Source organism: Staurois parvus, unplaced genomic scaffold (assembly GCF_062004578.1).
Source record: "Staurois parvus isolate SC_StPar_1 unplaced genomic scaffold, SC_StPar_1.0 ptg000643l, whole genome shotgun sequence".
NCBI classification, from domain to species: Eukaryota; Metazoa; Chordata; class Amphibia; order Anura; family Ranidae; genus Staurois; species Staurois parvus.
This window is the reverse complement of record NW_028318439.1, coordinates 94,748-165,235: the sequence shown is the minus strand read 5'-3', so window position 1 is coordinate 165,235 and position 70,488 is coordinate 94,748. Positions and strand designations below refer to the sequence as shown.

The following is a 70,488-nucleotide window of genomic DNA, read 5'->3' as shown; positions in this document are numbered from 1 at the left end:
ATTGCTTCCAGGGTGGTCCTGGCCTCCGTCAGTCTTTACTTCAGAGTGCTCTTCACGTGCCCCATGAAGGAGGCTGCACTCGGGGAGGTTTCTCTTTCGGATGTCCCCTCTTCTGTCCTGAAGACCATCCTGAACTACATCTACATGGGGGAGGCTCATCTCACCTTGGACAATGTGGAGGAGCTGTTTATTCTGTCCAGCCGCCTGCAGATCACGCCCATGCAAGATCTGTGCAGCAGGTAAAGACTTTCTGGTGGTTCACTTTAAAGGCAGTTTTTGTGTTTTTGCCCTTTTTTAGATTTAACGTGTGAAAGTGATACTTTGTAACTGTATGGGCTCATTCACACATGCTTTGGCTTTAACACACATTAAAGCGCTTACAGCTTCAACATACTTTTTTGATGTGCCTTTGATGCTTCAGGAACTGGGGTGGACTGACAACTCATGGGGCCCCCGGGCAATAGGGGATCATGGGGCCCCTGTGTCCTTGCCCACACCCAAAAAAGCCTATGAAAGGTACCAGGGGCATCTCATGGGGCCCCCTACTGACCTCAGGCCCTCGGGCAGTGCCCGAGTGCTCGAATGGTCAGTCCGCCCCTGTTCGGGGATGCTTTTTCAAAGCTTCAATAAAGCTTGGCAGATGCCATGTGTTTGTTTAAAGGGATCCAGCAGAAGGCCTGGCTCAGTACCCATATGGAAGAAAAATATGTATTTGAAATATATATTAAAAATATTCTTCCCAAATATATTTGAAATGCTACAATTTTGATATATCTATATCTCCATCTATCATGCTGAAGTGTTTTTTTTAATTACAAAATATTTTTAAAAATACAAATCTACATTTTTGGAATGAATTTACAAATAAGTTAATTTAATTTTTTATATGTTAAAAAAAAATCAATACAGTTAAAAAAAAAAAATTTTTTTTCTAACATATTTGTAAATGCATTCCAAAAATGTACATTTGTATTTTTAAAGACATACAGTATATAAAATGTATTTTTAAAAATATATTTTGTAATTAAAGTGTGGGGTGTTTGAATACGGCCAAAATTGTAGCATTTCAAATATATGGCAATATATTTGGGAAGAATATTTTTGATATATATTTTTCTTCTATGTGGGTAGTATCCCCATTTAGCAGATCCCCAGCTCCTTAGTACCCCTGTTCAGCAGATTCTCTGCTCAGTAGTACCCCCAGCTCTGCCGATCCCCCGCTCAGTAGTACCCCCAGCTCTGCCGATCCCCCGCTCAGTAGTACCCCCAGCTCTGCCGATCCCCCGCTCAGTAGTACCCCCAGCTCTGCTGATCGATCTCTTGATCTTTCGATACCTCTCTCGATATCTTTCGATACCTCTCTCGATATCTTTCGATACCTCTCTCGATATCTTTCGATACCTCTCTCGATATCTTTCGATACCTCTCTCGATATCTTTCGATACCTCTCTCGATATCTTTCGATACCTCTCTCGATATCTTTCGATACCTCTCTCGATAGCTCTTTCGATACCTCTCTCGATAGCTCTTTCGATACCTCTCTCGATAGCTCTTTCGATACCTCTCTCGATAGCTCTTTCGATACCTCTCTCGATAGCTCTTTCGATACCTCTCTCGATAGCTCTTTCGATACCTCTCTCGATAGCTCTTTCGATACCTCTCTCGATAGCTCTCGATACCTCTCTCGATATCTTTCGATACCTCTCTCGATAGCTCTTTCGATACCTCTCTCGATAGCTCTTTCGATACCTCTCTCGATAGCTCTTTCGATACCTCTCTCGATAGCTCTCTCGATAGCTCTCTCGATAGCTCTCTCGATACCTCTCTCGATAGCTCTCTCGATACCTCTCTCGATAGCTCTCTCGATACCTCTCTCGATAGCTCTCTCGATACCTCTCTCGATAGCTCTTTCGATACCTCTCTCGATAGCTCTTTCGATACCTCTCTCGATAGCTCTTTCGATACCTCTCTCGATAGCTCTTTCGATACCTCTCTCGATAGCTCTTTCGATACCTCTCTCGATAGCTCTTTCGATACCTCTCTCGATAGCTCTTTCGATACCTCTCTCGATAGCTCTTTCGATACCTCTCTCGATAGCTCTTTCGATACCTCTCTCGATAGCTCTTTCGATACCTCTCTCGATAGCTCTTTCGATACCTCTCTCGATAGCTCTTTCGATACCTCTCTCGATAGCTCTTTCGATACCTCTCTCGATAGCTCTTTCGATACCTCTCTCGATAGCTCTTTCGATACCTCTCTCGATAGCTCTTTCGATACCTCTCTCGATAGCTCTTTCGATACCTCTCTCGATAGCTCTTTCGATACCTCTCTCGATAGCTCTTTCGATAGCTCTCTCGATAGCTCTCTCGATAGCTCTTTCGATAGCTCTCTCGAGACCTCTCTCGATAGCTCTCTCAAAACCTCTCTCTCTCTCTCTCTCTTTCTCTCTCGAGACCTCTCTCGAGACCTCTCTCTCTCTCTCTTTCTCTCTCGAGACCTCTCTCGAGACCTCTCTCTCTCGCGACCCCCCCTCTCTCTCTCTCTCTCTCTCTCGAGACCTCTCTCTCTCTCTCTCTCTCTCGAGACCCCCTCTCTCTCTCTCGAGACCCCCCCCTCTCTCTCTCTCTCTCTCTCTCTCTCTCTCTCTCTCTCTCTCGACCCCTCTCTCTCTCTCTCTCTCTCTCTCTCGACCTCTCTCTCTCTCTCTCTCTCTCTCTCTCTCTCTCTCTCTCTCGAGACCTCTCTCTCTCTCGAGACCCTCTCTCTCTCTCTCTCTCTCTCTCTCGAGACCCCCCCCTCTCTCTCTCTCTCTCGAGACCCCCCCCCCTCTCTCTCTCTCTCTCTCGACCTCTCTCTCTCTCTCTCTCTCTCTCTCTCTCGACCTCTCTCTCTCTCGACCTCTCTCTCTCTCTCGACCTCTCTCTCTCTCTCTCTCTCTCTCTCGAGACCTCTCTCTCTCTCGAGACCTCTCTCTCTCTCTCGAGACCTCTCTCTCTCTTCGAGACCTCTCTCTCTCTCTCTCTCGAGACCTCTCTCTCTCTCTCTCTCGACCTCTCTCTCTCTCGAGACCTCTCTCTCTCTCTCTCGAGACCTCTCTCTCTCTCTCTCGAGACCTCTCTCTCTCTCTCGAGACCCCCCCTCTCTCTCTCTCGAGACCTCTCTCTCTCGACCTCTCTCTCTCGAGACCTCTCTCTCTCTCTCTCTCTCGAGACCTCTCTCTCTCTCTCTCGAGACCTCTCTCTCTCTCTCTCGAGACCTCTCTCTCTCTCTCTCTCTCGAGACCTCCCTCTCTCTCTCTCTCTCTCGAGACCTCTCTCTCTCTCTCTCTCTCGAGACCTCTCTCTCTCTCTCTCGAGACCTCTCTCTCTCTCTCTCTCTCTCTCGAGACCTCTCTCTCTCTCTCTCTCTCGAGACCTCTCTCTCTCTCTCTCTCTCTCGAGACCTCTCTCTCTCTCTAGACCTCTCTCTCTCTCTCTCTCTCGAGACCTCTCTCTCTCTCGAGACCTCTCTCTCTCTCTCTCTCTCTCTCTCGAGACCCCCCCCTCTCTCTCTCTCTCTCGAGACCCCCCTCTCTCTCTCTCGAGACCCCCCCTCTCTCTCTCTCTCTCTCTCTCGACCTCTCTCTCTCTCTCTCTCTCGAGACCTCTCTCTCTCTCTCTCTCTCTCTCTCTCTCTCTCTCGAGACCTCTCTCTCTCTCTCTCTCTCTCTCTCTCTCGAGACCTCTCTCTCTCTCTCTCTCGAGACCTCTCTCTCTCTCTCTCGAGACCTCTCTCTCTCTCTCGAGACCTCTCTCTCTCTCTCGAGACCCCCCCCCTCTCTCTCTCTCTCTCTCTCTCTCTCTCTCTCGAGACCTCTCTCTCTCTCTCGAGACCTCTCTCTCTCTCTCGAGACCCCCCCTCTCTCTCTCTCTCTCTCGAGACCTCTCTCTCTCTCTCTCTCTCTCTCGAGACCTCTCTCTCTCTCTCTCGAGACCTCTCTCTCTCTCTCTCTCGAGACCTCTCTCTCTCTCGAGACCTCTCTCTCTCTCTCTCGAGACCCCCCCCCTCTCTCTCTCTCGAGACCCCCCTCTCTCTCTCTCGAGACCCCCCCCTCTCTCTCGAGAGAGAGAGAGAGAGAGAGAGGACCCCCCCTCTCTCTCTCTCTCTCGAGACCCCCCTCTCTCTCTCTCTCTCTCGAGACACCCCCCCTCTCTCTCTCTCTCTCTCTCTCTCGAGACCCCCCCCTCTCTCTCTCTCTCTCGAGACCCCCCCTCTCTCTCTCTCTCTCGAGACCCCCCTCTCTCTCTCTCTCGAGACCCCCCCTCTCTCTCTCTCTCGAGACCCCCCCTCTCTCTCTCTCTCTCGAGACCCCCCTCTCTCTCTCTCTCTCTCTCGAGACCCCCCCCTCTCTCTCTCTCTCTCTCTCTCTCTCTCTTTCGAGACCCCCCCTCTCTCTCTCTCTCTTTCGAGACCCCCCCCCTCTCTCTCTCTCTTTCGAGACCCCCCCCTCTCTCTCTCTCTCTTCGAGACCCCCCTCTCTCTCTCTCTCTTTCGAGACCCCCCCCCCTCTCTCTCTCTCTTTCGAGACCCCCCTCTTTCTCTTTCGAGACCCCCCTTTCTCTCTCTCTCTTTCGAGACCCCCTCTCTCTCTCGAGACCTCTCTCTCTCTCTCTCTCTCTCTTTCGAGACCCCCCCTCTCTCTCTCTCTTGAGACCTCTCTCTCTCTCTCTCTCTTTCGAGACCCCCCCTCTCTCTCTCTCTCTTTCGAGGCCCCCCCTCTCTCTCTCTCTTTCGAGGCCCCCTCTCTCTCTCTCTCTCTTTCGAGGCCCCCCCTCTCTCTCTCTCTCTTTCGAGGCCCCCCTCTCTCTCTCTCTCTCTTTCGAGACCCCCTCTCTCTCTCTCTCTCTTTCGAGACCCCCTCTCTCTCTCTTTCGAGACCCCCCTCTCTCTCTCTCGAGACCCCCTCTCTCTCTCCTGCTCTGGTCTGCCAGCTCTGCTGATCCTTCTCTGCATAGCAACCAAAGAAAATTGCTCAATTTCCCTCATCTACAGTCAATGTTGATGGGGGAATCACTCCTCTGATGCTATTGTGTTCTGCTAGTGGGGAGCCTTCCTTCCTGGCTGGCATAATACACTCCTAGCTAGCGGCTATAACTGCTGGTTGCGATGGAAAGAACCCAACAGGCTGTTTGTACTCAAGTCGATTGAATGGATCAACTTCTTCAGTACAACCAGCCTGCCCATCAGTGAATTGATTCTCAGCCAGTCTCTGCTATACTGTGTGAGATTTGATCCATCTATAGCCAGCTTAACATGACCTTATCTTACAGGTAACACCATCACTACCCTCCCTGTAACCTTCATGCTACGGTTGATAGTAACTTCATGTTTCCTTCTCCTTTCTTTTACCTAGGTACCTTGCAAAGAGGATTGACAATGAAAACTGCCTTTGGATTTATAGATTGGCTCATAGTCACAATCACAGCTTCCTCTTGGAAGCAACATTGAAGCATATTGGTCAGAATCTGAGCTCCTTATCTAAAACAGAAGACTTTTTCCGCTTGGAGATGGAAGAACTGGTCAACATCCTGTCTTCCAATGACTTGATGGTCTCCACAGAACTTGGCGTCTATAACATCGCCCGCTTCTGGTGGGAATTTCGCACCCAGAAGGACAATCCTCTTCCCCCAGAACTGTTGAAGGTCATCAGACTGCCACTTCTGAATCCAGATGAGCTGGGAAAGGTCAGCTGGGAAATACCCAGCGAAGACTCCCCTCTCCAGCCTTCAACAGGAATCTGCTTGCGCCAAGGGATGTTTGAGGAGAGATTAGTTTGCATGGATATGAAGTGCGACAAAGCAAACCTGGAAGAAGAGGATTACTCTTTGAAAACCTTCAATCCAGCAACAGAGTCTTGGGAAAGGCTTCCCTTTTGTGGCTTTTTTGAAAAACCTGGAATTGTATCTGTAGGATGTTATTTATATGTTTCAGGTGGGTTTATAGAAAAACATCGTGCTTCCAATGCCCTGCACATGTACGATTCTGTATTAAATGAATGGAAAGAGCTCCCTTCTATGATGCATCCAAGAGCTTGCCATGGCTTCCTGGCCTACAGAAACACGCTTTATGCTTTTGGTGGACGCAACCATAGCGAGCTCACAGACTCTGTAGAATGCTTTGACGTGTTGGACAATAGTTGGCGCAATGTGTCAAGCATTCCCGTGGCAATCCATGGCTTTGCTAGCGCAGTGCTGAAGGGAAGACTGTTTGCTATAGGTGGCATAACTCGGATATGGAGTGACCTTGTACACTATCAGGGATTCCATATTTATGACATATTGACGGACACTTGGAGCAAGTTTCCGCTACCTGTCTCCTTTTCAGCTGTTGGAGCTGTGGCAATGGATGACAAGTTATACGTCATTACAAGTTCTGACACCAAACATGGTTGTAGTGTAGGTACAGATCCAACATACAGTGATTTCAAAGCATATGTTCTCTACACGAATCGGCCAAGTGGCACTTCGAATAGCTTCTGCATGGATCATCTGGGCCGAATTTGTCATTGTACAATGCCGCCTGTCTTGGAAAGTGTTTCTGGTTCTACAGTTGTATGCTGGAATCACAAGATTTATATTGTGGGAGGGGACAGTTTCGAACGTTTGAGTTTCTACAAGATGTTCTACTGGAGCCCAGGTGAACCTAGGTGGACTTTGTTAAAGAAAGAGGTCCCTTTTCTGTTTAGTTACTTTGGAGGTGTCACTCTGCAGGTCCCCCTGAAACACCTCTTGCCCCGCATTCCCGGCAGGAGATCAGACTACAATTTTAGAAGTGATGACCAGGAGGAGGATGAGTCGGAGCAATGATGGGGGCTCTGCTGAAAATGTGTATGTTGAGTAACTTGTGGCCACCTCAACCACAAGCCACCCAGATGAAGAAACCGGACGCTGAAGTTATGTTTGAAGTGAAAGAATACACGTCTATTCTGATCCTTTTTATCTGGAACAAGAACACAGCAAGTTAAGAAATCTGCAGGCTTGTTTCAGGTCCATGGCTCTGAAAGGGTTTACTTTCCAGGAACCGGGTCCAAGTTCAATGTTTGAGGGCGAAACACGGGAACATAGACTATTTAGCTCTAAGTGTGATTTGTACCTGCACTTGCTATATGTAATAAACACATTGAATATACTTTTCTGAATTTCTTTTAACCTCTAGCTTTCAAAGTGAACTATTTTTTTTTTGGTTTCCCATTAATTTGCTGGTTACCTATCATGTACCTGGTAGAGACTGGCGTGTTGGAGGTCTCTCTTGCACCACCTGCCCAACACTCCTGATGGAGAAAGAGAATGTAAGGGCAAGGAGTGGCACAAGTGCAGCAGGCAGGGCTGTGGATAAGGGGGTACCATTGGTCCTCCAAGCTAGCAGGGGGGCCCAGGCAGCTGGGTAACTCAAATGTGGGCAGGAAGAGTGACTTTCACGGCAGGGGGGCAATTACTGGAACCGATCCTCCTGTATGGCTCTCTGCAGCAGCTGAAAGCTGGCTGCTTCTTCTCTTCCTCCCATTGGCTTCTGCAAATAGCCATACAGGGGATCTGTTCCAGTTACTCAAACCCCCCCCCCCCCCGCCATGCCAGTCACCCTCCCTGTGCACCATGCATCTGCCCAGGCCCCTGTGTCCAGCCGCTATCCCCACAGTGCTGCCGGCTCTCTGGACACAATACAGCCCATCAGGATGGAGCGTGGCACTGGTGTATTTAGGTTTGCGTTGTCCTAAAAAAAAATAATCAACCGCCTTTCACCTACATCACCCCCTGCTGCCAAAAGCCACTCCCACCCCACCTGAGAGCCTTTTACTAGAGGCCACATAGCCCAAGCCCCCCTCCATGCTGGCCAAATGAGCATTCCACGAACACCTCTTACCAGACATCTCCAAGAATGAGTCGGGCTCTGCATCCACCATCAAGCAACCCGCAGCCTCTCGTGGATTCCACATATATAAAGGAGAGAGGGGGCCCCGATCATCAGTCAGATCACATATATAAAGGAGAGAGGGGCCCCGATCATCAGTCAGATCACATATATAAAGGAGAGAGGGGGCCCCGATCATCAGTCGGATCACATATATAAAGGAGAGAGGGGCCCCGATCATCAGTCAGACCACATATACAAAGGAGAGAGGGGACCTCGATCATCAGACCACATATACAAAGGAGAGAGGGGGCCATGATCATCAGTCAGATCACATATATAAAGGAGAGAGGGGGCCCCGATCATCATCAGATCACATATATAAAGGAGAGAGAGGGCCCCGATCATCAGTCAGATCACATATATAAAGGAGAGAGGGGGCCCCGATCATCAGTCAGGTCACATATATAAGGAGAGAGGGGGCCCCGATCATCAGTCAGACCACATATATAAAGGAGAGAGAGGACCTCGATCATCAGTCAGATCACATATATAAAGGAGAGAGGGGACCCCGATCATCAGTCAGGTCACATATACAAAGGAGAGAGGGGGCCCCGATCATCAGTCAGATCACATATATAAAGGAGAGCAAGGACCTCGATCATCAGTCAGATCACATATACAAAGGAGAGAAAGGACCTCGATCATCAGACCACATATACAAAGGAGAGAGGGGACCTCGATCATCAGACCACATATACAAAGGAGAGAGGGGGCCATGATCATCAGTCAGATCACATATATAAAGGAGAGAGGGGGCCCCGATCATCAGTCAGATCACATATACAAAGGAGAGAGGAGGCCCCGATCATCATTCAGATCACATATATAAAGGAGAGAGGAGGCCCCGATCATCAGTCAGATCACATATATAAAGGAGAGAGGGGGCCCCGATCATCAGTCAGGTCACATATATAAAGGAGAGAGGGGGCCCCGATCATCAGTCAGACCACATATATAAAGGAGAGAGAGGACCTCGATCATCAGTCAGATCACATATATAAAGGAGAGAGGGGACCCCGATCATCAGTCAGGTCACATATACAAAGGAGAGAGGGGGCCCCGATCATCAGTCAGATCACATATATAAAGGAGAGCAAGGACCTCGATCATCAGTCAGATCACATATACAAAGGAGAGAGGGGACCTCGATCATCAGTCAGATCACATATATAAAGGAGAGAAAGGACCTCGATCATCAGACCACATATACAAAGGAGAGAGGGGACCTCGATCATCAGTCAGATCACATATATAAAGGAGAGAGGGGGCCCCGATCATCATCAGATCACATATATAAAGGAGAGAGAGGGGCCCCGATCATCAGTCAGGTCACATATACAAAGGAGAGAGGGGGCCCCGATCATCAGTCAGATCACATATATAAAGGAGAGAGGGGGCCCCGATCATCATCAGGTCACATATACAATGGAGAGAGGGGGCCCCGATCATCAGTCAGATCACATATATAAAGGAGAGAGGGGGCCCTGATCATCATCAGATCACATATATAAAGGAGAGAGAGGGGCCCCGATCATCAGTCAGGTCACATATACAAAGGAGAGAGGGGGCCCCGATCATCAGTCAGATCATATATATAAAGGAGAGAGGGGACCTCGATCATCAGTTAGACCACATATATAAAGGAGAGAGGGGGCCCCGATCATCATCAGGTCACATATATAAAGGAGAGAGGGGGCCCCGATTATCAGTCAGATCACATATACAAAGGAGAGAGGGGACCTCGATCATCAGTCAGATCACATATATAAAGGAGAGAGGGGACCTCGATCATCAGTCAGATCACATATATAAAGGAGAGAGGGGACCCCGATCATCAGTCAGATCACATATATAAAGGAGAGAGGGGGCCCCGATCATCAGTCAGACCACATATATAAAGGAAAGAGGGGGCCCCGATCATCAGTCAGACCACGTATATAAAGGAAAGAGGGGGCCCCGATCATCAGTCAGACCACATATATAAAGGAAGAGGGGACCCCGATCATCAGTCAGATCATATATACCAGTGGTTCTTAACCTTTTTGGAGGTACTGAACCCCACCAGTTTCATATGCACATTCACCGAACCCTTCTTAATTGGAAAAATAAAATATGATTTTTAAAATTCAAAACATAGGTACAGTTGCAAGAAAAAGTATGTGAACCCCTTGGGATTACGTGGAGTTTTGCATGAATTGGGCATAAAATGTGCTCTGAACGTCATCTAAGTCCCAACAATAGAAGAACACAGTCTGCTGAACATAATACTACACAAACATTAGATGTTGCCATGGTTTAATTGCACATAACATGTAAACATTCACAGTGCAGGGAGGAAAAAGTATGTGAGGCCCTAGCTTAATGACTTCTCCCAGAGCTAATTAGAGCCAGGAGTGAGCCAACCTTGACTCCAATCAGTGTGATGATATTGGATGTGTTGCTGACAGCTGTCCTGCCCTTAAAAAACACACACCTGTTTTGGGTTTACTGGTTTCAAGAAGCTCTGTCTGATGTGAACCATGCCTCGCAGAAAAGAGCTCTCAGAAGACCTACGATCAAGAATTGTTGACTTGCATGGAGCTGGAAAGGGTTACAAAAGTATCTCCAAAAGCCTTGATGTTCCTGTGTCCACGGTAAGACAGACTGTCTACAAATGGAGAAAGTTTAGCACTGTTGCTACTCTCCCTAGGCGCGGTCGTCCTGTAAAAATGACTGCAAGAGCACGGCGCAGAATGCTGCATGAGGTAAAGAAGAATCCCAGAGTGTCAGCTAAAGACCTACAGAAATCTCTGGCACATGCTAACATTTTTGTTGACACATCTACAATAAGGAAAACATTAAACAAGAATGGAGTACATGGGAGGACACCACGGAGGAAGCCATTGCTGTCCAAAAAGAAGATTGCAGCACGTTTGAAGTTTGCAAAAGAGCACCTGGATGTTCCACAGCACTACTGGCAGAATATACTGTGGACAGATGAAACCAAGATTGAGTTGTTTGGGAAGAACACACAACACTATGTGTGGAGAAAAAAAGGCCCAGCACACCAACATCAAAACCTCATCCCCACTGTGAAACATGGCGGAGGGAGCATCATGGTTTGGGGCTGCTTTGCTGCCTCAGGGCCTGGACGGATTGTTGTCATTGATGGGAAAATGAATTCCAGAGTTTATCAAGACATTTTGCAGGAAAACGTACGACCATCTGTCCGCCAACTGAAGCTCCGCAGAGGATGGGTGATGCAACAGGACAATGACCCAAAGCATACAAGTAATTCAACAAAACAATGGCTGCAACAGCACAGAATATGCCTTCTGGAGTGGCCCAGTCAGAGTCCTGACCTCAACCCCATTGAAATGCTGTGGCATGACCTTAAGAGAGCGATTCACGCCAGACATCCCAAGAATATTGCTACACTGAAACAGTTTTTGTGAAGAGGAGTGGTCCAAAATGACTCCAGATCGTTGTGCAGGTCTGATCTGCAACTACAGGAAACGTTTGGTTGAGGTTATTGCTGCCATAGGAGGGTCAACCAGTTATTAAGTTCAAAGGTTCACATACTTTTTCCTCCCTGCACTGTGAATGTTTACATGTTATGTGCAATTAAACCATGGCAACATCTAATGTTTGTGTAGTATTATGTTCAGCAGACTGTGTTCTTCTATTGTTGTGACTTAGATGACGTTCAGAGCACATTTTATGCCCAATTCATGCAAAACTCCACGTAATCCCAAGGGGTTCACATACTTTTTCTTGCAACTGTATATATTTATACATAGGTGCACAAAATGAACAAAACCATTAAAAACAAAGAACAAAACCATTAAAACATGATTTTCACACAAAAACAAAATAATGAATATTTACCGCAAATCAGTGTGACTTCTGCTGTTGTCTTTCAGAGGCCAGTTCAGAAATGCGCGGCATTACCTTGGCAAGTGCCACTCTCATGTCATTTTCGCAACAAAGTCTGTTCCTTTTCTTCGTCTTTATGTCCAGCATCCTCGAAAAGGATTGCTCGCAAAGATATGTTGTAACAAACGGTATGAAAATTCATCCCCCATAGTAATTCATCCCCCATATAGTAATTCATCCCCCATATAGTAATTCATCCCCCATAGTAATTCATCCCTCATAGTAATTCATCCCCCCATATAGTAATTCATCCCCCATATAGTAATTCATCCCCCCTATAGTAATTCCTTCCCCATATAGTAATTCATCCCCCATATAGTAATTCATCCCCCATATAGTAATTCATCCCCCATATAGTAATTCATCCCCCATATAAATACATCCCCCATATAGTAATTCATCCCCCATATAAATACATCCCCCATATAGTAATTCATCCCCCATATAGTAATTCATCCCCCATATAGTAATACATCCCCCATATAGTAATTCATCCCCCATATAGTAATTCATCCCCCATAGTAATGCATCCCCCATATAGTAATTCATCCCCCATATAGTAATTCATCCCCCATATAGTAATTCATCCCCCATATAATAATTCATCCCCCATATAGTAATTCATCCCCCATATAGTAATTCATCCCCCATATAGTAATTCATCCCCCCTATAGTAATTCATTCCCCATATTAATTCATCCCCCATATTAAGTCCCTAAGTCCCCCCTGTGTCAATTCACTTACCTTTGCTCCGCGCGTTCCTCTCGCTGTATTCCCGCGCCGTTCCGGTCTTCAGGGCGGACTGTGAGAGGAGCCTAGCTCCTCTCACGTTCGTCACGCTGCCCCGCCTACACACATCCTGACAGCCAATCACTGGCTATCAGGATGTGAGTGGCAGCGAGACTGGCCAATCATTGCATTTGAGTCCCTGCCGCCCGAGAGGAGGGAGGGGAGCGGGCACCCGGCACACAAGAGCCGCGGCTTGCCGACCACTGGGCTAAGCGATGTTGCGTGACCACCTGCAGCCAATGATGGACAAGCGGGGCATGTCATCACAAATCATATGAGTCGGGTGTGGGTCACCTCCGCCGAACCCCCGAGACTGACTCGTTCGATTCGATCGAACCCAGGTTAAGAACCACTGATATATACAAAGGAGAGAGGGGACCTCGATCATCAGTCAGATCACATATATAAAGGAGAGAGGAGGCCCCGATCATCAGTCAGGTCACATATATAAAGGAGAGAGGGGCCCCGATCATCAGTCAGATCACATATATAAAGGAGAGAGGAGGCCCCGATCATCAGTCAGATCACATATATAAAGGAGAGAGGGGGACCTCGATCATCAGTCAGATCACATATATAAAGGAGAGAGGGGCCCCGATCATCAGTCAGGTCACATACACAAAGGAGAGAGGGGGCCCCGATCATCAGTCAGATCACATATATAAAGGAGAGAGGGGCCCCGATCATCAGTCAGGTCACATATACAAAGGAGAGAGGGGGCCCCGATCATCAGTCAGATCACATATACAAAGGAGAGGGGGCCCCGATCATCAGTCAGACCACATATACAAAGGAGAGAGGGGACCCCGATCATCATTCAGATCACATATATAAAGGAGAGAGGGGCCCCGATCATCAGTCAGGTCACATACACAAAGGAGAGAGGGGGCCCCGATCATCAGTCAGATCACATATATAAAGGAGAGAGAGGGGCCCCGATCATCAGACCACATATACAAAGGAGAGGGGGGACCTCGATCATCAGACCACATATACAAAGGAGAAGGGGGACCTCGATCATCAGACCACATATACAAAGGAGAGAGGGGGCCCCGATCATCAGTCAGATCACATATATAAAGGAGAGAGGGGGCCCCGATCATCAGTCAGATCACATATACAAAGGAGAGAGGGGACCCCGATCATCAGTCAGATCACATATATAGAGGAGAGGGGGGGCCCCGATCATCAGTCAGATCACATATACAAAGGAGAGAGGGGACCCCGATCATCAGTCAGATCACATATATAGAGGAGAGGGGGGGCCCCGATCATCAGTCAGATCACATATACAAAGGAGAGAGGGGACCCCGATCATCAGTCAGACCACATATATAAAGGAGAGAGGGGACCCCGATCATCAGTCAGATCACATATATAGAGGAGAGGGGGGGCCCCGATCATCAGTCAGATCACATATATAAAGGAGAGAGTTTGGTCAGTATTTTATATGCGTAAACCACACCTCCATCTTGAAAAGATTTTTTTATAGCAAGAAGAAATGTTTCATTCACACATATGTGCGCACAACACGGATTGTACTTGTGTTATTTTCACAGGAACTTTCTGTCAGGAAGATCGGCGTTCCTACATCAGTACCGCGTACAAGGACCCTAGGGCTTCACTGGATCTCCTTGTGTAATGGTTCAACCACCCGCAGTACTCACAGATACAACGCATTACAATAAATGAGCTGCTAATGTGACTATGGGCAACAAGTAGTTAAATCTCTCAGCAGCAAAACCATTTAATCTCCCCCTCCCCCCCAGTGAAGTCCCAGACTGAAAGTCCACCTTGTTATTTCTGGGTGTAGCAAGATGGCGGATCTGTGAGTTCCTGGTCAGGTAGGCTCTGGGTCTCTGTGCAATGAACTGTAATGTGGTGGATAAAGCACCTTCAGATTGGGTTGTTAAACTGGCTACACACCATAAAATCTGCTTTAGATTTACCAAAACTATGTAATAAGAGACCTAATCAGTCCCTTTTAGTTTGTATCCAATTAGGGAGGTCCATGCAATGCACAATCAGACTGTATAGTGCGGCCATACTCAACCAGGGTTCCACCAAAGGGTAGTGGGGATCCCTTAGCTGTTGCTATTTGAACTCCCTTTTGATGATGCTTGCATTGTTCCAGGTCTGACTCCATTTGATAGAACCTGATCCTTTTAGCTGTCTGTTGGCCGCCAATGGAAGGGGCATTCTGGCCCCCAATGGAACCCCTGGGAACTCGGCACAGGGGTGATAGGAAACCCTCATAATTGGATGTACAGACCTGGGAACACAGTACAGGGACAGTGGGAACCCCTCATAATGGGCCCAGCAGGTGTGCAGACCTGGGAAAACAGCACAGGGATGTTGGGAACCCCTCATAATGGGCACAGCGGGCGTACAGACCCTAGAACTCAGCACGGGGATGGTGGGAACCCCTCACAATGGGCACAGTGGGCGTACAGACCAGGGAACTCAGCACGGGGATGGTGGGAACCCCTCACAATGGGCACAGCGGGCGTACAGACCAGGGAACTCAGCACGGGGATGGTGGGAACCCCTCACAATGGGCACAGCGGGCGTACAGACCCGGGAACTCAGCACGGGGATGGCGGGAACCCCTCACAATGGGCACAGCGGGCGTACAGACCCGGGAACTCAGCACGGGGATGGCGGGAACCCCTCACAATGGGCACAGCGGGCATACAGACCTGGGAACTTGGCACAGGGATGGTGGGAACCCCTCATGGGCACAGCAGGTGTATATACCTGGGAACTTGGCACAGGGATGGTGGGAACCCCTCATAATGGGCATTCTGGCCTCCAGTGGAAGGGGCATTTTGGCCACCGGTCCCCAATGGAAGGGGCATTCTGCCCACTGGCTCCCAATGGAAGGGGTGTGTGACGGGAGTCTATTTGGGTGGGGGGCCCATGGAACACAGCCCCCTTTAGAGAGGTGGGGAGACCCCTGTCTCAGCTCCCCATATCCCTATTATGTGTAAGTCACCCTGTGCCTGTTATTGGTGCAGGGTGGAGTGTCCTGCTATTGTGTAGACATGTATAGGTGGAGGGGTTGTTCATTGTTCACTGCCATGTGGCTGCATCCCATTGTTCTATTGTGTGTCTTGCTTGGGAGCAAACTATTATGGGATGTTTGTGTATTGGTTGGTGGGGGGTGTTTCTGGCAGCCCTTACCCGATGGGGTGGTCTGCTGATGTGTCTCTGGTTGCTAGATTTGGTTTGCCCCGCCCTGTGTCCATATGCAGGGAGGTGGGTTGTTCCCTTGAATGTGTATATATCTTGTATCTATGTTAAAAGAAAGCAATATATCTCCTGGTTTCCTTCAAGTAAGGCGCTGTCTTGTTCAGCGGTGGTGTCCGTGGATCTGTGTTCGGACAGGGAAGCGGGAGTCTAACGGAAATACCCCAGTGCAGTCCGGGTCCGGTTCCGTTACAGGGTGTTTTTCCAACGACCCCAGATGGGCTCCTTGAGACCTGAATCTTATTTTAGTGCATGGTCACCTTTGCACACGGGTCTAAGTCTCAACATACAAGTTTCTATCTAGCTGCACGATATCTGTGCAATCTCCTTTATGGCGGCTCCACCTTATTAATATAATCATTTATTAGTTGCGACTGAACTGATCAAATTGAAATGGAAAACCAAAGACCATCTCTTCAGTCATTTTAGAGGGTTTGATTGTGGTTGGATTTTGTTGGCTGCTCAGTACAGATGAATGAAACGCTCGTTTTTAATTGTTTAGATTTACAATGAGTGAGAGAGCGCATGACGATCAGTGTGTGTGTGTGTGTGTGTTGCATCGTTCGGTATTTTTCATTGATGATCATTGCTGGTTTGAGAACCTTCTTAACTACTTGCCAAACGCAGATAGCCAAATGGCAGCTACACTGCGGCCGGCCAGTTCTGGGAGGGCGTCATATGACGTTCTCCCAGAACGTGCTCTCCTGCGCGTCCCCGGCGATCTCCGTGATCGCTCTGTCCTACGGACACAGCTGATCACGTGATGTGGTAAAAGGCCAATCACAGCGGCCTTTTACCACGTGATCAGCCGTGTGACACGCTGATCACCGGGAAATGCAATTGCCGGTTCTCGGCTGCACTTTCCTCACGCTGTCAGAGCGTGAGGAAAGTACTGCCGAGAACCGGCATTTGTTAGAGCGGGGATCGGCACCGATCATCAGGGCCACTGATGATCAGTGCCCTGATGATCGGTGCCCAGCAGTGCCACCCACCAGTTCTGCCCTCCTCTGCTCACCAGTGCCACCCAGAAGTGCTGCCCACCAGTGCCACCCACCAGTGCCCATCAGTGCAGCCCAGCAGTGCTGCCAGTCAGTGCCACCAGTCAGTGCCCAGCAGTTGCGCCAGTCAATGCCTAGCAGTGCTGTCTATCAGTGCCACCTCGTTAGTGCTGAGCTGATCGCATGTAAATAGGGAAATACCGGTAACCGGCATTCCTTAGAGGGGACATGTACACTGATCATCAGGGCACTGATGATCAGTTTGCCTTAATGATCAGTGTAGCCCCAGCAGTGCCACCTGGCAGTGTCCATCAATGCCACTTGCCAGTGCCCATCAGTGCCATGTCAATGCCACATATCAGTGCCTACCAGTGCACATCAATGCCACATATCAGTGCCCATCTGAGCTGCCTTTCAGTGCCACCTATCAGTGCTGCCAATCGGTGCCGCCTATCAATGCTAGTCAGTGCTGCCTATCAGTGCCGCCTTTTAGTGCCCAGCAGTGCTGCCTCATCAACGCACATCCGTGAAGGAGAAAAATTACCTGTTTGAAAAATTTTATAATAGAAACAAAGAAACTTTTTTTTTTTTCTTTCAAATTTTTTTCAAATTTTTTTTGTTTAGAGTGTAAAAAGTAAAATGCCCCACGGCGATTAAATACCACCAAAAGAATGCTCTATTTGTGAGAAAAAAAATGCTAATAATTTCATATGGGTACAATCTTGCATGACAGCGCAACTGTCAATCAAACTGCGAGAGCGCTGAAAGCTGAAAATTGGCCTGGTAAAGAAGGGGGTATAAGTGCCCGGTAGGCGAGGGGTTAAACTATCCAATCCACTTGTATCCAGTAAAGCAGACCATTGCATTGCATGATTGTAACGTGTGTGGGAGCTTTTACAGGCAGTAACTTGTAAACGGGTTTCTGCACTACATAAAAGTTGTTGAAAGCCGCGACCAAAAGTGATGGTGACTGAAACCTTAGCAATTGGTGGAATCTTTCGATAAGATTTCTAAAGTTTGCAGGAAATCCACTTTTTAATATTTCAATTCTTTCTGTGATTGTTTTTTTTATTTATTTATTTTTTTTTTATTGCAGAGTTTGGTTGCTAAACGAACTTATAGTTGCCCCGCGTTCCGGTTGTAAAGGCGTCAGTATGGAGCCTGGCCCATCCACCACCACCATGGAGCAGAGAGAAGACCCCACCGATTATAAGGAAGTTCTGAAAGATTGTATTATTACAGGTGGGGTTCAGCACGAGGTCTGGGGGGGTCTTTCTAGAGTCCTACATGTGGGTGGTACACAGTGCTGCTAGAGGGGTCCTAGATATTTCTAGTTTCTTAGGGCCTCCTTAAACGAAGGTTCTTTATCAGTCGTGTCCATTGGATCTGCATCCTGGAAAATGATTCCCTTGCTACAATGTTGCACAATATTTGCCAGGTTTGTAACCTATTTTGCTATTTGGAAGATTTTTTTAAAAGGTTGTAGAATCCCAAAAAAAACCTCCAGTAAGAAATTGCAAATCTGATTTCAAACCCTTGCACTGTCATCTCCCACCCTTGTGTTAAATTGTTCTGGGTGGCGTTCGCTATGATAAATTCGCTTGCCGTTTTCTCTTCCAATGACCCAGCCAAGGCTAGAAATATGTCGGTGTTGGTTACAGCCAATTAAGTGGGGATAATATAACCTATGGTCAAAGGTTCAAAGAACTCCTGGCCATCACATCTATATGAGTTGTCGGGCATTTCTTCCAAAAATGACTTTGGAAGAGAGGCCGGACAACCTCATATAGGTGTGATGACCAGGAGTTCTTTGAACCTTTTGACCATAATAATATTGAGTTACCTCCTTTTTGAGGTTTGACTAGACTCCACTTTTCTGGGAAGACTTTCTGCAGCATTTTGGAGGGAGTCTGTGGGAGTTTGTGGCCATTTGTGAGGTAAGGTACTGATGTTGGGTGAGAAGGCTTGGTTCCCAGTTGCTGTTCTGATTCATCCCAAAGGTGTTCAGTAGGCTTGTTAGGGCTTGGTAAAGGACACTCGAGTTCCTCCACGCCAAACTGATCCAGCCATGTCTTTGTGGAGCTGGCTTTGTACACAGGGACAAAGTTATGGTGGAACAGAAAAGGGTCCTCGCCCAACTGTTGTAGACAATTTTGCTCCTCCAACCTTGTAGCAGCAGTGGTTCCCTACCTCAGTCCTCTGGTATCCTCAACAGACTGTTGGTCTTCACCAAACTGTTACCACAAGGTTGGAAGAGCACAATTCTGTATAGTGTCTTTGTGTGATGTTTTATTAACGGCACACTTCACTGGAGACACCTGAACTCCATCATGCTTTGGTCATGTAGTGTATATGGAATAATTGTCTGTGTTCTCAGGGTTGAAGGAGATATACCTCGAATAAGAAATTGCAAATCTGATTTCAAACCCTTGCACTGTCATCTGCCACCCTTGTGTTAAATCATTCTGGGTGGCGTTTGCTATGAAAAATTCACTTCCTGTTTTCTCTTCCAATGACCCAGCCAAGGCTAGAAATATGTCGGTGTCAGTTACAGCCAATTAAGTGTGGATAATATAACCTATGGTCAAAGGTTCAAAGAACTCCTGGTCATCACACCTATATGAGGTTGTCGGGCATTTCTTCCAAAAATGGCTTTGGAAGAGATGCTGGACAACCTCATATAGGTGTGATGACCAGGAGTTTTTTGAACCTTTTGACCATAATATTGAGTTACCTCCTTTTTGAGGTTTGACTAGACTCCACGTTTCTGGGAAGACTTTCTGCAGCATTTTGGAGGGTGTCTGTGGGAGTTTGTGGCCATTTGTGAAGTAAGGTACTGATGTTGGGTGAGAAGGCTTGGTTCCCAGTTGCTGTTCTGAATCATCCCAAAGATGTTCAGTAGGCTTGAGGTTAGGGCTTGGTGAAGAACACTTGAGTTCCTCCATGCCAAACTGATCAAGCCATGTCTTTATGGAGCTGGCTTTGTACACAGAGACACAGTCATGGTGGAACAGAAAAGGGTCCTCACCCCAACTATTGTAGACAGTTTTGCTCCTCCAACCTTGTGGCAACAGTGGTTCCCTACCTCAGTCCTCTGGTACCCTCAACAGCCTGTTTTTGAGAATTTCTCTTTGATAAAATAGCTGTGATAAATAAGCCATTGACCTTGATTAAAGTCATGACCTGTTGGGAGTACTTGAGGACTCTCAAATGGTAGCTTAAGTTTCTCCACACCAAGCTGGCCAAACCATGTATTTTTATGGAGCTGACTTTGTACACAAGGGCACAGTCATGGTAGAACTGAAAAGGGTCTTCACCAAACTGTTACCACAAGGTTGGAAGAGCACATTTGTGTATAGTCTTTGTGCGATGTATTTACGGCACCCTTCACTGGAGACACCTGAACTCCACATGCTTTGGTCATGTAGTGTATATGGAATAATTCTGTCTGTCTTGTGTTCTCAGGGTTGAAGGAGATGTACTTTTCTGAAATGCTTTGTGATGTTGCCATACGGACTGCAGAGAAAAGCTTCCTGTGTCATAGGTAGGTTGGAAACCTAAAAATCTATCTTGAAATATGAGTTTTTATATTTTATTTAGTTTTGGATAGAACAGGAGAGGTTTAGAGCCCCTGTCAGATCTTTATTGCCATCTATATCTCCATTGGAGAGATTATTCTGCAATGCAATGGGAGATCTTTCCAACAGGGACAGAAATGAACGTTTGGTAGAGTAAGAGAAGTAAGAAGAACTTCAGTATTTTTAGTGCCATCTGTTCCTTCCTGTGCCGGTGACAACTGCTCCTCCTAATTCTAATGCGAGTCTCAGAGGGACAAGAAGTAATGGAAATGCCAGAAGAAGGAACCTCCTCAGCAGTTGAGAGGATGGAAGACTCAGGAGGTGGTGTATCACATGACCTCAGATTTGGGTACACATTTTAGGCTTTTAGAAAGGGGGTTGTTAGAAATGTGGACAAGTAGCAGTGCAATCCTTCTCCTTTGACAATACATCATTATCTGCCCTCTGCATGATGCAGCAAGTGTCCATTTTATTGCTTCCAGGGTGGTCCTGGCCTCAGTCAGTCCTTACTTCAGAGCTCTCTTCACTTGTCCCATGAAGGAGTCTGCACTCGGGGAGGTTTGTCTTTCGGATGTCCCCTCTTCTGTCCTGCAGACCATCCTGAACTACATCTACACGGGGGAGGCTCATCTCACCTTGGACAATGTGGAGGAGCTGTTTATGGTTTCCAGCCGCCTGCAGATCACGGCCATGCAAGATCTGTGCAGCAGGTAAAGACTTTCTGATGGCCCACTTTATAGGGATTTCTTGGGGGGGGGGGGGGGGTTAGCACTTCTTCTGGATCTACATGTTAAAGTGATATTTTGTAATGAAGTAGAAATATAGGAATGTGCAACTGCATGCGTTCTAGTTATCAGAGTTTAAAGCCTTCTGGTCTGATTCTGATAAATTTGGACCAGGCATCTAAACTTAAATGAGTATGTGGGAGATGGAAGGTGTAAACCCAAAGCCAGGAGACAGGAGGTCTCAACCAGGGGTCAGAGCTGCCCCAGCCGGGAGACGGGAGGTCTCAACCAGGGGTCAGAGCTGCCCCAGCCGGGAGACGGGAGGTCTCAACCAGGGGTCAGAGCTGCCCCAGCCGGGAGACGGGAGGTCTCAACCAGGGGTCAGAGCTGCCCCAGCCGGGAGACGGGAGGTCTCAACCAGGGGTCAGAGCTGCCCCAGCCGGGAGACGGGAGGTCTCAACCAGGGGTCAGAGCTGCCCCAGCCGGGAGACGGGAGGTCTCAACCAGGGGTCAGAGCTGCCCCAGCCGGGAGACGGGAGGTCTCAACCAGGGGTCAGAGCTGCCCCAGCCGGGAGACGGGAGGTCTCAACCAGGGGTCAGAGCTGCCCCAGCCGGGAGACGGGAGGTCTCAACCAGGGGTCAGAGCTGCCCCAGCCGGGAGACGGGAGGTCTCAACCAGGGGTCAGAGCTGCCCCAGCCGGGAGACGGGAGGTCTCAACCAGGGGTCAGAGCTGCCCCAGCCGGGAGACGGGAGGTCTCAACCAGGGGTCAGAGCTGCCCCAGCCGGGAGACGGGAGGTCTCAACCAGGGGTCAGAGCTGCCCCAGCCGGGAGACGGGAGGTCTCAACCAGGGGTCAGAGCTGCCCCAGCCGGGAGACGGGAGGTCTCAACCAGGGGTCAGAGCTGCCCCAGCCGGGAGACGGGAGGTCTCAACCAGGGGTCAGAGCTGCCCCAGCCGGGAGACGGGAGGTCTCAACCAGGGGTCAGAGCTGCCCCAGCCGGGAGACGGGAGGTCTCAACCAGGGGTCAGAGCTGCCCCAGCCGGGAGACGGGAGGTCTCAACCAGGGGTCAGAGCTGCCCCAGCCGGGAGACGGGAGGTCTCAACCAGGGGTCAGAGCTGCCCCAGCCGGGAGACGGGAGGTCTCAACCAGGGGTCAGAGCTGCCCCAGCCGGGAGACGGGAGGTCTCAACCAGGGGTCAGAGCTGCCCCAGCCGGGAGACGGGAGGTCTCAACCAGGGGTCAGAGCTGCCCCAGCCGGGAGACGGGAGGTCTCAACCAGGGGTCAGAGCTGCCCCAGCCGGGAGACGGGAGGTCTCAACCAGGGGTCAGAGCTGCCCCAGCCGGGAGACGGGAGGTCTCAACCAGGGGTCAGAGCTGCCCCAGCCGGGAGACGGGAGGTCTCAACCAGGGGTCAGAGCTGCCCCAGCCGGGAGACGGGAGGTCTCAACCAGGGGTCAGAGCTGCCCCAGCCGGGAGACGGGAGGTCTCAACCAGGGGTCAGAGCTGCCCCAGCCGGGAGACGGGAGGTCTCAACCAGGGGTCAGAGCTGCCCCAGCCGGGAGACGGGAGGTCTCAACCAGGGGTCAGAGCTGCCCCAGCCGGGAGACGGGAGGTCTCAACCAGGGGTCAGAGCTGCCCCAGCCGGGAGACGGGAGGTCTCAGTTCCAGGAGTCAGGTCGGTTCCTATTGGGTTGTCAGGAGGACCACAATCCATAGACCAGAGGTGGGCCATGCAGCAGGGCACTGCGATTTAAAAGATAGAGAGCAAAGTGTTCCAGGGTAGCTGGAGAACACAGTCAAAGTGATTGGTGAGAGAAGCAGCACTGCTGCCAACAAGTGAGCCAGGTACCTTGGTATTTCCATTTGTGCATATTGTGTGGAAGAAACCCCTGTGTGGGCAACTGAAGTGCATGGGAACTTTCTGTTTATTGAATAAAAGTGGGCTGTCATGCCCTAAATTACAGTTTAGGACTGGTGCAACTCATTGTAAACGTGCCTACTGCTTGAGTTTAACCCCCCCCCCTCCCCCAGTCCCTGTCACTCTCATGGGACTTGCAGTTCAACACCTGGAGGGCCATAGTTTGGAGACCCCTGCTATAGAACATAGCTAACCTACCTCGTCTGCTAGGCCCTCTCTTCTAATATCCAGAATAACGAATGGCACCCTGTGCTATGCTCCAGCTACATCATGGTAGTGCTTCATTTTCCCAGTATCTCTCGAAAATGCACAGAACGTTGTGTGATGTTGCAGCACTCTGGATTTCCCAGATGGACATTAATTTGCACACAGCGTTCCTGGAACAGGAAAACAAGACATTGGGTTTCGGTACCTGGAGGTCAGATCCTGATGCTAAGAGCAATGCCCAAAACTCACACTAATCTTCCCTCTATGCCTAATGCTACCCTTTCAGGTAACCCTAACGTCCTTCCTGTAATCCTCATGCTAAGGTATGAGGTTGATGGTAATGTCATGTCCCATTCTTGTTTCTTTACCTAGGTACCTTGCAAAGAGGATCAACAATGAAAACTGCCTTTGGATTTATAGATTAGCTCATAGTCACAATCACAGGAGCCTCTTGGAAGAAGCAATGAACCATATTGGTCAGAATCTGAGAACCCTTTCTGGAAAAGACTTTTTTCACTTGGAGATGGAAGAACTGGTCAACATCCTGTCTTCAAATGACTTGATGGTTTCATCAGAACTTGCCATCTATAACATCGCCCGCTCCTGGTGGGAATTTTGCACCCAGAAGGGCAATCTTCTTCCTCCGGAACTGTTGAAGGTCATCAGACTACCACTTCTGACTCCAGATGAGCTGAAAGAGGTCAGCAAGGACATACCCAGCGATGACTCTCCCTTCCAGTCTCCAACAGGAATCCGTTTGCGCCAAGGGATGTTTGAGGAGAGAATAGTTTGCATAGACCTGATGGCATTAGAAGAAACAGGCCCAGAAGAGGATTACTATTGGAGAGCCTATGATCCAACCACAGACTCCTGGGAGAAGCTTCCCTTTTGTGGCTGTTTAGATAATCCTGGAATTGTATCTGTAGGAAGTTATTTATATGTTTCAGGTGGGTTTAGAGAAGAACGTCATGCTTCAAATGCCCTACACATGTATGATTCTCTATTAAATGAATGGAAAGAGCTCCCTTCTATGACCCATCCAAGAGCTTGTCATGGCTTCCTGGCCTACAGAAACACGCTTTATGCTTTTGGTGGACACAACAACCGTGAGCTCACAGACTCTGTGGAATGCTTCAATGTGTTGGACAATAGTTGGCGCTATGCGTCAAGCATGCCCAAGGCACTACATAGCTTTGCTAGTGCAGTGCTTAAAGGAAGGCTGTTTGTGATAGGTGGGATGACTCGGACATGCATAGACATTTTACACTATCGGGGATTCCATATTTATGACATACTGACAGACACGTGGAACCAGTTTCCACTATCGGTGGTCTTTTCAGCTGTTGGAGCCGTGACAATGGATGACAAGTTATACATCATTGCAAGTCATGACACCAGACATATTCGTAATGCACATACAGCATATGATGCATATCCACCATACAATGATTACGAGGCGTCTCTTCTGTGCAATGAAGAGTCAAATACCATTTCTAAGAGCTTCTGTATGGATCATCTAGGGCAAATTTCTCATGGTAGAATTCCACCGGTCTTACAAAGTACTTCTCATGCTGCAGTTGTACGCTGGAAGCACAGGATTTATATTGTGGGTGGGAGTGAAGATGATGGTATGAGTGACTATAAGATGTACCACTGGAGCCCAGGTGAACGTTGGTGGTCTTTATGCAAAAAAGAGCTCTCTTTTCTGTTTTGTAACTTTGGAAGTGCAACCTTGCAGGTCCCCCTGAAACGACTCTCTTCCGTCATTCCTGGCAGGAGATCAAACTACAAATTCAGACGTGATAGTGAGGAGGAGAATGAGTCAGAAGAATCATGGTGGGGAAACTGGTAGTTGAAGGGTAAAGTAACTTGTGGCCACCTCCAACAAAACCCACCTGAATGACCAAACCAGGCAACGAATTTGCGTTTTTAAAGTGGATAGATCCATTTTTGAGCCGTTCTCCTGCAACAAGCACACAGCAAATGAAGTCTGCAATGATCCGCAGGCTTGTTTCCAGGTCAGCGTCCTTGAAAATAATCTACTTTTCGGGAACAAGGTTCAGTTTTATAACTTGTGGGAGGTACATGGCGGGGCAAAAAATATTCAGCTCTGTAACAGATTTTAATTTTCTCTGTATTCAATAAAAGAATGTTAAACATACTCATGTCTGTTAATGTCTTCATCCTGATTGAGAGGGTTTCCCTTAAATATTTTTCTCTAAGGTTTCCCTTTTATACCACTCCAAGCCAGGGGTGGACTGACCATTGGGGAACTCGGGCACTGCCTGAGGGGCTTGGGGTCAGTAGGGGGCCCCATGAGATGTCCCTGGTACCTTTTTTCATAGGCTTTTTCGGGTGTGGTTTGAGTGTGGGTGAGGACACAGGGGCCCCATGATCCCCTATTTCCCAGGAGCCCCATGAGTTGTCAGTCCGCCCCTGCTCCAAGCACTTACAAAAGACTCAAATGCAGCTCTCTAGGGTCATCCTGGTCTCAGTTAGTCTTTACTCCAGAGCACTCTTCTCTTGTTCCATGAAAGAGGCTGTTCTTGGGGAGATTTGTATTTTGGATGTCCCCTCTTCTGTCTCTACACGGGGGAGGCTGATCTCACCTTGGACAATGTGGAGGAGGAGTTTATCGTGTCCGGCCATCTGCAAATCATGGCCATGCAAGATCTGCACAGAAGGTAAAGGCTTTCTGATGGTTCACTTCAAAGGGAGTTCTGGTCTCTTTTAGCACTTTTGGATTCAGCTGTGAAAGTGATACTTTGTAACTCTTTAACGTAGCAGAAAATTCAGGACGCACACTTGCACATTCCTAGTTTTTATACCCCTCTGTCCCAACTGATGGAAGGGGAGAAAATTTGCTGCACTCCAGGAAAGTTCAAACGTTGGCAACTTTATAGTTTTGGACAAACAAGCAAAGGCCCAGTTTTATGGGTTAAACACGGCAGAGAAGATCCCAGGCAGGGACTTGTTTTATCCTGAACTACAAAGTTGAAAGCATTTGAACTTGAGATTGTTAGCAAAGTTGTTACAATGTTGTATTCAACGCACCCTTTTTTTTTTTTTTTTTTGTAGTTACCTTGCAAAGTGGATCGACGATGATAACTGTCTATGGATTTATAGATTAGCTCATAGTCACAATCATGGATTCCTCTTGGAAGCAACGTTGAACCATATTGGTTGGAATCTGAGCTCCCTGTCTGAAAAAGAAGACTTTTTCCACTTGGAGATGGAAGAACTGGTCAACATCCTGTCTTCAGATGGCTTGATGGTCTCCTCAGAACTTGCCATCTATAATGTTGCCCGCTCCTGGTGGGAATTACGCACCCAGAAGGACAATCCTCTTCCTCCAGAACTGTTGAAGGTCATCAGACTACCACTTCTGACTCCATATGAGCTGGGAAAGGTCAGAAGGGACATACCCAGCAAAGACTCCCCTCTCCAGTCTCCAACAGGAATCCACTTGCGTCAAGGGATGTTTGAGGAGATAATAGTTTGCATGGACTTGATATCGCTAGATGAAACAGACCCAGAAGAAGAGGATTACTATTTAAATGCCTATGATCCAAGGACAGACTCTTGGGAGAAACTTCCCTTTTGTGGCTACTTAGAACAAGCTGGAATTGTGTCTGTAGGATGTTGTCTATATGTTTCGGGTGGGTTTGGCAAAGAATGTGGTGCTTCCAATGCCCTGCATGTGTATGATTCTGTCTTAAATGAATGGAAAGAGCTTCCTTCTATGACCCATCCAAGAGCTTGTCATGGCTTCCTGGCCTACAGGGACATGCTTTATGCTTTTGGTGGACACGACAGCCAACCCACAGAGTCGACGGAATGCTTCAACCTGTTGGACAACAGCTGGCGCCATGTGTCGAGCATGCCTGTGGCACTACATAGCTTTGCTAGCGCAGTCCTGAAAGGAAGACTGTTTGTGATCGGTGGGATGACTCGGACATTTATAGACCTTTTGCACTATCAGGGATTCCATATTTATGACATAATGACAGACACTTGGAGCCAATATCCGCTACACATGGTCTTTTCAGCTGCTAGAGCTGTGACAATGGATGACAAGATATACATCATTGCAAGTTATAAAATCAGACCCGATGATTGTGATGGATATACCGTCTATGATCGACGTTCACCGTACGATGAATACGAGGCCTATCTTCTGTGCGACGAACAGCCAAGAACCGCTTGTAAGAGTTTCATCCTGGATCATCTAGGGAGGCTTTCTCATGGTACAATCCCACCAGTCCTACACAGCACTTCGAACGCTGCAGTCGTACGCTGGAAGAACAGGATCTACGCTGTGGGAGGAGATGGTTACGACGGTATGAGCTGCTACAAGATGTTCTACTGGAGTCCAGGTGAACCTAGCTGGACCTTGTTCAAGGAAGAGATCCCTTTTCTGTTTGATGACTTTGGAGGTGTCACTCTGCAGGTCCCCCTGAAACAGCTCTCGCCTCTCATTCCCGGCAGGAGATCAAACTACAATTTTAGAAGAGATGGCGAACTGAGGATGGGTTGGAGGAGACTGAGTTGGAGGAGATTGAGAGGAAGAACCTTGCTAAGGAAACTTGTCAGCAGAGGATCTGCTGAAAATGTGTAAGTAGAATAAAATATCAGGTGACCACTGCAAACCAAACCCAACTGACTGAAGATACTGGACAAAGTTTTTAAAGTTGGTTTGTTTTTTTTGTTTTTTTGTTTTTAAAGTCCAATATAAAAGGATACGTCTATTCTGAGCCTTTCACCTGGAACAAGCACACAGCAAATTTACATCAGGACTGATCTGAAGGCGTGTTCCAGGTCAGCGGCTCCGAAAAAGGTTTAATTTCCAGGAACAAAGTCCAATTCCACCATTTTTGAAGCATAAATATTCAGCTCTGTTACAGATGCGGATTTTATATTTTTATTCAATTTGTGTATTAATAAAAGAATATTGAATATACTTGGGCCTTCTATCTTTCAAAGGTTTTCATTTTTTTTAAAGTGTTACTAAACCCACAACAGTAAAATCTTTCTGTATATGCAGTAAAGCATGCTTGTTAAACTCGCGGTGGAGCTAAAGGGGTTAATCTTGTAAAAAGGCTGTTTGATCCTGTCTTCTCTGATCCTCCCCTTCTACTGTCCCAATCTATCTGCTGATAGAACAGATCCTCTCGGCAAGCTGCACATTCTCACTTTGGTGTGTATAGCTACAGAGTTTTTTTTTTTCTTTTTCTTGGGAGAGTGCAGTTGATCAGCACAGGGACTTGTGTCTTGACAGAGGAGAAAAGTAAGGTCCTTTCCTCTGACAGGCAAGTGTCAATTGAAGGACTAGATGGACAAAAATACAAATCCTTTAGCAGGTAAAGCAGGTTCCGTGTATTGACTGGTTTACTTTGAGTTCAGCTTTAACTGCCCCCAGGGGCGGACTGACCATTTGGGAACTCGGGCACTGCCCGAGGGCCTGGGGTCAGAAAGGGGCCCCATGAGATGCCCCTGGTACTTTTTGTTTTTCTCCTCCATAGGCTTTTTTGGGTGTGGTTTGAGTGTGGGCAAGAACACAGGGGCCCTATGATCCCTTATTGCCCGGGGGCCCCATGAGTTGTCAGTCTGCCCCTGGCTGTCCCACTTACAATTTCTTTTAAAGGAACCGTTTCCTGGGAGACATGGAGGCCGCGGTTGTTTTATCTCCTTTGGCCAATGCTTGTTTCCTGGCTGCCCTATGTACTATACGGCTTTATTAGGGTTGCACCAATGCCGGTATCAGTGCCGATACTGAGTACTCGTACAAGTATTGAAACTACGGCTGCCTGTGGTGCTCACAGGGCAGCAGGAGATGTATAGGTTTTCTGCCCCCCAAGCCAGCATCACTTCTGCCCTATACCCACCGGGGTCCTGGAACTTCCTCCAGCCCTGTGAGCGCAGCAAATGGCCATAGTTTTGGATTTGACATGCAAGATATATTACGTACTTTTAACCAGAGGTGTATATGCCCCAAGGCAAACAAGGCGTTTGCCTAGGGCAGTATTTTACAGGGGGGGGGGGGGGGGCTTCCCCCAGGCAGAAGGGACAATGGACCAGGGCTTGGCATGGCTGGAGAGCTTGGCAGAGTTTAGGCAGGGGTGTGGGCTCAGCAGTTCTCGAGTGGGGGGGTGGGCTTGGGAGTGTTCGGGCGGGCTCAGCTGACCATCTCCTCTATCCTGTCTGCAGTCTTCTGTACTATGTCTGCAGTCTCTGACCGTCTCCTGTCCAGTCTCTGACCGTCTCCTGTCCAGTCTCTGACCGTCTCCTGTCCAGTCTCTGACCGTCTCCTGTCCAGTCTCTGACCGTCTCCTGTCCAGTCTCTGACCGTCTCCTGTCCAGTCTCTGACCGTCTCCTGTCCAGTCTCTGACCGTCTCCTGTCCAGTCTCTGACCGTCTCCTGTCCAGTCTCTGACCGTCTCTTACAATATGTCTGTAATCTCTGACCATCTCCTTTATCCTGTCCACAGTCTGTCTCCTGAAATATGTCTGTAGTCTCTGATCACCTCCTGTATCATGTCCAGTCTCTGACTGTCTCCTATATCTTGTCCAAAGTCTCTGACTGTCTACTGTAGTCTCTGACCGTCTCCTGTATCCTGTCCAGTCTCTGTCTCCTGCAATATGTCTGTAGTCTCTGATCACCTCCTGTATCCTGTCCAGTCTCTGACTGTCTCCTGCAATATGTCTGTAGTCTCTGATCACCTCCTGTATCCTGTCCAGTCTCTGACTGTCTCCTATATCTTGTCCAAAGTCTCTGACTGTCTACTGTAGTCTCTGACCGTCTCCTGTATCCTGTCCAGTCTCTGACTGTCTCCTGCAATATGTCTGTAGTCTCTGACCGTCTCCTATATCTTGTCCACAGTCTCTGACTGTCTCCTTTAATATGGCTGTAGTCTCTGACTGTATCCTGTCCACACGGAGATCGCCGGGTGCGTGCTCCTAGGGCTACGTTCTGGAAGGACATCCTATGACGCCCTCCCAGGACTGGAAAACCTCGCTGTAGCCGTCATTCAGCTATAGCGCGGCTGGCAAGCGGTTAAATGACGTATAACACACACAACCAACCAATAACTAGAATAAAGAGAAAAACAAAATAGAATAGAACATAAATGACTATAGATTAGAGAATAAAATAGTGTAAAATAGAATATAAAAGAATAAGATGTAATGTAAATGAATAGAATACAGCAATCTTATGAACTTAGAATTTCGAAAAGAATACAATGAAATAGAATAGACTAAAAAAGAAAAAAATGAATAGAATAGAACAATTTTGAATTTCAAATGGAATAGAAACCGCTATTCTTGGCAATGAATTTGGATCAATTTGATATTTTTGATTCAAATTCAATTCAAATACTTTGAATCCATTAAAACTCATCTGGTCGAAAATGAATAAAGGAAACAAATTTAGTTTATGAACGCAACGTAACAAAATTAGTAACAATGAATCTAAACAAATCGCCTAACTGGTAGAAGGACTGCAAATGGCTTAAAAGACTAACCATAAGTATACAGATGCACAAGTGTATGGAAATAATACAAGCTTTCTCTCCCAGTAATATCAGTACATACAGCCAATGTACAAACCGGTATTATCAGAAAGGTCCTGGCAGGAGTCCTGGTGGAGTTGTGCCCGCATACCTGGGTATATAGTTATTATTATTGATACTTCCAGATGAATATTGCAGCAAAGTCCCGTTCCAGGGACACCTGAGGATGATGTGGCATCCGTCTTTGTGTTGGAGACCTGAAGACAAGACCATCGGTCACAAGGGGATCCTCCAACTGTTGTCCAACCAGCCTGGAACAGAGCTTCTCACCAGCAGGAATTGTGGCACTGGAACTTAGTCAGCCTATTTACTCTGCATTTTAGCACCTTCTTAGTAGTGTATAAAAGTCTCTTTGGGCTTGGGGTGTGAACAGGACATGCGGCTGATATCTTCTATCTTCACCTCCTCCTTCTAGGTCAGGGGTGTCAAACTGGCGGCTCTCCAGCTGTTGCGAAACTACAAGTCCCATCGTGCCTCTGCCTTTGGGAGTCATGCTTGTAACTGTCAGTCTTGCAATGCCTCATGGGACTTGTAGTTTGGCAACAGCTGGAGGGCCGCCAGTTTGACACCTGGGTTCTAGGGTTTCAATGTCAACAACTTATGGGCGGGAATTGCATACATAATATGTTTACAGGCATTTGCAAATCCACTCTGTAGAGGGCAGCAGATGTATATATATCACGGGTGTCAAACTGGCGGCCCTGTAGCTGTTGCCAAACTACAAGTCCCATGAGGCATTGCAAGATTGGCAGTTACAAGCCTGACTCCCAAAGGCATGGGCATGATGGGACTTGTAGTTTCGCAACAGCTGGAGGGCCGCCAGTTTGACACCCCTGATATATATGATTTGACTGATGATCAGGACTCTCTTGCTCTACTTTATATATCATCAGTCAGATCACATATATAAAGGAGAGACAAAGTCCTGATCATCAGTCAGATCACATATACAAAGGAGAGACAGGGTCCCGATCATCAGTCAGATCACATATACAAAGGAGAGACAGGGTCCCGATCATCAGTCAGATCACATATACAAGGGAGAGACAGAGTCCCGATCATCTGGCCAAGTCACATATATAAAGGAGAGACAGGGTCCCGATCATCAGTCAGATCACATATACAAAGGAGAGACAGAGTCCCGATCATCAGTCAGATCACATATACAAAGGAGAGACAGAGTCCCGATCATCAGTCAGATCACATATATAAAGGAGAAACAGGGTCCTGATTATTAGTCAGATCACATATACAAAGGAGAGACAGGGTCCCGATCATCAGTCAGATCACATATACAAAGGAAAGACAGAGTCCCGATCATCAGTCAGATCACATATACAAAGGAGAGACAGAGTCCCAATCATCAGTCAGGTCACATATACAAGGGAGAGACAGAGTCCTGATCATCAGGCCAAGTCACATATACAAAGGAGAGACAGAGTCCCGATCATCAGTCAGATCACATATACAAAGGAGAGACAGAGTCCCGATCATCAGTCAGATCACATATACAAAGGAGAAACAGGGTCCCGATTATCAGTCAGATCACATATACAAAGGAGAGACAGGGTCCCGATCATCAGTCAGATCACATATACAAAGGAGAGACAGGGTCCCGATCATCAGTCAGATCACATATACAAAGGAGAGACAGAGTCCCGATCATCAGTCAGATCACATATACAAAGGAGAGACAGAGTCCCAATCATCAGTCAGGTCACATATACAAGGGAGAGACAGAGACCTGATCATCAGGCCAGGTCACATATATAGCTGGGACTAACAATGAGGTTTGGCTAACTAGAAAGATATGGAATTGAGGACGGATATTTTCTTCCACCAAAAGCTCTTCAAGGGCTCCAGGTCCAAGACCGGGACTCATTGAAGTGTTACTTCTGGCAAAAATCATAAACTGTCCGGGGCAAGGTCCCCATTATACAGGCATTATGCTCATTGATACCAACAATGGGGCATTATTCCTCCCATTAAATCCCAATGATGGGGCACTATCTCATTGATACCAACAATGGGGCACTATTCCTCCCATTAAAACCCAGTGATGGGGCACTATTCCTTGCATTAAATCCCAGTGATGGGGCACTATTCCTCCCATTAAATCCCAATGATGGGGCACTATTCCTCCCACTGACACCAATGATGGGGCACTATTCCTCCCAATAAAACCCAATGATGGGGCACTATTCCTCGCATTAAATCCCAATGATGGGGCACTATTCCTCCCATTAAATCCCAATGATGGGGCACTATTCCTCCCATTAAATCCCAACAATGGGGCACTATTCCTCCCATTAAATCCCAATGATGGGGCACTATTCCTCCCATTACATCCCAACAATGGGGCACTATTCCTCCCATTAAATCCCAACAATGGGGCACTATTCCTCCCATTAAATCCCAATGATGGGGCACTATTTCTCCCATTAAATCCCAACAATGGGGCACTATTCCTCCCATTACATCCCAATGATGGAAGCGCTGCTTTCAATGGGCCTGTTCACACAGGTGTGTAAGTATCAGTAAACTAGGGCTGCGTATGGGTCAAAAATAAAAAAAAATTGACAAGAATTTGTATTATGCAGGCCATAGATGGGTCGTCTATCGGCCGAATTTTCATCCGCACGAAAATTCAGCCGATATTCACGCCGTTAGTGGGGCCAGACCGTCGGCCATTTTTCGCGGCTCTTCTCGTTTATTTTTATAGGTCATGCTGGAAAATTATTGGTGACAGCATTGGGAACGACCGATTTTTCATTTATCACCAACAATTCGGCCAATAAATGGCCCGTCTATGGCCTGCCTTACACAGGCCATAGACGGGGAGAAAACTGGCCATTTTTTTTTTTTAGAAAAAAGAAAAATCGGTCGTTCAATCAGCCGACGTTACCACCATTGGGCAAAAAAGGTCGGCTGATTTTCGTCCCATCTACGGCCAGCAATTATATAGAATATGCAGAAGAAGAAGAAATAGAAAATGAAGAAGAAGAAGAAGAAGAAGAAGAAGAAGAAAAAGTTGCAACATTGTATCTATTTGTATCCATTTCGGATACAGATGTTTCTATTCGGATACAAATAGATACAATGTTGCTATACTTTTAAATGTCAAATATAATATCGGACTGAAATTCTTTTTTCTCCTTCTTCATATTCTATTTTTTGCTATTTCTTCTTCTTCATATTCTATTTCTTTTATTTCTTCTTCCTCTTTATATTCTATTTCTTCTTCTTTATATTCTATTTCTTCTATTTCTTTTTCTTCTTTATATTCTATTTCTTCTCTTTATTCATATTCTATTTCTTCTTCTCATTCATATTCTATGTTTTTCCTTTTCTTTTCCTTCTTCTTTCATGTCACGGCTCATGTGCATTTTTTAAAATCGCAAAAAAATCAGCAGATTTGTCCATCATTGCCGTGAAAATCGGCAGAACTACAAATTTGGCCGATTTTTTTCCAGCAGGACCGATAATCGAAAAGGGCAAAAATCACTAAAAACGGCCAACCGATTACCGCACTAACGATCCGAAAATCGGCGGAATTTTTTTTCCGGCCGTTTTTCATCCCATCTATGGCCCGCATTACTGGTTAGCTGATTATTCTATAGATAGAACTTTTACCTCCTATAAAGATCCAGCGTTCCTGCAGCAGCACCATGTGCAAGGGCCCCAAGGGCTTGTTGACACTAGTGGTTGGGGGAGGGGGGCAGTAAAACCATATTATTAAGCCATCTTTTTTTACCGCCCCCCAACCCCTCCATCTTTAGCTGCAAAGGCAACGGCCGAGGGTGTACACATGCTGTAGCAGGAATTATGGCCCTTACTGGCAGACTGACAATTCATGGGGCTCCCGGGCAATAGGGGATCATGGGGCCCAAAAAAGCCTATGAAAAAGCCAATGAAAGGTACCAGGGGCATCTCATGGGGCCCCCTACTGACCCCGGGCCCTCGGGCATTGCCCGAGTGCTCGAATGGTCAGTCCGCCCCTGCTGCTGGACATGACCTTTTCAAGTGAATGGGGGCTGCTATACAACTGCCCCTGTAGTGCAGCATTTAGGGGTTCAAAACAGTGACACATCACCTCCTCACTGTTTGCCAAATGCCTTTGTAAAGTGATCCGAGCAATCGCTTTTCAGAGGAGCATCAGTCCTTGCCGCTAGTGTAAATGAGCCCTGAGGGTACACCATGTGCAGCAATTTAAATGCTCACATTTGTCACACACTGAAATAAATGTGCTGCTAATGTGATGATGGGCAACAAGCAGTTAAATCCCTCATCAGAAAAACCATTTAATCTCCCACCCAGGGAAGCCCCACATTGAGTTTTCCTCATTATTTCTGGGTGTAGTAGGGTGGTGGATCTGTGAGTTCCTGGTCCAGGTAGGTGCTGGGTCTTGGGCTCTCTACAATGAGATATAATATGGGTGGTGGTAAACTAGCTGCACACTATACAATCTGATTGTACAATCGCCTTTAGATTTACTGACACTATGTACTATGAGAACAGACCTGAACATGCTGTTCCATTGGCCTTCAATTAGGCAGGTCCATGCAATACACAGATTGTATAAGGCAGCCATTCTCGGCCAGGGTTCTTCCAGAGGGTTCTGGGGCGGTGGGGGGGCCATTGCTTCCAATAGCCCACCAAGGTGAGGTGGACAATGGTTCCAATAGCCCACCAAGGTGAGGTGGACAATGGTTCCAATAGCCCACCAAGGTGAGGTGGACAATGGTTCCAATAGCCCACCAAGGTGAGGAGGACAATGGTTCCAATAGCCCACCAAGGTGAGGAGGACAATGGTTCCAATAGCCCACCAAGGTGAGGAGGACAATGGTTCCAATAGCCCACCAAGGTGAGGAGGACAATGGTTCCAATAGCCCACCAAGGTGAGGAGGACAATGGTTCCAATAGCCCACCAAGGTGAGGTGGACAATGGTTCCAATAGCCCACCAAGGTGAGGTGGACAATGGTTCCAATAGCCCACCAAGGTGAGGAGGACAATGGTTCCAATAGCCCACCAAGGTGAGGAGGACAATGGTTCCAATAGCCCACCAAGGTGAGGTGGACAATGGTTCCAATAGCCCACCAAGGTGAGGTGGACAATGGTTCCAATAGCCCACCAAGGTGAGGTGGACAATGGTTCCAATAGCCCACCAAGGTGAGGAGGACAATGGTTCCAATAGCCCACCAAGGTGAGGAGGACAATGGTTCCAATAGCCCACCAAGGTGAGGAGGACAATGGTTCCAATAGCCCACCAAGGTGAGGAGGACAATGGTTCCAATAGCCCACCAAGGTGAGGAGGGGGGACATTGCTCCCCAATGGATTAATATTAGGAGTTCCTGAAACCTAAAAATTTACTTCAAGGGTTTCTCTGGGGTAAAAAGGTTGGTATAGTGTATGGTCATCTTTGCACACGGATCTAAAGCTCAATGTACCTGTTAGAATATTTGTGCAAATTTGTGGTTTCCAGTGCATGAGGGCTGCCATTAAGAATTAATGGCGCCCCCTGGCTTCTAACAGCAGTGTGGGAAATTGTGCGATCCACACCCACAGAAGTGTAATCCTAGCCTTACGATGCCCACACCTCTTATCCATGTAATCATTTTAATAAATTACTAAATCAAATTAAAATGGAAAACCAAAAATAAATGGTTGTGGTAGGCTTTCATTGGCTGCTCAGTACAGATTATTGGGGTGTTTGGGTTGTTTTTTTTTTTTTTGTTTTTTTTCTTCCTCATAGGCTTTTTTGAGTTTGGGTAAGGACATGGGGCCCCATGATCCCCTATTGCCTGGGGGCCCCATGAGTTGTCAGTCTGCCCCTGTTTCCAACCCAGTTGAATCTAATCAGACCATCGTTTGGGAGCTTTTACATGGAGTGCCGACATGCACAGGCCTCTGCACTGCTTTAGGCCTTCGTTCACGGGCATAGACGAGTGTGCAGGGCATAATTGGTGGAAATGTTCAAAAAGTAGATGTTTTACAGTGTCTTTTTTTTTTTTTTTTTTTTTTTTCTATACCTTTTTTAATTTTGTGTGAATCTTAGTTTTTATAGCAGAGTTTGGTTGCCAACCCTAGTCCCCAGTTGGACTTTTTAGCTGCTTCAGTTTCCGGTTGTTAAGGCATCAAGATGGAGCCTGGCCCGTCCACTTCCACCATGGAGCACAGAGAAGAGCTCGCCGATCGTAAAGATGCTCTGAAAGAGTGTATTATTACAGGTAGGGTTCAGCACATGGTCTGGGGGGGGGGGGGAGGGGCCCTTTCTAAGGTCTGACATGTGGGTTGTGGACAGTTGCTGGTGGTCCCAGACATTTCTGATCTTTAAGTCCACATAAAACTAAGGTGGGTTTTTTTTTTTATCAGCCCCCATCCATTGTAGTGCAGTGGATCTGCATCCTAGAAAATGATTGGCTACAGTGTTGCAAATTGGAATAGATAACCGTTCTGGGTGGAGTTCACTATGATAAATTCTTCTTGCCATTTTTCACTTCTCATGACCCAGCCAAGGCTGGAAAAATGTCTATCAATTACAGCCAGTGAAGTGGGATCACATTCCCTATGGTCAAAGGTTGGGTGACCCATGACCATCAAAACTGAGATTGTTGGACGTTCCTTCCAAAACAAAGGCTATTAATATGGAGTTGCCACCTATGTGGCAATAACCTCTTTCACTCTTCTAGGAAGAAGTTTCACAAGATTTTGGAAAGTCTGTGGGAATGTGTGCCCATTTGTGAGGTCAGGTACTGATGATGGATGAGAAGACCTGGCTCATGGTTGGCATTTCAGTTTATCCCAAAGGTGTTCAGTAGGATTGAGGTCAGGGCTTTGTGCAGGTCATTTAAGTTCCTCCACACCAAACTGGTCAAACCATGTCTCTGGTGAAAACTTTTCCAGCATGGCTGTGCCCCTGTGTACAAAGCCAGCTCCACAAATTCTTACCCCAAGGTTAGAAGAGCACAATTTCCTACAATAGTGGTCCCAACCTCAGGTAACCCCAACAGACCATGGTTTTTGACATTTCCATTGGGTAATATAGGTGCCAAGCCATTGACACTGCTTGAAAACATGACCAGTTGGTAGTTGAGGACAGACATTAGGAACTCTAGTTCCTCCACAACAAACTGGTCAAACCATGTCTTTATGGAGCTAATTTAGTACACATGGGCACAGTCCTGCTGGAACAGAAATGGTCTTCAAACAATTGTCTACAATGTTTTTGTATGCTGTAATAACAGTACCCTTCATTGGAGACACCTCAACTCCATCATTTGGAGAGGGTTCCACTTATCTTGGTCATATAGTGTATTTGGAACAATTTTGTCTCTTGCGTTCTCAGGGTTGAAGGAGATGTACTTTTCTGAAAGTCTTTGTGATGTCGTCATACGGACTGCAGAGAAATGCTTCCAGTGTCATAGGTAAGTTGGAAACTTCAGGTTCTGTCTATGAATTTTGTTTTGAATTTTTTCTTTGGATAGTGGGAGTGGTTTAGAGCCCCTGTAAGGCCTTTATTGCCATTTACATCTCCATTGGAGAGAGTCCCCTAAAGCAATGGGAGATGTAGCAAACAGAAATGCATGTTTAGTATGGTAGAAGTTAGAACCTCCATAGTGAGGAGAGGTGGACATCTGAAGGAACTTCATCAGAAGATGGAAGACTCGGTGGTGTATCGCATAACCTCAGATTTGAGTGAGGATTTTGGGCATATTAGGGGTTTGTTGAGACTGTTGAAAAGTAGATCCTTTTCCACTGGCAATACATCTGCTCTGTGTGATGCAGCAAGTGTCCTCTTATTGCTTCCAGGGTCGTCCTGGCCTCAGTCAGTCTTTACTTCAGAGCGCTCTTCAGTTGTCCCATGGAGGAGTCTGTGCTCGGGGAGGTTTGTCTTTTGGAAGTTTCCTCTTCTGTCATTCAAACCATTCTGCACTACATCTACACGGGGGAGGTTTATCTCACCTTGGACAACGTGGAGGAGCTGTTCATCATGTCGGGCCGCCTGCAGATCACGCCCATGCAAGATCTGTGCAGCAGGTAAAGACTCTGGTTCACTTTGAGGGGAGTTCTTGGGGAGGGGGGGGGGGTTTGTTAGCTTTCAAAAGTGATATTTTGTAACTAACACAGCAAATTAAGAATGTGGGCATTCTAGTTCCGTTAAAGCCGAGTGGTCTGACGCTGTTAAATTTGGTCACTCGTGGGCAGTACTTGCACTCTATTCTAGCATCCCTCTGCTATGCTCCACCTACATGATTTGGCCTCCTCTTCAGTTTCTCTAAAAATGCATTGTGCAGTATGGTAGCACTTTGGCTTTCCAGATGGACATTTTTTTGCCTGGACTCTGGAGCAGGAACAAGGCATCAGGTTATGGTACCTGGAGGCCAGTTCTGATGCTTGGTGCAATGCCCTTGGCTCACACTGATCTAACCTTTTCACGTAATCCTAACACGGTCTTTCCTGTAACCCTCACACTACGGTTGATAGTAATGTGTTCCATTCTCTATTTTACCTAGGTTCCTTATAAAGAGGCTCAACGATGGAAACTGCCTTTGGTTTTATAGACTGGCTCGCAACAACAGTCACAGAATCCTCTTGGAGGCAACAGTGAACCATATTGGTCTAAATGTGAGCTCCATATCCATGAAGGAGGACTTTTTCCTCTTGCAGATGGAAGAACTGGTCGAAGTTCTGTCTTCGGATAGCTTGATGGTTTCCTCAGAACTTGCCGTCTATAACATCGCTCGCGCCTGGTGGGAGTTTCGCACCCAGAAGGACAATCCTCTTCCCCCAGAACTGTTGAAGGTCATCAGACTGCCACTTCTGGCTCCAGATGAGCTGCAAAAGGTCAGCAGGGACATACCCAGCGGTGACTTCCCTCTCCAGCTTCCAACAAGGATCCACTTGCGCCAAGGGATGCTTGAGGAGAGAATAACTGGCATGGAGATTAAGTTATTGGATAGAAGAGACTCTGAAGACGAGGATTACTATTTCAATGCCTATGATCCAAGAACAGAGTCTTGGGAGAAGCTTCCATTTTGTGGTGATTTAGATCAACCTGGAATTGCATCTGTAGGATGTTATTTATTTGTGTCAGGTGGGTTTCTAAAAGAACGTCACGCTACCAATGCCCTACACATGTACAATTCTGTGTTTAATGAATGGAAAGAGCTTCCTTCTATGACCTATCCAAGAGCTTGTCATGGCTTCCTGGCCTACGAAAACATGCTTTATGCTTTTGGTGGATGCACCAAAAATGATCTCATAGACTCGATGGAATGCTTCAGCGTGTTGGACAACGTTTGGCACCATTTGTCGAGCATGCCCAAGGCTCTACGTGGCTTTGCTTGCGCGGAGCTGAAAGGAAAGCTGTTTGCTATAGGCGGAATGGCTCGGAGCGACGCACCAGTTTTCCACTATCCAGGGTTCCATATTTACAACATCTTGACAGACACGTGGAGCCAGTTCCCGCTACCTGTGATCTTTTCAGCCGCTGGCATTGCGACCATGGAAGAGAAATTATACGTCGTCATCAGCTGTAAACTCCGAGATGACGACTTTAATCCGTATCCAGGCTATGACATCTACTCACCGCGAAATCGTTACGATTCGTATCTCGTGTACAACGAAGACCCGGAAGCCATTTCTAGGGGCTTCATTATGGATCACGAAGGGCGGATCTGTCACGGTACGATTCCACCTGTCGTAGAGAGCGTTTCTCACACTACGGTGGTACGCTGGAAGCACAGGATTTATGTTATGGGCGGCATCGATGAGGACTGTATGAGCATCTATTCGATTTTCCATTGGAGCCCAGGAATGCCTACCTGGACTATATGCGAGAAAGAGATTCCTTTTCTGATTAGCGATTTTGGAAGTGTCACCCTGCAGGTGCCCATGAAGTACCTCTGCCCCCTCATTCCGGGCAGGAGATTGGACTACTATTTTAAAAGTTATAGGGAGGAGGATGATGATTAACAATGGTAGAGAGACTTGGAGCTGGGAGGCTTTTTTTGAAAAATGTAATTTAATGGCGACTCCAAACTAAACCCAACCGGACGTTGAAGTGTTTTTAAAGTGAATAAAAGTGGGTACTTTTCCGAGCCTTTCACCTGGAACAAGCACGCGGCAAGTGAAGTCTGCAATGAACCGCAAGCTTGTTCAAGGTCAACGACTCTGAAAAGGCTTACTTTCCAGGAACCGGGTCCAATTCCATCATTTTGAGGGAGGAACATGGGGGACGTAAAATATTTACCTCTGTTTACAGATGTGGTTTTTATCTAAATTCAATAAAAAAGGAATATTTAAGATTCTCATGTCGTGTGTGAATGTCTTCAACTTGTAGAGGAAAATATCCGACTGGGCACTTGCACCCCCTTCCTGGCCAGGCCAGTTTTTCAGCTATTGGTGCTGTTGCACTTTGAGAATTAGGAGGTCATGTAACGTTTGTGTTTGTGTTTGTGTTTGTGGTTTGTGTTTGTGGTTTGTGTTTGTGGTTTGTGTTTGTGGTTTGTGTTTGTGGTTTGTGTTTGTGGTTTGTGTTTGTGGTTTGTGTTTGTGGTTTGTGTTTGTGTTTGTGTTTGGTTTGTGTTTTTCTTCACTTTTTAACCACTTACCTACCACCCTATAGCAGACATAATTCTACCTTCTACAGGGCAGCCAATCTATACATGATTTTGCAGTTATGGGTGGGGGGCAGGGGCGGACTGACCATTTGGAAACTCGGGCAGGGCCTGGGGTCAGTAGGGGACCCCATGAGATGCCCCTGGTACTTTTTTTTTTTTTTTTTTTCTTTATAGGCTTTTTTGAGTTTGGGCAAGGACACGGGCGCCGTGATCCCCTATTGCCCGGGGGCCCCATGAGTTGTCAGTCCGCCCCTGGTGCGGGGGCGTGTGTGCACTGCTATTGGTTGCAGTGGATGTCAATCACAGGGTCTCTGCTGGCACTTGGTGACCACTGCTAAAGCTGAGAGGGAAGAGATCTGTTTACATACACTCATGTCAAGGACCTGCTGCTTGTCTCCATAGTAAAACGGTAAACGCACAATACAACGGCTAACCCTTTGATCGCCCCAGATGTTAACCCCTTCCTGCCCAGTGTCGTTAATGGTGTCAGTGCTTTTTTAATTGGCGCTGATCACTGTGAGTCTCAAGAGTGGGCCGTTGGTCAGTTCCCACCATAAGTTGCTGATTGCTGCCATTACTAGTAAAAAATAAATATCCGTGTGTATATATTACACACCCCATTTGTAGACAAATTTACATATATTGGGTTTTTTTTTTTTTTCTTAGCAAAGACCTGGAGCAGTATACCTTGTGACCAACAAAACCCCCCCCCCCCCCCTTCCAAAAAAAATTGAGTTTTGCTTATAGCTCAAAAAAAAATGCAGAGATCAAATACCACCAAACGAGAGCTCCATTTGTGGGGAAGAATTATATCCATTTCATTTATGTAGTGTTGCATGACCGCGCAATTCAGTTAAAGTAATGCACCACCGTATCACAAAGAATGGCCTGGTCTAAAAGGGGGGGGGGGGTAAATGCTCTGGACAAGTGGTCAATTCAAAGTTTGTGTGTTTTTTTTTTTTTGTTTTTGTTTTTGTTTTTTTGTTTTGTTTGTTTTGTTTCTTTCTCTAAACAACATGAGAAGACAGTTTCAGGTGGGGGGGGAGAAACCTTTGTTGTTTACAAAGTATAAAACAAACTTGTTCTTGTACTGAGCAGTTCCCTGATTATCCGTGCAAACATCCCGTCGTGGGAAGCTGGTTATGGACTTTCCTTTCCTCATGCTGTGGTGGTGTTGTGGAAAGGAGATAACTGGCTTTTGCTGAGATTAGGCACAGCTGATCACATGATAAAGAACCAACGTCATTGGCTCTTTACCCTGATCGGTGATGCACTGTGTCTGAGGGACACTGATCCCACCAAGAACGGGATGACGTCTTCCCAGGACAAGCAGTCCTGGCTGGCCGTCATTCCTACAAGGGAAGGATCCGGTTAAGGAGAACTCTCTCAAGGCTTTCCTCTTAAGCCACCCATACGATTCTGAACGATTTTTCAATCAAATCTTAAACATCGTTTTGTTCTGTAATCCAATGGTGTCACCAATTTTGAAAATCGGTCGGGTTTTTACAAATTTTCTAGCATGCCTCATAAACAAAATGGGGAGTAACCATGAAAATCGGCTGGTGCCATTGCCCCACTAACAGAGCAAAGATCAGCCCGTTATTCTTGGGTCTGTTGGGGGATGGATAGATCCATGTATGGATGGCCTTAGTTGTTAACCATTCCATATCCCCAGTGAAGTGACTGGCCTCAGGTGATGGAGGTGAAACAAATCCTCCTACATACACTGTACCCAGGGGTGGACTGACAACTCATGGGGCCCCTGTGTCCTTGTCCACACTCAAAAAAAGCCTATAAAAGGTACTAGGGGCATTTCATGGGGCCCCCTACTGACCCTGGGCCCTTGGGCAGTGCCTAAGTTCTCGAATGGTCAGTCCGTCCCTGACTGTACCTGTTTATCCCCTGCTGCAGACAGGAACAGAGCTGAGGCTATCAATCACAGGCTGTGTGCTGGCGAACCTCCCGTCACCTTTCATCTCTTGGTGTCAGGAAAACCTGTAAGCAATGACTCGTGCTGATAGCAAAGGAAGGAGGCAGAAGAAGACAGAAATGACACTTTAGTGCTTCTAAATGAGACAAGTACACACTATAGAGGGATATGCTTTGTTCATATGTCATGGATGAGGTTTACAATCGCTTTAAAACTAAACTCCTGCTGGCTACAAAAGACTTAAATTGAATGTATTTGTGAATACGCCACCAAATGTATTGTCCCTGTACAACAGAGGTCAGATTAAGAGGGAGAATCCGATTGGGCATGCTGATAGGAGGAGAGAGCAGAATGATACTCAGTTGGCTGCTTCTCTTCTTAATTCGGCCATGGATGGATTGAATGTTGTCTGGTTCAGAAGAGATTGGTCATTCTATTAATCTATGGGCAGGCTGGTTGTACTGAAGTTGATCGATCCCTGCTGAACCAACTGAGAATCGATCCATCTATGGGCAGGATGGTTGTACTGAAGTTGATCGATGGATCAATTCTCAGTTGGTTCAGCAGGGATAAATCGATCAACTTCAGCACAACCATCGTGCCCATAGATGGATCCCTGCTGAACCAACTGAGAATCGATCCATCTATGGGCAGGATGATTGTACTGAAGTTGATCGATTGATCCCTGCTGAACCAACTGAGAATCGATCCATCGATCAACTTCAGTACAACCATCCTGCCCATAGATGGATCGATTCTCAGTTGGTTCAGCAGGGATCAATCGATCAACTTCAGTACAATCATCCTGCCCATAGATGGATCGATTCTCAGTTGGTTCAGCAGGGATCAATCTATGGGCAGGATGGTTGTACTGAAGTTGATCGATTGATCCCTGCTGAACAGACTGAGAATTGATCCATGATTTACTCGCAGAAGCCGGGTGCGCTGGCTATTCCAACTGGCAAGTTGTACAGACAGTTGTCCTCTAAGATGTCCTTGAATTCAGTTTGGCATCCCATAGCCCAACTGTGCTGGATTAGGGGGACCCAAAACCTAGAAGCCCTTGAGGTGGGCAGCGCTAGAGGAACAATAGGGACCTTGTTGATGGGAAGTGTCCCCAGGTAGTGACATGGGCACCTGAAGTAGGACCCCCCCCCCCCATTATACTTCAGGAAAAAGAAGACCTGGGACCTGGTTCTTGAAGTTTCCAGAAACTTCTAGAAGCTAGTCGGTGGGGGTGTACAGGGGCAGGAATCTGAATATTCATGGAAATTTGACCAATCTCCAGGCAGGAGGCCTTGCAAGTTGGTAAGATGTGCCCATAAATATCAAAGAGTCTGGCCAGTGGGTGTCTTTGCTGGTTGGAGTATGGAGTGCTGAGTCAAGGATCATGAGGCCTGGAGGGGATCCCAGGCAGGAGCTCAAGAAAGGAGCAGTTTGACCAGAGAGATCATCACCATCCTTCAGTCTCATTCAGGAGACACCCTGTATTGCAAGGGAGGACCTATACAGTAGGAGGCCTGAACAGCCATCTTTCCCGAGTAGCAGGATTTCAAGGGACAGTGTGAGTACCTCTACTTACCATCCCCGGAGCCAACAAAGGGAGAAGGCAGCCGGACGCAATATTACTTACTCTAACCCCTTCTTTGCTCTGGGATTTCCTCGTGGAGGTCCAGTGCGCTGGCTATTCCTACTAAGGGGACATAGAGATCCTGTATACAGTTGGGACTTTGCCAGGGGCGGACTGACCATTTGGAAACTCGGGCACTGCCCGAGAGCCTGGGGTCAGTAGGGGGTCCCATGAGATGCCCCTGGTACCTTTTTTCATAGGCTTTTTTGAGTTTGGGCAAGGACACAGGGGCCCCATGATCCCCTATTGCCCGGGGGCCCCATGAGTTGTCAGTCCGCCCCTGGACTTTGCTATTCCTACTAAGGGGACATAGAACTCCTCATATTTGCTACTGATCCATTAGGACTGATATTCCAGAGGGAGTACAATCTAGGATCCATTTCTGCAAGTTGTACAGACAGTTGTCCTCTAAGTTGCCCTTGAATTCAGTTCGGCATCCCATAGCCCCTTAGCCCCATCCAAGTCTATATTTCCTCAATAAAACATAAAATCAAGCCCAAGCACTGGTTATTGACGGAGAATACAAGTCGGAAAAATGCATGCTGCCCAGCTGTGCAGGATTAAGGGGACCCAAAACCTAGAAGCCCTTGAGGTGGGCAGTGCTAGAGGAACAATGGGGACCTCGTTGATGGGAAGTGTCCCCAGGTAGTGACATGGGCACCTGAAGAAGGACCCCCCCCCATTATACTTCAGGAAAAAGAAGACCTGGGACCTGGTTCTTGAAGTTTCCAGAAACTTCTAGAAGCTAGTCGGTGGGGGTGTACAGGGGCAGGAATCTGAATATTCATGGGAGTTTGACCATTTCTCAGGCAGGAGGCCTAGCAAGTTGGTAAGATGTGCCCATAAATATTGAAGAGCCTGGCCAGTGGGTGTCGTTGCTAATTGGAGTATGGAGTGCTGAGTTGAGGATTGTGAGACCTGGAGGGGATCCCATGGCTGGGGGTTCTGCCTCCAGGCAGGAGCTCAAGAAAGGAGCAGTTTGACCAGAGAGAGGTGGGAAAAGCTAGAGGAACAATAGGGACCTCGTCGATGGAAAGTCAATGGGAAGTGTCCCCAGGTAGTGACATGGGCACCTAAAATAGGACCACCCCCCCATTATACTTCAGAAAATAGAAGACCCGGGACCTGGTGCAACATGTGATCACAGATTTACGTAAGCATCTGGGCCAATTAGATTGCTTTTTTTATAATCTACTGGGAAGAATAGCGAGAAGGGGGTGGGGGTAATATTGGAGGGGGCGGATCCTCAGGGGCACGTTGGCTTTATAAGCATGCGGGAAGGTGCGGCGGTGGCAGAAAACAACTCAGAGTCCAATTGCAGAATTAAAGTTCAGCAGTTCATAAAGCCCGGCGGGAAGGCGCCTGACCAGGGACACTCACAGAACAAATCAGTGATATGTAGCAGAGCGGGTCTCAGGCGTGTGAACAGCATCGGTCTTGAGGGGTGGAATGTGGCCTGGCCAGTTTGTACCCAAATGGAAGGTCTCCAGGAAGGATGGAGTGTCCTAATCCTTTAACTTCTCATCTGGAACCTCTCCCTGCCGCTAATAAATGTCCCTGGCCCAGGGCTGGGACAAGGGGTGGGCAAGAGGGGCGGCTGCCCTGGGTGCAGGGGTTTACTGTATGGATGGGGGCACCAGTGAGCTCATTCTGATGCTGGGGGTATCATCCCCTAAGCTTGCACATAATTAAAGGAGAGGGGGGCGCAGTTTAGTTTCTTTGCCCTGAGCGCTGGTTGACCTTGTCCTGGCACTGCCCTGACAGGTGGGTGACCTGCCCATCCCACACACGAAAAATGCTTGCCAAACCTGGGAGCCAGGGCCGTGAATAGGCTCTGCCTGACCCAAGATGGCTGCCAGAGTCACATGGGGCAGCAGCATCCAACCGTATAGCTTCCCCAGTGACCCAGCAAACCATAGAGCAACCATATTCGTCTTGACTTCCCCTCCAACAGCAATGCAGCTGCGTATGAGCACCACCTACAGTGGAGAAAGTACACTGCACCTACCTACAAACCAGGGGCGGACTGACCATTTGGGAACTCAGGCACTGCCTGAGGGTCCGGGGTCAGTAGGGGGCCCCATGAGATGCCCCTGGTACCTTTCATAGGCTTTTTTTGGGTGTGGTTTGAGCGTGGGTGAGGACACAGGGGCCCCATGATCCTCTATTGCCCGGGGGCCCCATGAGTTGTCAGTCCACCCCTGCTACAAACAAACCTCTGCCCAGGCCAAACAAAGTGACAGCGCCATATTGAACTACAGAGGTTGGACAATAAAATGGAAACACTCCATGATTGGCAGGTGGGAAAGTGACGACATGTTTGGCAGCGAAAGCAGGAAGTGATGTAACATTTTTTTGCTTCCACTGTGTGATGAGACACCTAGCTAACAAGCAGGAAGACTCGCTTTCCTCAACCACTGCTGCAAACGTGACCGCAGAGCTCAACCTCAGTGTTCGGGGAACTTTATGCGATCCGATTCTAGTGCGTACCAAAAAAGGGTCCTACTCCTTTGTGGTGCGGATTTGAGTCGTAAAAAATGTGCGGCTCGAATCCAACCGCACAGAATTTGCATGTGATTTGCAGGGAATGCGGTGCGGTTCCTGTGCGAATCACGTGCGATATGCTGCACCGCATAAGTGTGAACCCGGGCTCAATGCTTTTAAGACGGGGGGTGAGGAGGCAACGTATCGCCCATCAAATGCCTCTGAAAAGTGATCCGAGCTATTGCTGTTCAGAGGAGAGCCCGCCCTTGCTGCTGGTGTGAGTGAGCCTTAGTACCAGGGACGGACTGACCATTTGGAAACTCGGGTCAGTAGGGGGCCCCATGAGATGCCCCTGGTACCTTTTTCATAGGCTTTTTTGAGTTTGGGCAAGGACACAGGGGCCCCATGATCCCCTATTGCCCGGGGGCCCCAGGAGTTGTCAGTCCACCCCTGTGTGCTACAAATGTGACGATGGGTAACAAGTGGTTAAATCTCTCAGCAGCAAAAACGATCTCTGGTGAAGCCCCAGACTACTAGTCTTCCTCGTTAGCTCTGGGTGTAGCAAGATGGCGGATCTGTGAGTTCCTGGTCAGGTAGGCTCTGGGTCTCTCCATGCAATGAGCTGTAAAATGGGAGGTTAATGCACCTTCAGCTTGGGGATGTTGAACTGGCTACACACCGTGCAATCCGATGGTACAATCTCCTTTAGATTTACCAAAACTATGTCATATGAGGACAGACCTAAGAAGTCCATTTGGTTGGTATCCAGTTAGTCATGCCCATACACTACATATTTGATGGTAGATCTAACCCTGGGCTCACACCGGAGCAGGGGTGGACTCACAACTCATGGGGCCCCCGGGCAATAGAGGATCATGGGGCCCCTGTGTCCTTGCCCAAACTCAAAAAAAGCCTATGAAAAAGGTACCAGGGGCATCTTATGGGGCCCCCTACTGACTCGGGGCCCTTGGGCAGTGCCCGTGTTTCCAAATGGTCAGTCCACCCCTGCACCGGAGGGTTGCCTGCAGCGTTTTGCAGAAACGCACAGCAGTCCATTGAACATGTTCACATCTCTGCATTTTCATCCCGGTGCATTTTTCAGAAAGGGTCAGGGACTTTTTGTTTTTGAATGTGAAAAGTTGAGTTTTTGGGTCTATAGACTTCAATGGAAATGCTGCAGAAAAGCATGTATTGCTTTTTTGATGTGTTTTGTGTTTTAAATCTGCCTAGCAACAGGATAAAAACAAAAAAAACACAAAATGTGGCAAAAAACACAACGCAATGCAGAAACGGCTCAAACACAACCTGCATAGCTGTGAACCGAGCCTGAAGGAGATCGTACAATAAGACCTGGTTCACACCAGGGGCGGACCGACAACTCATGGGGCCCCCGGGCAATAGGGGATCATGGGGCCCCTGTGTCCTTGCCAGGGGCGGACTGACAACTCATGGGGCCCCCGGGCAATAGGGGATCATGGGGCCCCTGTGTCCTTGCCCAAACTCGAAAAAGCCTATGAAAAAGGTACCAGGGGCATCTCATGGGGCCCCCTACTGACCCCGGGCCCTCGGGCAGTGCCTGAGTTTCCAAATGGTCAGTCTGCCCCTGGTTCACACCAATGCAGTTCGCCTTTGATCCGTTTTTGAAATGCTTTTTGCATTTTTTGCTTTGCGTTTTTTACCATGCTGTGCATTTTGTCCAGGTCCTGTTCTTCTTCTTTTTTTTTTTGTTACAAAAGAAATGTTTTTTGGTTGCTGGGCAGAATAAAATTGCAAAACACAGAAAAAAATACGCACTACATGCATTTCAACAGCATCTCCGTTGAACTCTATTGTATCTGCTTTTTGCGGTTTTTATTTTTGCTTTCCTTTTTTTTTTCTTTTTTTCTTTTTTTTTATGCTTTGCTTTGTATTTTATATGCTTTGTATTTTTTTTTATGCTTTTTTGTTTTTTTTTAATGCTTTTTGTTTTTTATGAATATAATATACCCATATGAATTGTTTACCATTTTTTTGAGACAGATAAAGCTTTATTTTGGTGGTATTTATTCACCGCTGGGATTCTTATTTTTTTGCTATATAAATGAAAGTCCAAAAATTTTTGAAAAAAAGTTTTTCTTATAAAATTTTGCAAATAAATAATATTTCATCATCTTGGCCAAAATTTATTCCGTTTTTATCTTTTTAGTAAAATAAAAAAATTAACCCAAATTAGTTTATAACCCAAAATTATCATTTTTTAAATTTTTTATTTTTACATTTTTATTTTATTTTGTATATATATTTTTTTTACATACTGTCACCCTAGCAGTACAGTGTCACCACGGTGACACTGTACTACTTGTTGGGGGGGTGATGAAGATTTTTTTTTTTTTTTCTTACACCGGTTGCTTTTACACCCATAAATGATGTAAAATCAATCATTTCTCCTTCTCTCTGGCTGCATTCTTGCAGCCATTGAGAAATACTGTGAGAGCTGTGATTGGTCACAGCTTGTCACATGGTACAAGGCTGTTGTAAATAGCCCTGTACCATGTGATCTCTGTGATCATTCACAGATTTCACACGTAGTAAGCAATGATGTCAGAAGTGACATCTTGCTTACACCTATTCACGTGATCACTGATTGGCCAATCAGTGATCACATGATTGGGACCTCACACAGAGGTCCCGTACGATGATCGGTGTTCCACTGTGTCCGGAGGACACAGCGGGCACCGGATGGCGGTGCTGCGCGCTCCCAGGGAGTGTGCACAGTCCAAAAAGGCGGGCGCTGTTTATGAACGGCAACCCGCCCCTTGACTGCCACCGTCCGGCCATTTATATACAGCAACCGGACGGCAAGTGGTTAATTGGCTCCTGTCTACATTGGCCCTAGTATGCGAATGTATGAGTGTAAGTTAGGGACCTTAGACTGTACGCTCCTCGGGGGCGGGGACTGATCCAAATGTACAATATATATGTAAAGCGTGGTGTGAATTGATGGCTCTTTAGACCTGATATAAATAAAATCGATCGAAATGGAAAACCAAAGGCTGTCTTTTCTTCCATTAATTCGGAGAGCTGATCGGTTGTGGATGGATTTTGTTGGCTGCTCAGCGCAGATGCCATAAATGATCGTTTTTAATCCACTTCGATTTACAATCACGGACCGATCGTATTCTCAGTTGATCCCAAGGCGCACAATGATGCCCTATGTGTTGTGTAGTTCAGTACTTTCGAACCATCCAATCCAATTGTATCCAATCAATCAGGCCATTGTACTACACGGTGGTTGGCAGATATAAGAGATTGCACGCCAGGGGCGGACTGAAAACTCATGGGGCCCCCGGGCAATAGGGGATCATGGGGCCCCTGTGTCCTTGCCCAAACTCAAAAAAGCCTATAAAAAAGGTACCAGGGGCATCTCATGGGGCCCCCTACTGACCACGGGCCCTCGGGCAGTGCCTGAGTTTCCAAATGGTCAGTCCACCCCTGTTGCACGCTCAGGTTGTACCATGTGGGAGCTTTTACAGGGAGTGCTGACAGGAACGTTAAACAGGACTTGTTGAAAGCCGGTCGTAAAAATTGACAAAAATTTTAGTAATTGGTGGAATCTTTCTAGAAGGAGATCTGTTTGCAGTTTATTTTACTCTTTTAATTTCTTGTGAGATTTTTTTTTTTTTTTTTTTAATAGCCAAGTTTGTTCCCATCCTAAGGACTTTTAGCCGCCCCGGATTTCAGTTGTAAAGGCGTCAGGCTGGAACCTGGTCCGTCCACCACCACCATGGAGCAGAGAGAAGACCTCATCGATCATAAGGAAGCTCTGAAAGATTGTATTCTTACAGGTGGGGCTCAGCACACAGGTCTGGGGGTCTTTCTAAGGTCCTACACCTGGGGGTCCCAGACATTTCTTACGTCCTAATTCGGGGTTTCTCAACCAGGGTTCCCCCAGAGGTTGCCAGGGGTTCCTTGAGAAATTACCAATTTTTACCTCTCAGATAAGTTCCTACTTACACCAGTTATCTTTAGAGCGATCTCTAAGAGGGGAATTCTTCACGATGACCACAAGTGTGAGGAGCATTCTTCCCACCGACCCTCACACTAAAGTAGGGGTGGGCAACTGTGGCCCTCCAGCTGTTGGTGAACTACAAGTCCCATCATGTCTCTGCCTTTGGGAGTCATGCTTGTAACTGTCAGTTTTGCAATGTCTCATGGGACTTGTAGTACTACAACAGTTGGAGGGCCACAGTTGCCCACCCCTGCACTTATGTATCAGGAGTTGTAGAGAGAGCAATTTTTAGTAAGGGTTCCTCTCTCTCGAAAAGGCTGAGAGAGTCTGTCCTAAGCAGGGGCTGACTGACAACTCATGGGGCCCCCGGGCAATAGGGGATCATGGGGCCCCTATGTCCTTGCCCAAACTCAAAAAAGCCTATGAAAAAGGTACCAGGGGCATTTCATGGGACCCCCTACTGACCCCAGGCCCTCGGGCAGTGCCCGAGTTTCCAAATGGTCAGTCCGCCCCTGGCAAAGTCCCAACTGTATACAGAATCTCTATGTCCCCTTAGTAGGAATAGCCAGCGCACTGGACCTCTACTGGACCCCTACTGATCCCAGGCCCTCGGGCAGAGCCAGAGTGCTTGAATGGTCTGTCCGCCCCTGGCTTCCACACAACTCAGTCATATAGTGTATATGGAATATTTTTTTTCTCTGTCTTTTGTGTTCTCAGGGTTGAAGGAGATGTACTTTTTTGAAATGCTTTGTGATGTCACCATACGGACATACCAGGGGCATCTCATGGGGCCCCCTACTGACCCTGTGCCCGAGTTTCCAAATGGTCAGTCCACCCCTGGTCCTAAGTCCACGTTCTTTATCATCCTCCATCCTTTGCAGTGCACTGGATCTGCACCCTGGAAATTGATTCCTTTGCTACAATGTTGCAAATTATTTGCCAAGTCTGCAACTTATTTTGCTATTTGGAAGATTATTTAAAAGAATCCTGAAAAAAAATCCGGCAAGAAATTGCAAATCTGATTTCAGTCAATAAAGTTGGATAGTATCCCCTATGGTCAAAGGTTTGGAGGACCCCTGACCATCACAGCTGAGATTCCAAAACCATGGCCATTAATATGGAGTTGCCCCTTTTTGTGATTTGAACATCCTCCAGTCTTCTGAGAAGACTTTCTACAAAATTTTGGAGGGTGTCTGTGGGATTTTGTGCCCATTTGTGAGGTCAAGTACTGATGTTGCAGGAGAAGACCTGGCTCACAATAGGCATTCCAATCCATCCCCAAGGTGTTCAGTAGGATTGAGGTCAGATCTGTGCAGGACACTCAAGTTCCTCTGCCTATCTCACCTATATGTGCCTGTTGGACATCCATTCCAAAATCATGGCCATTATCGAATTACTACCCCCCTCCCCCCTCTGTATCCATGAATATGGAGTTTCCTCTTTTGTGCATATTACACTCTCCACTCTTGTGGAAAGGCTTTCCACAAGATTTTGGAGGGTGTCCGTGGGAATTTTTGCCCGTTTTTGTAGCCAGGTACTGATGTTGAATGAGAAGACCAGGCCCCACGTTGGGCACCAAACAAGAAAAAAAAGACCTGGTCTACAGTCAAGTTCCAGGTCATCCTAAAGGTTTTCGGTAGGGTTGAGGTCAGGGATCTGTGCAGGACATTCAAGCTCCTCCACACAAAACTGGACAAACCATGCCTTTATGGAGCTGGCTTTGTACGCAGGGGCGCAATCATGGTGGAACATAGAAGGGTCTTCACCACACATGGTTGAAGGTGCCCAATTGTCTACAATGTCTTTGTATGATGGAGTATTAACAGTACCCTTCATTGGAGACACCTGAACGCCATAATTTGTAGGGGAATTCACCATATCTTGGTCAAAAAGTGTATATGGAAAAATTTGTCTTTTTTTATGTCTTCAGGGTTGAAGGAGATGTACTTTTCTGAAAGTCTTTGTGATGTCGCCATACATGCCGAAGAGACACGCTTCCTGTGTCACAGGTAGGTGAGAAACTTAAGGATCTCTCCCTACAAATCATACTTTTTTTCATTTAGGTCACTTTGGAAGGAGCAGGAGAGGTTTAGGGCCCCTGTCAGACCTTTGTTGCCATCTACATCTCCACTGGAGAAGTGGGGCTCTCCAAACTTTCTAAACAAAGGGCCAGTTTTCTGTCCTTTTAGACTTTAGGGGGGGTGGACTGTGGCCATTGGAAGTAGATGTCTTGATGTCAGCGAGAGCAAACGGTGTATCTTTAGCATTACGGAATGGTACCCCATCATTGATGTTAGTGGGAGGAATCGTGCCCCATCATTGGTTTGAGCAACAGGCATGATGCCCCATTGTTGGCGCCAGTGAAAGGAATAGTGTCTTGCGTCATCGCGAGGAACAGTGCCCCAAGGGCTGCTGGGTAAAGGCAAGCAAAGGGCCGCAGTTGGGAGATCTCATCAGCAGAGACAGAAATGCATAGAGAAAGGGAAGTGTTAGAACTTCAACAATGATTTTAGTGCTTCCTGTGCTGGTGACAACTGTTCCAGCTAATTCTAACACGGACACCTGAAGAAGGACCACCCTCAGCAGTGAAGAAAATAGAAGACACAGGAGGTGGTGTATCACATGACTCCAGATCTGGATGAGTATTTGGGGCATTTGGAAAGAGGTATGTTCAGGATTACTGTACAGAGATCTGTGGAGGTGTTTATTTTATAACTTTGAGCCTTCAGCGAAATTTTATAAAAAATAGGGTACTTTATCACTTAATTAGTGTGGCTAAGGGTTTGATTCCCACGTTCTGGCAGGTTCCTGGAGCACCAAGAATGGATAAATAGAGTTGAAATATCTATAGGATGGAGGAGCTATGTCACATGGAGGAGAATAACATGGAAAAATTCAGGAAAATGTGGTGTAGTTAGTTGAAATTTAAAACCTCTGAAGGATATATGGAACTGGTCCGGATTAAGGGGGAAGTTTAGAAGTCAGGAGAGAGCCTTAATTGAGAGGGAGAGAGGGAGATCGGAGAGAGGGAGGGAGATCGGAGAGAGGGAGGGAGATCGGAGAGAGGGAGGGAGATCGGAGAGAGGGAGGGAGGGAGGGAGATCGGAGAGAGGGAGGGAGATCGGAGAGGGAGGGAGGGAGATCGGAGAGGGAGGGAGGGAGATCGGAGAGGGAGGGAGGGAGATCGGAGAGGGAGGGAGGGAGATCGGAGAGGGAGGGAGGGAGATCGGAGAGGGAGGGAGGGAGATCGGAGAGGGAGGGAGATCGGAGAGGGAGGGAGATCGGAGAGAGGGAGGGAGATCGGAGAGGGAGGGAGGGAGATCGGAGAGGGAGGGAGGGAGATCGGAGAGGGAGGGAGATCGGAGAGGGAGGGAGGGAGATCGGAGATCGGAGAGAGGGAGATCGGGAGATCGGAGAGAGGGAGGGAGGGAGGGGGATCGGAGAGAGGGAGGGAGGGAGGGGGATCGGAGAGAGGGAGGGAGGGGGATCGGAGAGAGGGAGGGAGGGGGATCGGAGAGGGAGAGAGGGAGGGGGATCGGGGAGGGGGATCGGAGAGGGAGAGAGGGAGGGGGATCGGAGAGGGAGAGAGGGAGGGGGATCGGAGAGGGAGAGAGGGAGGGGGATCGGAGAGGGAGGGAGGGGGAGAGAGAGGGAGGGGGAGGGGGAGAGAGAGGGAGGGGGATCGGAGAGGGGGAGAGAGAGGGAGGGGGAGAGAGAGGGAGGGGGATCGGAGAGGGGGAGAGAGAGGGAGGGGGATCGGAGAGGGGGAGAGAGAGGGAGGGGGATCGGAGAGGGGGAGAGAGAGGGAGGGGGATCGGAGAGGGGGAGAGAGAGGGAGGGGGATCGGAGAGGGGGAGAGAGGGAGGGGGATCGGGGAGGGGGATCGGAGAGAGAGGGAGGGGGATCGGAGAGAGAGGGAGGGGGATCGGAGAGAGAGGGAGGGGGAGAGAAAGGGAGGGGGATCGGAGAGGGGAGAGAGGGGGAGGGGGATCGGAGAGGGGGAGAGAGAGGGAGGGGGATCGGAGAGGGGGAGAGAGAGGGAGGGGGATCGGAGAGGGAGAGAGAGGGAGAGAGAGGGAGGGGGATCGGAGAGGGAGGGGGATCGGAGAGGGAGAGAGAGAGGGGGATCGGAGAGGGAGGGAGATCGGGAGAGATCGGAGAGGGGGAGAGAGATATGAGTGAAGATATAGTTCAGGAAAGAGGAGGTTGATGGGGGGAAAATAAGTTGGGGGGAGGGTGGGAGTAATATTGGGGTAAAGGTAAATATGTATATGTGAAATATTTTTGCAAGTGTGTTCTTTTTGTACTAGAAAATCAAATAAAAGTTTAAAAAAGAAAGGTATGTTGAGATTGTTGACAAGTAGCCGTGCAAAAGATCCTCATCCACTGACGATGCATCATGACTTGCTGTGTGGTCCGGCAACTGTCTTTTTATTGCTTCCAGGGTGGTCCTGGCCTCAGTCAGTCCTTACTTCAGAGCTCTCTTCACGTGCCCCATGAAGGAGGCTGCACTCGGGGAGGTTTCTCTTTCGGATGTCCCCTCTTCTGTCCTGAAGACCATCCTGCACTACATCTACACGGGGGAGGCTGATTTCACTATGGACAACGTGGAGGAGCTGTATATCGTGTCGGGCCGCCTGCAGATCACGCCCATGCAAGATGCTTGCAGCAGGTAAAGACTTTCTGATGGTTCACTTTAGGAGTTCTTGTCTCTTTGCCACATGACCCTGTATAAAATATAAAACCTAAATTGAAAGGTTTCTTCCCTGATCCTGCACCCTGAAATTATCCTATAGAAATGGCTATATGGGCATTACTTGCACCCTGCTCGGCCCTCTGTCCTGGTATCCAGAATAACCCAGGGCACTCTGTGCTATGCTCAAGTACTTTGGCTTTCCAGATGGACATGTATTTGCCCACAGAGTGCCTGGGTTCTGGAACAAGAAAACCGTACATCAGGTTTCATTACCTGGAGGTCAGTTCCTGACACTGAGAGTAATGCCCTAAGCCAGGGATGTCAAACTCATTTTCCTCTTGGGCCACATCCGTGTTATGGTTGCCCTTAATGGGCCCGTTGCATCTGTAAGACCAGGGGTGGACTGACAACTCATGGGGCCCCCGGGCAATAGGGGATCATGGGGCCCCTGTGTGCTTACCAAAACTCAAACCTATGAAAAAGGTACCGGGGCATCTCATGGGGCCCCCTACTGATCTCGGGCAGTGCCCGAGTTTCCAAATGGTCAGTCCGCCCCTGTGTAAGACTAGATGTCCAGAGCACCCCCACCATCCGATGTCAAGAGTCTCCCGCCCACCTTGGATCACAGTGCAGCCCCCCTCTTACCCAATGATGCTGCTAGGGGTGGAGCTAGGAAGCAGAAAGTGCAGGGTCTGGAGGAGGACCAGAGGGCTGGAGTCAGCTGCCTGAGTATGCTGAGAGTAAGGGAGGCAGAGACAAGGGGGTGCTGTGGCTACACAGAGGTGCAGGATCTGTAGGAGTCCTGTCATCCTCTTTTGCCCACTGCAGAGATGGGGAGGAGGGGAGAGCCACAGACACTAGCCTCTCTGCAGCTGCACAGGATCAGGAGGAGGAGTTCTGTCCTCTCTGCTGCTAACTACTGAGATGAGTGGTGGAGGTGGGGGGGCTGCCACATCTGCAGGAAACATGTGAGGGCCACATGAAATGGACTGGCAGGCTGGATTCAGCCCCCGGGCATTGTTTGACATATGTGCCCAGGGGTGGACTAACAACTCATGGGGCCCCTGTGTCCTTGCCCAAACTCAAAAAAGCCTATGAAAAAGGTACCAGGGGCATCTCATGGGGTCCCCTACTGACCTCGGGCCCTCGGACAGTGCCCGAGTTGGTCAGTCAGTCCGCCCCTGCATGTGCCCTAAGCTCACCCTAACTTTCCCTCTATTCCTATCCTTAAGGATAACCCTAACGCTAATCTCCCCGTAATCCTCATGCTAAGGTATGAGGTTGATAGTAATGTCATGTCCCATTCTCTTTTCTTTACCTAGGTACCTTGCGAAGAGGATCGATGATGAAAACTGCCTTTGGATTTATACATTAGCTCACAGCCACAATCAGGAAATCCTCTTGAAAGCAACGTTGAACTATATTGGTCAGAATCTGAGCTCCCTATCCCAAAAAGAGGACTTTTTTCACTTGGAGATGGAAGAACTGGTCCACATCCTGTCTTCCGATAACTTGATGGTCTCCTCAGAACTTGCCGTCTATAACATCGCCCGCTGCTGGTGGGAATTTCGCACCCAGAAGGACAATCCTCTTCCCCCAGAACTGTTGAAGGTCATCAGAATACCACTTCTGACTCCATATGAGCTGGGAAAGGTCAGCAGAGACATACCCAGTGATGACTCTCCCCTCCAGCCTCCAAGAGGAATCCACCTGCGCCAAGGGATGTTTGAGGAGAGAGTAGTTTGCATGGACAGTAGGTCATTCGATAAGACAGACGAGGACGTGGATTACCATTTCAACGTCTACGATCCAACAACAGACTCTTGGGAGAGACTTCCCTTTTGTGACTTCTTTAGTCAGCCTGGAATTGTAGCTGTAGGATGTTATTTATATGTTTCAGGTGGATGTGGAGAAGATAGTTGTCCTTCTAATGCTCTGCACGTGTATGACTCTGTATTAAATGAATGGAAAGAGCTCTCTTCTATGACCCATCCTAGAGCTTGCCATGGCTTCCTGGCCTACAGAAACACGCTTTATGCTTTTGGTGGATGCAACAACGGCGAGCTCACAGACTCGGCGGAATGCTTCAGCGTGTTGGACAACACTTGGCGCAATGTATCGAGCATGCCCTTAGCTCTACATAGCTTTGCGAGCGCAGTGCTGAAAGGAAGGCTGTTTGCGATAGGTGGGATGACTCGGAAGGATATAGACCTTTTGCACTATCAGGGATTCCATATTTACGACATCCTGACAGACACTTGGAGCCAATATCCACTACCCATGGTCTTTTCAGCTGCTGGTATCGTGACCATCGATGACAAGTTGTACATCATTGCAAGTTGTAAACCCAGACCTGATGACTTTAATGCATATCCAGCATATGATGCAAATTCACCGCGGGAAGAGTACGAGGCATATCTTATGTACAACGAAGAGCCAAATACCATTTCTAGGAACTTCTGTATGGATGACCTAGGGCGAATTTGTCACGGTAGAATTCCACCGGTCCTAGAAAGTACGTCTCACGCCGCGGTCGTACTCTGGAAGCGCAGGATTTTTATTATGGGTGGGAGTGATGACAATTACAGAAGTATCTTTGCAGTGTTCTGCTGGAGCCCAGGTGAACCTAGGTGGACTGTATGCAAGAAAGAGATCCCTTTTCTGATTACTGACTTTGGAAATGGCACCCTGCAGGTTCCCCTGAAACACCTCTGTCCCCTCATTCCCGGCAGGAGACTAGACTACAAATTTAGAAGTGATAGCGGGGAGAAAAGTGAGTCAAATATAGAATTTTCTGACCAGGGGGTCCATTGAAGCTGTGCATGTAACGTAACTTGTGACCACCAAAGCCCACCCGAATGAGAACACCAGAGAGTGAAGTATCCAAAGGGAATAAAATTGGATACGTCCATTCTGAACCTTACACCTGGAACAAGCGCACAGAAAGTTAAGTCAGAAATGATCCACAGGCTTGTTCCAGGTTAGTGGCTCCAAAAAGGTTTACTTTCTGGGAAGGAGGTCTGATTCCATCATTTTGAGGGGGGTACATGGGTCACATAAAATATTCAGCTCCCTGTTTACAGATTTGGATTTTCTCTGTATTCAATAAAAGAATTTTGATCATACTCCTGTCCAGGTGTGAATATCTGCAAGCTGATGGAGAAAAATATCTAATGGGAATCCTCTCCAAGGTTTTCCTTTTTTAAAGCCAATCCAGGTAGGTACAAAAGACTCAGTGATATTAAGGGTTCTTTTTTTTTAGGGTACAGAGATGAGCACGGGGGTTCGGGGTACAGATGGGGAGCAAGAGGGTTTGGGTACGAAAGCAAGCACGGGTTTGGGTACAGTGGAGAGCATGGGGGTTTGGGCGCAGAGGTAAGATGGGGTTTGGGGGTACAGAGGAGAGCCTCGGGGGTTTGGGTGCAGAGGTAAGATGAGGTTTGGGGGTACAGAGGAGAGCATAGGGGGTTTGGGTACAAAAGTAAGCATGGGTTTGGGCGCAGAGGTAAGAAGATGGGGTTTGGGGGTAGAGAGGTGAGCATGAGGGATTGGGGTACATAGGTAAGCAGACAGGTTTGGGGGTAAAGGGAGCATGGGGAGTTTAGGTACACAAGCAGATAGGTTTGGGGGTACAGAGAAGAGCATGAGGGGTTTGGGTGCAGAGGTAAGCAGATGGTGTTTGGGGGTACAGAGGTGAGCATGGGGAGTTTGGGTACATAAGTAAGCAGACAGGAGGTTTGGGGGTACAGAGGAGCCTGGGGGGGTTTGGGGGTACAGAGGTGAGCCTGGGGGGGTTTGGTACAGAGGTAAGCAGGCAGGTTTAAGGGTTCAGAGATGAGCATGGGGGGGGTTTGAGGTAGAGATATAGGGTTTGGGGTACAGAGCTAAGCAGACTGGGGCACAGAGGTGTGATTTGGGGGGGGGGATACAGAGGTGAGCAGAGGGTTTCAGGTACAAAAGTAAGCAGACAAGGAGTTTTTGGGTGCACAGATGAACATGCGTTTGGGGTACAGAGGTAAGCAGACTGCGGGTTTTGGGGTATAGGGATGAGAATGGAGGTTGGAGCCTGGACGGTCCACCACCATGGAAGAGAGAGAAGAGTTCACCGATCATAATAAAGCTCTGAAAGATTGTATTATGACAGGTGGGGGTTCAGCTCATGGTCACAGGGGTCTTTCTAGGGTCCTACATGTGGGAGGTGCACAGTGCTTCTGGGGGGGTCCCAGAAATCTCTGATCTCCGAAGTCTACAATAAGGTTCATTATCAGTCTCCATCAAGTGCAATGCATTAATCTGCATCCTGGAGAATGAGTTCCTTGAATCAAGGTTGAAGGAGATGCACAACTGTCTACAATGTCTTTGTATGGTGCAGAATTAACGGGACCCTTCACTGGAGACACCTCAACTCCAACTTTGGAAGGGTTTCCACATGCTGTATCTTGCAGTGGTGTTACTAAGGTTGGTGTCCCCCCCCCCCCCCCCCCCCCCCCATAAGGGAGTAAGAGATAAGGGAGGGGGAATTGGAGAGAGGGTGAGAGAAAGGTGGGGGGTAAGGGGGGTGAGAGAGCAGGTGAAAGGTGGGGGGGGGGGGGTAAAAGAGGGAGTAAGAGATAAGGGGGGGGGGTGAGAGAGGGGGAATTGGAGAGAGTAGGGGAAAGGTGGTGAGGGGTTAAGAGAGCAGGTGAGAGGTGGGGGGGGGGGGAGAGGGAGTAAGATAAGGGGGGGGTGAAAAAGGGGAGGTGAAAGATGGAGTGAGAGGGGGATGAGAGGGCAAGAGGTGGTGGGGGGTGAGAGGGGGAATCGGAGAGAGGGGAGGTTAGAGAAAAGGTGGGGAGTGAGGGCGAGAGAGAGGGGGAATTGGAGAGAAAAAGGGAGGGTGGTAAGAGAGTGTGGATAAAAGAGAGTGGGTGAGAGGAGGTAAGAGAGAGAGGTGAAAGATGGGGGGGGTAAAAGATAGAGGGAGTAAGAGATAAGGGGGGGGGGGTGAGCGAGAGGGGAGGTGAAAGGTGGAGTGAGAGCAAGAGAGAGGTGGTGGGGGGTGAGGGGGAATCGGAGAGAGGGGAGGTGAGAGAAAAGGTGGGGAGTGAGGGCGGGAGAGAGGTGGTGGAGGGTGAATTGGAGAAAAATTTGGGAGGGGTAAGAGAGAGTGAATAAGAAGGGGTGAGAGAGAGAGGAGGTGAAAGGGGGGGGGTAAGTGAGAGAGGGAGTAAAAGAGAGAGGGAGGTGAAAGGTGGGGGGGTATGAGAAGTTGGGGGATGAGAGAGGGGAAATGAGATAGGGGGACAGAAGTGATGGGGGTGAAGGGAGTTCTTGTCTCTGGCATTTTGGGATTCAGCTGTGATACTTCGTAACTCTAATGCAGCAGAAAATTAAGACTGCGCACGTGCACATTCCTGTACCCCACTGTCCAACCGACGGATTAGGAAGGGGAGAAAACTGGCTGCACTCTAGGAAGGTTCAAACACTGGCAACTCTACAGTTTTGAACGAACAAGCAAACACCAAGTTTTATGGGTGAAACACATCAGCGAAGGTCTTAGGTAGGTACTTTGCTTGTTTTATCTGGAACTATGAAGTTGAAAGCATTGGAACCTGAAATAGTTAGCAAAGTTATATGTTGTATTCAACTCTCCTTTTTTTTGTTTTATTTAGTTACCTTCCAAGGAGGATCAACAATGAAAATTTGCTTTGGATTTATAGATTAGTCACTTTCACGGAATCTTCTTGGAAGCAACGTTGAACCATATTGGTCGGTATCTGAGCTCCCTGTCTGGAAAAAGAGGACTTTTTTCACTTGGAGATGGAAGAACAGGTCAACATCCTGTCTTTAGATGACTTGATGGTCTCCTCAGAACTTGCCATCTAGAACATTGCCCGCTGCTGGTGGGAATTTCACATCCAGGACAATCCTCTGTTGAAGGTCAGCAGACTACCACTTCTGACCCCAGATGAGCTGGGAAAGGTCAGCAGGGACATACCCAGCGATGACGCTCTCCTCCAGCTTCCAACAGGAATCCACTTGCGCCAAGGGATGGTTGAGGAGAATACAAGATGGCATTAAATCAAACAGACCCAAAACTAGAGGATTACTACTTGAAAGCCTCTGACCCAACAACAGACTTTTAGGAGCAGCTTCCCTTTGGTGGCCATTTAGATAATCCTGGAATTGTATCTGTAGGACGTTATTTATATTTTGGAAGGATTGAGAAAAGAACCTCGTGCTTCGAATGCCCTGCACATGTATGATTCTGTATTAAATGAATGGAAAGAGCTCCCTTCTATGACCTATCCAAGGGCTTCTTGGGCTACAGAAGCACGCTTTACGCTTTTGGTGGACACAGCAACAGCGAGCTCTCAGACTCAGGTTGGGCAACAGTTGATGCCATTTTTCAAGCATGCCCGTGGCACTGCAAAGCTTTTCTAGCACAGTGCTGAAAGGAAGACTTTGCGATAGGTGGGATGACTGACAAGGAGAGAGCGTTTACACATTCAGGGATTTCCTATTTAGGACAGACACTTGGTGGGGTTTATTTACTAAAGCTGGATAGTCCAAAATCAGACACCCTTCTGCATAGAAACCAATCAGCTTCCAGGTTTCATTGCCAAAGTTTCATTGAACAAGCTGAGGTTAGAACCTGATTGGTTTCTATGCAGAAGTGAGTCTGATTTTGCACTCTCCAGTTTTAGTAAATAAACCCCTGCGAGTCAGTTCCCACAGCCCATGATCTGTTCAGGGGTTGGAGCCGCGACAATGGACAAGTTGCGAATTATAACTGTCTTGGAAATTCGCTTTCAATGATTTTTCCTTACCGTGAGTGCCCGCAGTTGGATGCGCAGCAATCCCCCATAAAGCTGTGCGAACTTTGCTACAACCGTATTGCACCCTCCGCTGACCACAACTTAGCTCTACGATTCCTGCGCCTCCAACCGGAGTGCAAAGGTTTAGCTCTTTTGAGATGTGGGGAAATGGAGCTCCAGGAATAAATCAGACGATTCTCCTAGCTTAACCTCCTTGGCGGTATTCCCGAGTGTAGCTCGGGGTAACATTTCAGTACCAAAAGCGGTAACCCCGAGCTACACTCGGACTTACCATGCGGCGCTGCTCCGGCATGTGTTCTTCACTTACCTTACCCTGCGCTCCCACGATGTGTCCCCTGCAGCATCCCCGCCCATCTCCTCTGGCCGATGCCGGCATCCGGCTTCTGTGTCCTGTCCCTGTGACGTCGGGACGTACGGGCGCCGCCGGGAAATTTAAAAATGTTAAAAAATGTCTTTTTTTTTTTTTTTCATTTTACACAGTAAAACATTGCTGTTTCAACCTATTTCACATACATTTTGTCCCGAGTGCTTTGTCCGGCGCCCTGCCTGCATTTTGTCTGTTCTTTCTGCCTGGAAACTGAGAAATGTCCATGGCGTCCAAAAAGTGTCCCTTTAGGTCAAAAGCGGTTTAGATCAGCTAGAGAACAGCGATAGTAAATCAGAACCACTTACAGAATTGAGTGATAATGATTCATGGGGGAAATTCGTCATCAGAAACTGAAAACGATTTTGCGACTGAGCTCAGCGATGTGCGAACTTGGCGCTCTATTTCACATTTCAGTGTTTTTGGTTTGATTATATTATTGAATTAAATTTATTATTATTTTTATATTATTTTTATGATTATTTATTAAATTATAATTTATGATTTTGTGTTTCAAATTTTATCATACCCGGGATGTTTACTAGACTCTTGTTCGGACAGATTTCAGTGAGTTTTTCCTAAAAATTACAGCCTACAATAAAAAAAATACATATTTCCATGCAAAAAAATGGTACCGCTTTCAGCACCAAAAATCTGAAATAATCATACCGCCAGGGAGGTTAAAGTTGGAATCCACTCTGCCTGGGTCTAACCCGACTCCTGTTTTTATTATCTTACAAAACACACCCCCGCACGGGGCCAATTCAATCCCCTCCCACAGAACAATGTAGAGGGAGTGTCCATACACGAGAATTTCCATCCTGCTCGGGAGTGCAAAGTTCTCTCTTAACCTATACTAAAAAACTGGTTTTCTGTCCTCCTCTGTAAGCTCGCTTCGGAGCGCGAGTTTCACATTATATACATGCTATCAGCTCCCAGCAGTATGCTCATTGTCTGTACAAGCATCCCTTAGATTAAATAGTGCCAGTCTGTATCGGGATGGGCCCGATACGATCTTTATTAGCCGTTTCAATACCGTGCAATTTTACACCTTCCCCCCCAGGCCATTTTTCAGGTTTCAGCGCTCTCACACTTTGAATGACAATTGCGCGGTCATACGACACTGTACCCAAACTAAAATTTTATCATTTTCTTCACACAAGTAGAGCTTTCTTTTGGTGGTATTTAATCACCGCTGGGGTTTTTATTTTTTGCTAAATTAACAAAAAAAGACCAAAAATTTTGAAAAAAAAACAAATTTTTCTTTGTTTCTGTTATAAAAGTTTACAAATAAATAATTGTTTTTCATAAATTTAGGCCGAGATGTATTCTGCTCCATGTCTTTGGTGAAAATAACCCAAATTAGGATGTATTATTTAGTTTGTAGGAAAGTTATAGAGTTCACAAACTATGGGATATATCTGAATATTGATCAATCCTGAAGTACTGACAGCCAATCTAATTTCTTGAGGTCCAAGAATGTCAGGACAGGACAGATATCCCTCCAAATGTCAGGACAGGACAGATATCCCTCCAAATGTCAGGACAGGACAGATATCCCTCCAAATGTCAGGACAGGACAGATATCCCTCCAAATGTCAGGACAGGACAGATATCCCTCCAAATGTCAGGACAGGACAGATATCCCTCCAAATGTCAGGACAGGACAGATATCCCTCCAAATGTCAGGACAGGACAGATATCCCTCCAAATGTCAGGACAGGACAGATATCCCTCCAAATGTCAGGACAGGACAGATATCCCTCCAAATGTCAGGACAGGACAGATATCCCTCCAAATGTCAGGACAGGACAGATATCCCTCCAAATGTCAGGACAGGACAGATATCCCTCCAAATGTCAGGACAGGACAGATATCCCTCCAAATGTCAGGACAGATATCCCCCCAAATGTCAGGACAGATATCCCCCCCAATGTCAGGACAGTACAGATATCCCCAAATAACCCCTTTTTGCAGAGTAGACAGTCCGACGTACTTCATAAGAGGCATGGCGAGTTTTTTGAAGTTGTATTTTTTTGTCATAATTTTTCGGAAAATGAAAAAATTATTTTCACTATTTTTTTTTTACATACTGTCACCAGTGCAGTACAGCGTCATCATATAACTGGCATGGCGGTGAATAGGGACACTGACTGGTGACAGTATGAAAAAAATATATATTTTATTAATTTTTTTATTATATTTAATTTTTTAAAAATTTTTTTCATATTTTACTTTAACCAAAGTAGTGCAATGTTACCATAGTAACATTGTACTACTTTGGGGAAGTGATCAGTATTTTTTTTTTTTACACAATTTGCTTATAGCAAAGAATTACTTTGCTATAAGCAAGCATTTACCTGAATGAAATCGATTCATTCAGCTTTTTTTTTGTGCTTAGCTGTGATTTGGTCACAGCTAATCACATGACATGTGCATGTGATTAGCTGTGACCATTCACAGCTAGGCACTAGTATACAATGGATGGCATCATGAATGAAGCCATCCATTGTATACAACTGTCATGTGACCTGCTGTGATTGGTCACAGCAGGTCACATGGTAGCAGCAACGGGAGCCGGTACTCGGATCTGTCATCGGCCGTGTCCGAGGTGCACGGCCGCTGACAAATCGCACTGCTGCGCCGCTCTGCATTAGCGCAAACGGCGCATGTGCGGGAGCACGCCAAATGGCGTGCACCCGGAATGCAGGGACACAATTGAAGCCGCCAAACGGCCATTGGCCGGGCGGCTAATGGTTAAAACACATCCATCCAGATACGGTTCAGGTCGGTAGCGGCTTGTAGAGATGTACATGAGCCTACACGCGGAGTTCGCACTGCCTGGCGCCTGGCCATACGAAGTCCATGTGGTACTATGCTGTTGATATGCGAATACAGGCCCGCATTTGCGTGTAATTAAGAAAAACATACGTGCCGAGAGCGCGCGCCCCCAGCACACATGTTCGGTACCCGCTCTCTTTTGGTCAGAACCTTTCCGGATCATCTGACCACCGCGACGGCGAATCATGGCAGTCAGGAGCCTAAATCCCTGCCCCGCCTCCTGAAACCCTTAAAAGGCCGGGAGGCTCTGGCACCATGGGGTTTAAAAAAACATCAGTTTAGCCACATTTGCATACTGCGTTTAGAAGCATTTTTAACCACTTGCCGCCCAGCCACCGCATATAAACGGCAGCAGGGCAGCACTCGTAGGCAAAAGCACGTTTTAAAACAGCTGCCTTCAAAACAGGTAGGGGGCACGCGAGGGGCGCGCCCGCCCTACCTGTCCCGCGGGTGTCAGCCGTCGGGTCACGGCCGGTTTTTACCGGCCGTTTTCCCGCGATTGAGGGTGATCGCTGACACAGAGCAGGGCTGTATTGTTTACACACAGCCCTGTTCTGTGTCAGTTCTCTGACAGCTTGTGAGAAGCTGCAGTTTCTCTCCCTCCCCCCGTCCAGTACACACCCCCGCCCCCTACTAAAACACTCCCCTTACACAGCAAATTCTAAAAATGTTACCCCCTTCCTCCCCAGTGACATTAGTACAGTTTCAGTGTTTTTTTTTTTTCACTAATCACTGTATTGGTGTCACTGGGGATGTCAGTGACCCCCAAGTCAGTCCCCCCCCCCCGTGTCAAAATGTCCACCGCAGTCCTGCCATAAGTCGCTGGTCGCCACCATAATTCGCTGATCGGCACCATTATTAGTATAAATAAAAATCCCAGTATCTTTCCCGCCATTTGTAAAACGCTATAACTTTTACGTAAACCAATTTACACGTATTGGGGTTTTTTTTTTTTTTTTTTTTTTTTTTAGCAAAGACATGTCGCAGAATGCATTTTGGCAGAAATTTATGACTAAACTTGATTTTTGCATTTTTTTTTTTCTGGACATGTTTTATAGCAAAAAGTCCAAAATATTTTTTTTTCTCCTCAAAATTGTCAGCTTTTTTTTTTTTTTTTAAGCGCAAAAAATAAAAACCGCACGGGCGATCAAATACCACCGAAAGAAAGCTCAATTTGTGGGGAAAAAAAAAAGGATGTAAATTTAATTTATGTACCGTACTGCATGACCGCGCAATTGTCCATTATACTAGCGCAGTATAGCAGAAAAATGGCGTAAATTGCAGTATCTATCCCATAGTTTGCAGACGCCATACCTTCCACACAAAGCAATCAATATACATTTATTGGGATTTTTTTTACCAAAAACATGGAGCAGAATACATTTTGGCCTAAATTTATAACCAACTTTGAGTTTACTATATATTTTTTATAGCTGAAATTAAAAAATATTGTTTTTCTTCAAAATTTTTTTGCTTTTTTGTTTATAGGGTGAAAAATAAGCGCACAGGTGATCAAATTACACCGAAAGAAAGCTCTATTTGTGTGAAAAAAAAGGACGTAAATTTTGTTTGGGTGCAGCGTTGCATGACCGCGCAATTATCAGTTGAATTAGTGCAACGCCGAGTAGCAAAAAGAGGCGTGGTCATTAAGGGGGGTAAATCCTCAGGAGGGCGAGTGGTTAAAAGAACCGCAGGAGACCTTCTCAAATGCCCAGAATGTACTGAAAAAAAAAACAAAAACCACTATTTCAGACATTGAGAGAGCAGTATGTGGAGAGGACCGGTCTGATCTGGTTGTATTCACTATGGATATCATCATCAGCATAATGCGGCGCAGTCTACCATTTTTTTTTCCTTCACGCAAAACCTGGAACTGACCGTACTGGTGTACCGGGTCTATTTGAGTACCTGGAGAACATTTTGCATGCATTTCTAATTAAAAAAAAGGCTCTGGACATGGAACAGTTAAAACCAATTCTAAAACGCGGTTAACCGCATTTACTGGTGTTTGTATCACCAGTAAAATCTACTCCTGAACGCTAGTTTGGTGCGTTAAAAAAAAAAAAAAAAAAAAAAAAGACTGTAAACAACTGTGTTTATAGACACATAGGAAAACATTAGGGAGAGTGCAGGGGCTGCTGGAAAACAAACCAAACAAAAAAAAAAACCCAAACACAAAACCGACAAAAAAAAAAACCCAAACACAAACAGAAAAAAAACCAAAAAAAAAAAAACCAAACCAAACAAAACCGACAAAAAAAAAAAACCAAACAAAAAAACAAGCAAAAAAAAACCAAAAACACAAACAGAAAAAAACCAAAAACACAAACAGAAAAAAACCAAAAACACAAACAGAAAAAAACCAAAAACACAAACAGAAAAAAACCAAAAACACAAACAGAAAAAAACCAAACAAAAACACAAACAGAAAAAAACCAAACAAAAACACAAACAGAAAAAAACCAAACAAAAACACAAACAGAAAAAAACCAAACAAAAACACAAACAGAAAAAAACCAAACAAAAACACAAACAGAAAAAAACCAAACAAAAACACAAACAGAAAAAAACCAAACAAAAACACAAACAGAAAAAAACCAAACAAAAACACAAACAGAAAAAAACCAAACAAAAACACAAACAGAAAAAAACCAAACAAAAACACAAACAGAAAAAAACCTAACCAAAAACCAACAAATAACCAAAAACCAACAAATAACCAAAAACCAACAAATAACCAAAAACCAACAAATAACCAAAAACCAACAAATAACCAAAAACCAACAAATAACCAAAAACCAACAAATAACCAAAAACCAACAAATAACCAAAAACCAACAAATAACCAAAAACAAAAAACACAAAAAAAAAGCAGAACAGCGTCTGAACTCTAGTTTATCAGCTGCAGTGTACATGAACCCTTAGAAAGTATTTCTGGTCCTGCAGTTGTAAGCTGGAAGCACAGGATTTATAGAGTGGGAGGGACCAGTAATGACGGAACCAATCACCTTCGGACACTCCACTGGAGCCCAGTTGGACCTCATGCGAGAACAGGCTCCCTTTTTCAATGCAATTAACCAGACAAAAAAAAAAAAATTATACAGAAAACTTTATTGGCAAACATCCATAAAACTCTCCTCAGTCTCCAGTACCATGACATCTCCAAAGCGCTCCTCCTCTGCTGGCCAATTGTCAGCGATGTAACTGGTGCTCCCATTGGCTACATCCCATCATTAGTGCCAGGCCCAGGAGGAACTCTAGGTGGACAAGAAACAAAAATTCAACGTTCAGCAATGGCAACTGTACATTATCCCATGTATGTCATGTATGTTTGTGTATTGATATCACCCAAAGTGGGTCCTGTCCAATGATTTGTGGCCGGGACTCGCCAATCAGTGGGTCCCGTCCAATGATTTGTGGCCGGGACTCGTCAATCAGCGGGTCCCAGCCAATGATTTATGGCCGGGACTCGCCAATCAGCGGGTCCCAGCCAATGATTTATGGCCGGGACTCGCCAATCAGCAGGTCCCAGCCAATGATTTATGGCCGGGACTCGCCAATCAGCAGGTCCCAGCCAATGATTTATGGCCGGGACTCGCCAATCAGCAGGTCCCAGCCAATGATTTATGGCCGGGACCCAGTCAATCAGCAGGTCCCAGCCAATGATTTATGGCCGGGACCCAGTCAATCAGCAGGTCCCAGCCAATGATTTATGGCCAGACCCAGTCAATCAGCAGGTCCCAGCCAATGATTTATGGCCGGGACCCGCCAATCAGCAGGTCCCAGCCAATGATTTATGACCGGGAACCCGCCAATCAGCAGGTCCCAGCCAATGATTTATGGCCAGACCCAGTCAATCAGCAGGTCCCAGTAATGATTTATGGCCAGACCCAGTCAATCAGCAGGTCCCAGCCAATGATTTATGGCCGGGACCCGCCAATCAGCAGGTCCCAGCCAATGATTTATGACCGGGACCCGCCAATCAGCAGGTCCCAGCCAATGATTTATGGCCAGACCCAGTCAATCAGCAGGTCCCAGTAATGATTTATGGCCAGACCCAGTCAATCAGCAGGTCCCAGCCAATGATTTATGGCCGGGACCCGCCAATCAGCAGGTCCCAGCCAATGATTTATGGCCAGACCCAGTCAATCAGCAAGCCATTCATTGGGTCCCAGCCAAGGATTTATGGCCAGGACTCGCCAATGACAGGA

General features: G+C 47.2%; 5 protein-coding genes and 1 pseudogene across 5 annotated transcripts in view; 5 read left to right on the top strand and 1 right to left on the bottom strand.

Annotated features, from left to right (window-relative positions):
• Positions 1–18: 18 nt before the first annotated feature.
• LOC149449010 (kelch repeat and BTB domain-containing protein 8-like) lies at positions 19–7,167 on the top strand. Its single transcript, XM_089693952.1, has 2 exons — positions 19–239; positions 5,393–7,167. Exons 1-2 carry the CDS (start codon positions 64–66, stop codon positions 6,843–6,845), a joined length of 1,629 nt encoding a protein of 542 aa, XP_089550078.1. The 5' UTR covers positions 19–63; the 3' UTR covers positions 6,846–7,167.
• Positions 7,168–18,040: 10,873 nt separating this feature from the next.
• LOC149449009 (kelch repeat and BTB domain-containing protein 8-like) lies at positions 18,041–25,183 on the top strand. Its single transcript, XM_089693951.1, has 4 exons — positions 18,041–18,143; positions 20,367–20,445; positions 20,962–21,189; positions 23,704–25,183. The coding sequence occupies exons 1-4, from the start codon at positions 18,056–18,058 to the stop codon at positions 25,181–25,183; spliced, it is 1,875 nt and encodes a 624-aa protein (XP_089550077.1). The 5' UTR covers positions 18,041–18,055.
• A 612-nt stretch (positions 25,184–25,795) lies between these two features.
• On the top strand, positions 25,796–27,958 carry LOC149449008 (kelch repeat and BTB domain-containing protein 8-like; annotated as a pseudogene).
• Positions 27,959–37,043: 9,085 nt separating this feature from the next.
• Positions 37,044–40,879, top strand: LOC149449007 (kelch repeat and BTB domain-containing protein 8-like). The gene is made up of 4 exons (XM_089693955.1): positions 37,044–37,131; positions 38,250–38,328; positions 38,714–38,941; positions 39,418–40,879. The coding sequence occupies exons 1-4, from the start codon at positions 37,044–37,046 to the stop codon at positions 40,877–40,879; spliced, it is 1,857 nt and encodes a 618-aa protein (XP_089550081.1).
• A 10,433-nt stretch (positions 40,880–51,312) lies between these two features.
• LOC149449006 (kelch repeat and BTB domain-containing protein 8-like) lies at positions 51,313–59,068 on the top strand. Its single transcript, XM_089693954.1, has 4 exons — positions 51,313–51,394; positions 53,489–53,567; positions 56,003–56,230; positions 57,577–59,068. The coding sequence occupies exons 1-4, from the start codon at positions 51,334–51,336 to the stop codon at positions 59,066–59,068; spliced, it is 1,860 nt and encodes a 619-aa protein (XP_089550080.1). The 5' UTR covers positions 51,313–51,333.
• A 10,305-nt stretch (positions 59,069–69,373) lies between these two features.
• SELENOH (selenoprotein H) overlaps positions 69,374–70,488 on the bottom strand; it is a 5,907-nt gene continuing 4,792 nt past the window's right edge. The window contains exon 4 of the mRNA XM_089693950.1: positions 69,374–69,534. The gene's annotated coding sequence lies outside the window, so the exon portion shown is untranslated. The remainder of the gene's footprint in view (positions 69,535–70,488) is intronic.

Coding starts and splice junctions, on each gene's coding strand:
- LOC149449006 (XM_089693954.1), top strand. CDS start 51,334: ATGGAGCAGAGAGAAGACCTCATCGATCATAAGGAAGCTCTGAAAGAT. Junction 51,395..53,488: donor GAAAGATTGTATTCTTACAG/GTGGGGCTCAGC, acceptor TTATGTCTTCAG/GGTTGAAGGAGATGTACTTT. Junction 56,231..57,576: donor ATGCAAGATGCTTGCAGCAG/GTAAAGACTTTC, acceptor TTCTTTACCTAG/GTACCTTGCGAAGAGGATCG.
- LOC149449010 (XM_089693952.1), top strand. CDS start 64: ATGAAGGAGGCTGCACTCGGGGAGGTTTCTCTTTCGGATGTCCCCTCT. Junction 240..5,392: donor ATGCAAGATCTGTGCAGCAG/GTAAAGACTTTC, acceptor TCTTTTACCTAG/GTACCTTGCAAAGAGGATTG.
- LOC149449009 (XM_089693951.1), top strand. CDS start 18,056: ATGGAGCCTGGCCCATCCACCACCACCATGGAGCAGAGAGAAGACCCC. Junction 18,144..20,366: donor GAAAGATTGTATTATTACAG/GTGGGGTTCAGC, acceptor TTGTGTTCTCAG/GGTTGAAGGAGATGTACTTT. Junction 20,446..20,961: donor AAAAGCTTCCTGTGTCATAG/GTAGGTTGGAAA, acceptor TATTGCTTCCAG/GGTGGTCCTGGCCTCAGTCA.
- LOC149449007 (XM_089693955.1), top strand. CDS start 37,044: ATGGAGCCTGGCCCGTCCACTTCCACCATGGAGCACAGAGAAGAGCTC. Junction 37,132..38,249: donor GAAAGAGTGTATTATTACAG/GTAGGGTTCAGC, acceptor TTGCGTTCTCAG/GGTTGAAGGAGATGTACTTT. Junction 38,329..38,713: donor AAATGCTTCCAGTGTCATAG/GTAAGTTGGAAA, acceptor TATTGCTTCCAG/GGTCGTCCTGGCCTCAGTCA.